Source organism: Phaseolus vulgaris, chromosome 11 (genome assembly GCF_051622355.1).
Source record: "Phaseolus vulgaris cultivar YP4 chromosome 11, ASM5162235v1, whole genome shotgun sequence".
Taxonomy (NCBI): domain Eukaryota; kingdom Viridiplantae; phylum Streptophyta; class Magnoliopsida; order Fabales; family Fabaceae; genus Phaseolus; species Phaseolus vulgaris.
The window spans coordinates 53,437,723-53,509,811 of record NC_143508.1 but is presented as its reverse complement, the minus strand read 5'-3'; the positions used below and the strand labels follow the sequence as shown (position 1 = coordinate 53,509,811).

Below are 72,089 nucleotides of genomic sequence, written 5' to 3'. Positions count from 1 at the left end.
CGGATGAGTATTCGCCCACGAAAAAAATCAAACAGTTTCACACAAACGAACCTTCCTTCCCGCCCTGGCAGTGATCAATAGAAAATTTATTGCCAATCTTGTGGGACGAATCTAGGCCTCAAATCTTAGCGAAAACTCTATAGACACAGTGACGAACGTCTGGTAAAAATGTCAAACCAAAACACCCATGGAGTAAGGTGTAGTAAGTCCCAGACCGAGAGTGAACAAAACTGGTTTTCCGAAAACAAAACGTCCTGGATTTTCTTCCCTGTATCTCCTTTTTGTGATTCTTTTATGGACTTGCCTCCTTACCTGGGTGCAAACAACATGTGGAAGTACTTGTGTGAACTTTTTCAGCGCAATACGGACCCAGAATAAAAATTGCATAAAGTAGGGCGAAATTTGAAAACTTTTGGTAGAGGATAGCCTTGGTTTGCACAAAATTTCCGAAAAATTCTTCCGAAATAGTTTTTTCCTGAAATTCCACGTAAGAATCTCCACTGAATTTGGGACAAAACGCGACAAATTTCAGGTCAAACGGATGAGTATTCGCCCACGAAAAAAATCAAACAGTTTCACACACAAACGAACCTTCCTTCCCGCCCTGGCAGTGATCAATAGAAAATTTATTGCCAATCTTGTGGGACGAATCTGGGCCTCAAATCTAAGACAAAACTCAATAGACACAGTGACGAACGTCTGGGAAAAATTTCAGACCAAAACACCCAAGGAGTAAGGCGTATTAAGTCCGAGACCGGGAGTGAAGAAAACTGGTTTTCCAAAAACAAAACGTCCTGGATTTTCTTCCCCGTATCTCCTTTTTGTGATTCTTTTATGGACGTGCCTCCTTCCCTGGGTGCAAACAACATGTGGAAGTACTTATGTGAACTTTTTCAGCGCAATACGGACCCAGAATAAAAATTGCATAAAGTAGGGCGAAATTTCACAACTTTTGGTAGAGGATAGCCTTGGTTTGCACAAAATTTCCGAAAAATTCTTCCGAATAGTTTTTTCCTGAAATTCCTCGTAAGAATCTCCATTGAATTTGGGACAAAACGCGACAAATTTCAGGTCAAACGGATGAGTATTCGCCCACGAAAAAAATCAAAGAGTTTCACACACAAACGAACCGTCCTTCCCGACCTGGCAGTGATCAATAGAAAATTTATTGCCAATCTTGTGGGACGAATCTGGGCCTCAAATTTCAGCCAAAACTCAATAGACACAGTCACGAATGTCTGGTAAAAATTTCAGACCAAAACACCCAAGGAGTAAGGTGTAGTAAGTCCAAGACCGAGAGTGAACAAAACTGGTTTTCCGAAAACAAAACGTCCTTGATTTTCTTCCCCGTATCTCCTTTTTGTGATTCTTTTATGGACGTGCCTCCTTACCTGGGTGCAAACAACATGTGGAAGTACTTGTGTGAACTTTTTCAGCGCAATACGGACCCAGAATAAAAAGTGCATAAAGTAGGGCGAAATTTCACAACTTTTGGTAGAGGATAGCCTTGGTTTGCACAAAATTTCCGAAAAATTCTCCCGAAATAGTTTTTTACTAAAATTCCACGTAAGAATCCTTACTGAATTTGGGACAATAAGCAAGAAATTTAACGTCAAACGGATGAGTATTCGCCCACGAAAAAAATCAAACAGTTTCACACACAAACGAACCTTCCTTCCCGCCCTGGCAGTGATCAATAGAAAATTTATTGCCAATCTTGTGGGACGAATCTGGGCCTCAAATCTCAGTCAAAACTCTATAGACACAGTGACGAACGTCTGTTAAAAATGTCAGACCAAAACACCCAAGGAGTAAGGTGTAGTAAGTCCCAGACCGAGAGTGAACAAAACTGGTTTTCCGAAAACAAAACGTCCTGCATTTTCTTCCCCGTATCTCCTTTTTGTGATTCTTTTATGGACGTGCCTCCTTACCTGGGTGCAAAAAAATATGGAAGTACTTGTGTGAACTTTTTCAGCGCAATACGGACCCAGAATAAAAATTGCATAAAGTAGGGCGAAATTTCACAACATTTGGTAGAGGATAGCCTTGGTTTGCACAAAATTTCCGAAAAATTCTCGCAAAATAGTTTTTTCCTGAAATTCCACGTAAGAATCTCCATTGAATTTGGGACAAAACGCGACAAATTTCAGGTCAAACGGATGAGTATTCGCCCACGAAAAAAATCAAACAGTTTCACACACAAACGAACCGTCCTTCCCGACCTGGCAGTGATCAATAGAAAATTTATTGCCAATCTTGTGGGACGAATCTGGGCCTCAAATATCAGCCAAAACTCAATAGACACAGTGCCGAACGTCTGGTAAAAATTTCAGACCAAAACACCCAAGGAGTAAGGCGTAGTAAGTCCAAGATCGAGAGTGAACAAAACTGGTTTTCCGAAAACAAAACGTCCTGGATTTTCTTCCCTGTATATCCTCTTTGTGATTCTTCTATGGACGTGCCTCCTTACCTGGATGCAAGCAACATATGGAAGTACTTGTGTGAACTTTTTCAGCGCAATACGGAACCAGAATAAAAATTGCATAAAGTAGGGCGAAATTTCACAACTTTTGGTAGAGGATAGCCTTGGTTTGCCCAAAATTTCCGAAAAATTCTTCCGAAATAGTTTTTTCCTTAAATTCCACGTAAGAATCTCCACTGAATTTGGGACAAAACGCGACAAATTTCAGGTCAAACGGATGAGTATTCGCCCACGAAAAAAATCAAACAGTTTCACACACAAACGAACCTTCCTTCCCGCCCTGGCAGTGATCAATAGAAAATTTATTGCCAATCTTGTGGGACGAATCTGGGCCTCAAATCTCAGGCAAAACTCAATAGACACAGTGACGAACGTCTGGTAAAAATGTCAGACCAAAACACCCAAGGAGTAAGGTGTTGTAAGTCCCAGACCGAGAGTGAACAAAACTGGTTTTCCGAAAACAAAACGTCCTGGATTTTCTTCCCCGTATCTCCTTTTTGTGATTCTTTTATGGACGTGCCTCCTTACCTGGGTGCAAACAACATGTGGAAGTACTTGTGTGAACTTTTTCAGCGCAATACGGACCCAGAATAAAAAGTGCATAAAGTAGGGCGAAATTTCACAACTTTTGGTAGAGGATAGCCTTGGTTTGCACAAAATTTCCGAAAAATTCTCCCGAAATAGTTTTTTACTAAAATTCCACGTAAGAATCCTTACTGAATTTGGGACAATAAGCAAGAAATTTAACGTCAAACGGATGAGTATTCGCCCACGAAAAAAATCAAACAGTTTCACACACAAACGAACCTTCCTTCCCGCCCTGGCAGTGATCAATAGAAAATTTATTGCCAATCTTGTGGGACGAATCTGGGCCTCAAATCTCAGTCAAAACTCTATAGACACAGTGACGAATGTCTGTTAAAAATGTCAGACCAAAACACCCAAGGAGTAAGGTGTAGTAAGTCCCAGACCGAGAGTGAACAAAACTGGTTTTCCGAAAACAAAACGTCCTGGATTTTCTTCCCCGTATCTCCTTTTTGTGATTCTTTTATGGACTTGCCTCCTTACCTGGGTGCAAACAACATTGGAAGTACTTGTGTGAACTTTTTCAGCGCAATACGGACCCAGAATAAAAATTGCATAAAGTAGAGCGAAATTTCACAACTTTTGGTAGAGCATAGCCTTGGTTTGCACAAAATTTCCGAAAAATTCATCCGAAATAGTTTTTTCCTTAAATTCCACGTAAGAATCTCCACTGAATTTGGGACAAAACGCGACAAATTTCAGGTCAAACGGATGAGTATTCGCCCACGAAAAAAATCAAACAGTTTCACACACAAACGAACCTTCCTTTCGGCCCTGGCAGTGATCAATAGAAAATTTATTGCCAATCTTGTGGGACGAATCTGGGCCTCAAATCTCAGCCAAAACTCAATAGACACAGTGACGAACGTCTGGTAAAAATTTCAGACCAAAACACCCAAGGAGTAAGGCGTCGTAAGTCCCATACCGAGAGTGAACAAAACTGGTTTTCCGAAAACAAAACGTCCTGCATTTTCTTCCCCGTATCTCCTTTTTGTGATTCTTTTATGGACGTGCCTCCTTACCTGGGTGCAAAAACATATGGAAGTACTTGTGTGACCTTTTTCAGCGCAATACGGACCCAGAATAAAAATTGCATAAAGTAGGGCGAAATTTCACAACATTTGGTAGAGGATAGCCTTGGTTTGCACAAAATTTCCGAAAAATTCTCCCAAAATAGTTTTTTCCTGAAACTCCACGTAAGAATCTCCACTGAATTTGGGACAAAACGCGACAAATTTCAGGTCAAACAGATGAGTATTCGCCCACGAAAAAAATCAAACATTTTCACACACAAACAAACCTACCTTCCCGCCGTAGCAGTGATCACTAAAACATTTATTGCCAATCTTGTGGGACGAATCTGGGCCTCAAATCTCAGCCAAAACTCAATAGACACAGTGAAGAACGTCTGGTAAAAATTTCAGACCAAAACACCCAAGGAGTAAGGCGTAGAAAGTCCCAGACCGAGAGTGAACAAAAATGGTTTTCCGAAAACAAAACGTCCTGGATTTTCTTCCCCGTATCTCCTCTTTGTGATTCTTTTATGGACGTGCCTCCTTACCTGGGTGCAAAGAACATAAGGAAGTACTTGTGTGAACTTTTTCAGCGCAATACGGACCCAGAATAAAAATTGCATAAAGTAGGGCGAAATTTCACAACTTTTGGTAGAGGATTGCCTTGGTTTGCATAAAATTTCCGAAAAATTCTCCCGAAATAGTTTTTTCCTGAAATTCCACAAAAGAATCTCCACTGAATTTGGGACAAAACGCGACAAATTTCAGGTTAAACGGATGAGTATTCGCCCACGAAAAAAATCAAACAGTTTCACACACAAACGAACCTTCCTTCCCGCCCTGGCAGTGATCAATAGAAAATTTATTGCCAATCTTGTGGGACGAATCTGGGCCTCAAATCTCAGGCAAAACTCAATAGACACAGTGACGAACGTCTGGTAAAAATGTCAGACCAAAACACCGAAGGAGTAAGGTGTAGTAAGTCCCAGACCGAGAGTGAACAAAACTGGTTTTCCGAAAACAAAACGTCCTGGACTTTCTTCCCCGTATCTCCTTTTTGTGATTCTTTTATGTACTTGCCTCCTTACCTGGGTGCAAACAACATGTGGAAGTACTTGTGAGCGCAATACGGACCCAGAATAAAAATTGCATAAAGTAGGGCGAAATTTCACAACTTTTGGTAGAGGATAGCCTTGGTTTGCACAAAATTTCCGAAAAATTCTTCCGAAATCGTTTTTTCCTGAAATTCCACGTAAGAATCTCCACTGAATTTGGGACAAAACGCGACAAATTTCAGGTCAAACGGATGAGTATTCGCCCACGAAAAAAATCAAACAGTTTCACACACAAACGAACCTTCCTTTCGGCCCTGGCAGTGATCAATAGAAAATTTATTGCCAATGTTGTGGGACGAATCTGGGCCTCAAATCTCAGCCAAAACTCAATAGACACAGTGACGAACGTTTGTTAAAAATTTCAGACCAAAACACCCAAGGAGTAAGGCGTCGTAAGTCCCACACCGAGAGTGAACAAAACTGGTTTTCCGAAAACAAAACGTCCTGCATTTTCTTCCTCGTATCTCCTTTTTGTGATTCTTTTATGGACGTGCCTCCTTACCTGGGTGCAAAGAACATAAGGAAGTACTTGTGTGAACTTTTTCAGCGCAATACGGACCCAGAATAAAAATTGCATAAAGTAGGGCGAAATTTCACAACTTTTGGTAGAGGATAGCCTTGGTTTGCACAAAGTTTCCGAAAAATTCTTCTGAAATAGTTTTTTCCTGAAATTCCACGTAAGAATCTCCACTGAATTTGGGACAAAACGCGACAAATTTCAGATCAAACAGATGAGTATTCGCCCACGAAAAAAATCAAAGAGTTTCACACACAAACGAACCTTCCTTCCGGCCCTGGCAGTGATCAATAGAAAATTTATTGCCAATCTTGTGGGACGAATCTGGGCCTCAAATATCAGCCAAAACTCAATAGACACAGTGACGAACGTCTGGTAAAAATTTCAGACAAAAACACCCAAGGAGTAAGCCGTAGTAAGTCCCAGACCTTGAGTGAACAAAACTGGTTCTCCGAAAACAAAACGTCCTGGACTTTCTTCCCCTTATCTCCTTTTTGTGATTGTTTTATGCACGTGCCTCCCTACCTGGGTGCAAACAACATATGGAAGTACTTGTGTGAACCTTTTCAGCGCAATACGGACCCAGAATAAAAATTGCAGAAAGTAGGGCGAAATTTCACAAGTTTTGGTACAGGATAGGCTTGGTTTGCAAGAAATTTTCGAAAAATTCTCTCGATATAGTTTTTTCATGAAATTCCACGTAAGAATCTCCACTGAATTTGGGACAAAACGCGACAAATTTCAGATCAAACAGATGAGTATTCGCCCACGAAAAAAATCAAACATTTTCACACACAAACAAACCTACCTTCCCGCCGTAGCAGTGATCACTAAAACATTTATTGCCAATCTTGTGGGACGAATCTGGGCCTCAAATCTCAGCCAAAACTCAATAGACACAGTGAAGAACGTCTGGTAAAAATTTCAGACCAAAACACCCAAGGAGTAAGGCGTAGAAAGTCCCAGACCGAGAGTGAACAAAAATGGTTTTCCGAAAACAAAACGTCCTGGATTTTCTTCCCCGTATCTCCTCTTTGTGATTCTTTTATGGACGTGCCTCCTTACCTGGGTGCAAAGAACATAAGGAAGTACTTGTGTGAACTTTTTCAGCGCAATACGGACCCAGAATAAAAATTGCATAAAGTAGGGCGAAATTTCACAACTTTTGGTAGAGGATTGCCTTGGTTTGCATAAAATTTCCGAAAAATTCTCCCGAAATAGTTTTTTCCTGAAATTCCACAAAAGAATCTCCACTGAATTTGGGACAAAACGCGACAAATTTCAGGTTAAACGGATGAGTATTCGCCCACGAAAAAAATCAAACAGTTTCACACACAAACGAACCTTCCTTCCCGCCCTGGCAGTGATCAATAGAAAATTTATTGCCAATGATGTGGGACAAATCTGGGCCTCAAATGTCATCCAAAACTCAATAGACATAGTGACGAACGTCTGGTAAAAATTTCAGACCAAAACACCCAAGGAGTAAAGCGTAGTAAGTCCCAGACCGGGAGTGAACAAAACTAGTTTTCCGAAAACAAAACGTCCTGGATTTTTTTCCCGTATCTCCTTTTTGTGATTCTTTTATGGACGTGCCTCCTTACCTGGGTGCAAACAACATATGGAAGTACTTGTGTGAACTTTTTCAGAGCAATACGGACCCAGAATAAAAATTGCATAAAGTAGGGCGAAATTTCACAACTTTTGGTAGAGGATTGCCTTGGTTTGCACAAAATTTCCGAAAAATTCTCCCGTAATAATTTTTTCCTGAAATTCCACATAAGAATCTCCACTGAATTTAGGACAAAACGCGACAAATTTCAGGTCAAACGAATGAGTATTCGCCCACGAAAAAAATCAAACAGTTCCACACACAAACGAACCTTCCTTCCGGCCCTGGCAGTGATCAATAGAAAATTTATTGCCAATCTTGTGGGACGAATCTGGGCCTCAAATCTCAGCCAAATCTGAATAGACACAGTGAGGAACGTCTGGTAAAAATTTCAGTCCAAAACACCCAAGGAGTAAGGCGTAGTAAGTCCAAGACCGAGAGTGAACAAAAATGGTTTTCCGAAAACAAAACGTCCTGCATTTTCTTCCTCGTATCTCCATTTTGTGATTCTTTTATCGACGTGCCTCCTTACCTGGGTGGAAACAGCATATGGATGTACTTGTGTGAACTTTTTCAGCGCAATACGGACCCTGAATAAAAATTGCATAAAGTAGGGCGAAATTTCACAACTTTTGGTAGAGGATAGCCTTGGTTTGCACAATATTTCCGAAAAATTTTCCCGAAATAGTTTTTTCCTGAAATTCTACGTAAGAATCTCCACTAAATTTGGGACAAAACGCGACAAATTTCAGGTCAAACGGATGAGTATTCGCCCATGAAAAAAATCAAACAGTTTCACACACAAACGAACCTTCCTTCCGGCCCTGGCAGTGATCAATAGAAAATTTATTGCCAATCTTGTGGGACGAATCTGGGCCTCAAATATCAGCCAAAACTCAATAGACACAGTGACGAACGTCTGGTAAAAATTTAAGACCAAAACACCCAAGGAGTAAGGCGTAGTAAGTCCCAGACCTTGAGTGAACAAAACTGGTTCTCCGAAAACAAAACGTCCTGGACTTTCTTCCCCTTATCTCCTTTTTGTGATTGTTTTATGCACGTGCCTCCCTACCTGGGTGCAAACAACATATGGAAGTACTTGTGTGAACCTTTTCAGCGCAATACGGACCCAGAATAAAAATTGCAGAAAGTAGGGCGAAATTTCACAAGATTTGGTACAGGATAGGCTTGGTTTGCAAGAAATTTTTGAAAAATTCTCTCGATATAGTTTTTTCCTGAAATTCCACGTAAGAATCTCCACTGAATTTGGGACAAAACGCGACAAATTTCAGATCAAACAGATGAGTATTCGCCCACGAAAAATATCAAACATTTTCACACACAAACAAACCTACCTTCCCGCCGTAGCAGTGATCACTAAAACATTTATTGCCAATCTTGTGGGACGAATCTGGGCCTCAAATCTCAGCCAAAACTCAATAGACACAGTGAAGAACGTCTGGTAAAAATTTCAGACCAAAACACCCAAGGAGTAAGGCGTAGAAAGTCCCAGACCGAGAGTGAACAAAAATGGTTTTCCGAAAACAAAACGTCCTGGATTTTCTTCCCCGTATCTCCTCTTTGTGATTCTTTTATGGACGTGCCTCCTTACCTGGGTGCAAAGAACATAAGGAAGTACTTGTGTGAACTTTTTCAGCGCAATACGGACCCAGAATAAAAATTGCATAAAGTAGGGCGAAATTTCACAACTTTTGGTAGAGGATAGCCTTGGTTTGCACAAAGTTTCCGAAAAATTCTTCTGAAAAAGTTTTTTCCTGAAATTCCACGTAAGAATCTCCACTGAATTTGGGACAAAACGCGACAAATTTCAGATCAAACAGATGAGTATTCGCCCACGAAAAAAATCAAAGAGTTTCACACACAAACGAACCTTCCTTCCGGCCCTGGCAGTGATCAATAGAAAATTTATTGCCAATCTTGTGGGACGAATCTGGGCCTCAAATATCAGCCAAAACTCAATAGACACAGTGACGAACGTCTGGTAAAAATTTCAGACCAAAACACCCAAGGAGTAAGGCGTAGTAAGTCCCAGACCTTGAGTGAACAAAACTGGTTCTCCGAAAACAAAACGTCCTGGACTTTCTTCCCCTTATCTCCTTTTTGTGATTGTTTTATGCACGTGCCTCCCTACCTGGGTGCAAACAACATATGGAAGTACTTGTGTGAACCTTTTCAGCGCAATACGGACCCAGAATAAAAATTGCAGAAAGTAGGGCGAAATTTCACAAGTTTTGGTACAGGATAGGCTTGGTTTGCAAGAAATTTTCGAAAAATTCTCTCGATATAGTTTTTTCCTGAAATTCCACGTAAGAATCTCCACTGAATTTGGGACAAAACGCGACAAATTTCAGATCAAACAGATGAGTATTCGCCCACGAAAAAAATCAAACATTTTCACACACAATCGAACCTTCATTCCGGCCCTGGCAGTGATCTATAGAAAATTTATTGCCAATCTTGTGGGACGAATCTGGGCCTCAAATCTCAGCGAAAACTCAATAGACACAGTGACGAACGTCTGGTAAAAATTTCAGACCAAAACACCCAAGGAGTAAGGCGTAGAAAGTCCCAGACCGAGAGTGAACAAAAATGGTTTTCCGAAAACAAAACGTCATGGATTTTCTTCCCCGTATCTCCTCTTTGTGATTCTTTTATGGGAGTGCCTCCTTACCTGGGTGCAAACGACATCTGGAAGTACTTGTGTGAACTTTTTCAGCGCAATACGGACCCAGAATAAAAATTGCATCAAATAGGGCGAAATTTCACAACTTTTGGTAGAGGATAGCCTTGGTTTGCACAAAGTTTCCGAAAAATTCTACTGAAATAGTTTTTTCCTGAAATTCCACGTAAGAATCTCCACTGAATTTGGGACAAAACGCGACAAATTTCAGATCAAACAGATGAGTATTCGCCCACGAAAAAAATCAAAGAGTTTCACACACAAACGAACCTTCCTTCCGGCCCTGGCAGTGATCAATAGAAAATTTATTGCCAATCTTGTGGGACGAATCTGGGCCTCAAATATCAGCCAAAACTCAATAGACACAGTGACGAACGTCTGGTAAAAATTTCAGACCAAAACACCCAAGGAGTAAGGCGTAGTAAGTCCCAGACCTTGAGTGAACAAAACTGGTTCTCCGAAAACAAAACGTCCTGGACTTTCTTCCCCTTATCTCCTTTTTGTGATTGTTTTATGCACGTGCCTCCCTACCTGGGTGCAAACAACATATGGAAGTACTTGTGTGAACCTTTTCAGCGCAATACGGACCCAGAATAAAAATTGCAGAAAGTAGGGCGAAATTTCACAAGTTTTGGTACAGGATAGGCTTGGTTTGCAAGAAATTTTCGAAAAATTCTCTCGATATAGTTTTTTCCTGAAATTCCACGTAAGAATCTCCACTGAATTTGGGACAAAACGCGACAAATTTCAGATCAAACAGATGAGTATTCACCCACGAAAAAAATCAAACATTTTCACACACAAACAAACCTACCTTCCCGTCGTAGCAGTGATCACTAAAACATTTATTGCCAATCTTGTGGGACGAATCTGGGCCTCAAATCTCAGCCAAAACTCAATAGACAAAGTGAAGAACGTCTGGTAAAAATTTCAGACCAAAACACCCAAGGAGTAAGGCGTAGAAAGTCCCAGACCGAGAGTGAACAAAATTGGTTTTCCGAAAACAAAACGTCCTGGATTTTCTTCCCCGTATCTCCTCTTTGTGATTCTTTTATGGACGTGCCTCCTTACCTGGGTGCAAAGAACATAAGGAAGTACTTGTGTGAACTTTTTCAGCGCAATACGGACCCAGAATAAAAATTGCATAAAGTAGGGCGAAATTTCACAACTTTTGGTAGAGGATAGCCTTGGTTTGCACAAAGTTTCCGAAAAATTCTTCTGAAATAGTTTTTTCCTGAAATTCCACGTAAGAATCTCCACTGAATTTGGGACAAAACGCGACAAATTTCAGATCAAACAGATGAGTATTCGCCCACGAAAAAAATCAAACAGTTTCACACACAAACGAACCTTCCTTCCCGCCCTGGCAGTGATCAATAGAAAATTTATTGCCAATCTTGTGGGACGAATCTGGGCCTCAAATATAAGCCAAAACTCAATAGACACAGTGACGAACGTCTGGTAAAAATTTCAGACCAAAACACCCAAGGAGTAAGGCGTAGAAAGTCCCAGACCTTGAGTGAACAAAACTGGTTCTCCGAAAACAAAACGTCCTGGACTTTCTTCCCCTTATCTCCTTTTTGTGATTGTTTTATGCACGTGCCTCCCTACCTGGGTGCAAACAACATATGGAAGTACTTGTGTGAACCTTTTCAGCGCAATACGGACCCAGAATAAAAATTGCAGAAAGTAGGGCGAAATTTCACAAGTTTTGGTACAGGATAGGCTTGGTTTGCAAGAAATTTTCGAAAAATTCTCTCGATATAGTTTTTTCCTGAAATTCCACGTAAGAATCTCCACTGAATTTGGGACAAAACGCGACAAATTTCAGATCAAACAGATGAGTATTCGCCCACGAAAAAAATCAAACATTTTCACACACAAACAAACCTACCTTCCCGCCGTAGCAGTGATCACTAAAACATTTATTGCCAATCTTGTGGGACGAATCTGGGCCTCAAATCTCAGCCAAAACTCAATAGACACAGTGAAGAACGTCTGGTAAAAATTTCAGACCAAAACACCCAAGGAGTAAGGCGTAGAAAGTCCCAGACCGAGAGTGAACAAAAATGGTTTTCCGAAAACAAAACGTCCTGGATTTTCTTCCCCGTATCTCCTCTTTGTGATTCTTTTATGGACGTGCCTCCTTACCTGGGTGCAAAGAACATAAGGAAGTACTTGTGTGAACTTTTTCAGCGCAATACGGACCCAGAATAAAAATTGCATAAAGTAGGGCGAAATTTCACAACTTTTGGTAGAGGATAGCCTTGGTTTGCACAAAGTTTCCGAAAAATTCTTCTGAAAAAGTTTTTTCCTGAAATTCCACGTAAGAATCTCCACTGAATTTGGGACAAAACGCGACAAATTTCAGATCAAACAGATGAGTATTCGCCCACGAAAAAAATCAAAGAGTTTCACACACAAACGAACCTTCCTTCCGGCCCTGGCAGTGATCAATAGAAAATTTATTGCCAATCTTGTGGGACGAATCTGGGCCTCAAATATCAGCCAAAACTCAATAGACACAGTGACGAACGTCTGGTAAAAATTTCAGACCAAAACACCCAAGGAGTAAGGCGTAGTAAGTCCCAGACCTTGAGTGAACAAAACTGGTTCTCCGAAAACAAAACGTCCTGGACTTTCTTCCCCTTATCTCCTTTTTGTGATTGTTTTATGCACGTGCCTCCCTACCTGGGTGCAAACAACATATGGAAGTACTTGTGTGAACCTTTTCAGCGCAATACGGACCCAGAATAAAAATTGCAGAAAGTAGGGCGAAATTTCACAAGTTTTGGTACAGGATAGGCTTGGTTTGCAAGAAATTTTCGAAAAATTCTCTCGATATAGTTTTTTCCTGAAATTCCACGTAAGAATCTCCACTGAATTTGGGACAAAACGCGACAAATTTCAGATCAAACAGATGAGTATTCGCCCACGAAAAAAATCAAACATTTTCACACACAATCGAACCTTCATTCCGGCCCTGGCAGTGATCTATAAAAAATTTATTGCCAATCTTGTGGGACGAATCTGGGCCTCAAATCTCAGCGAAAACTCAATAGACACAGTGACGAACGTCTGGTAAAAATTTCAGACCAAAACACCCAAGGAGTAAGGCGTAGAAAGTCCCAGACCGAGAGTGAACAAAAATGGTTTTCCGAAAACAAAACGTCATGGATTTTCTTCCCCGTATCTCCTCTTTGTGATTCTTTTATGGGAGTGCCTCCTTACCTGGGTGCAAACGACATCTGGAAGTACTTGTGTGAACTTTTTCAGCGCAATACGGACCCAGAATAAAAATTGCATCAAATAGGGCGAAATTTCACAACTTTTGGTAGAGGATAGCCTTGGTTTGCACAAAGTTTCCGAAAAATTCTACTGAAATAGTTTTTTCCTGAAATTCCACGTAAGAATCTCCACTGAATTTGGGACAAAACGCGACAAATTTCAGATCAAACAGATGAGTATTCGCCCACGAAAAAAATCAAAGAGTTTCACACACAAACGAACCTTCCTTCCGGCCCTGGCAGTGATCAATAGAAAATTTATTGCCAATCTTGTGGGACGAATCTGGGCCTCAAATATCAGCCAAAACTCAATAGACACAGTGACGAACGTCTGGTAAAAATTTCAGACCAAAACACCCAAGGAGTAAGGCGTAGTAAGTCCCAGACCTTGAGTGAACAAAACTGGTTCTCCGAAAACAAAACGTCCTGGACTTTCTTCCCCTTATCTCCTTTTTGTGATTGTTTTATGCACGTGCCTCCCTACCTGGGTGCAAACAACATATGGAAGTACTTGTGTGAACCTTTTCAGCGCAATACGGACCCAGAATAAAAATTGCAGAAAGTAGGGCGAAATTTCACAAGTTTTGGTACAGGATAGGCTTGGTTTGCAAGAAATTTTCGAAAAATTCTCTCGATATAGTTTTTTCCTGAAATTCCACGTAAGAATCTCCACTGAATTTGGGACAAAACGCGACAAATTTCAGATCAAACAGATGAGTATTCACCCACGAAAAAAATCAAACATTTTCACACACAAACAAACCTACCTTCCCGTCGTAGCAGTGATCACTAAAACATTTATTGCCAATCTTGTGGGACGAATCTGGGCCTCAAATCTCAGCCAAAACTCAATAGACAAAGTGAAGAACGTCTGGTAAAAATTTCAGACCAAAACACCCAAGGAGTAAGGCGTAGAAAGTCCCAGACCGAGAGTGAACAAAATTGGTTTTCCGAAAACAAAACGTCCTGGATTTTCTTCCCCGTATCTCCTCTTTGTGATTCTTTTATGGACGTGCCTCCTTACCTGGGTGCAAAGAACATAAGGAAGTACTTGTGTGAACTTTTTCAGCGCAATACGGACCCAGAATAAAAATTGCATAAAGTAGGGCGAAATTTCACAACTTTTGGTAGAGGATAGCCTTGGTTTGCACAAAGTTTCCGAAAAATTCTTCTGAAATAGTTTTTTCCTGAAATTCCACGTAAGAATCTCCACTGAATTTGGGACAAAACGCGACAAATTTCAGATCAAACAGATGAGTATTCGCCCACGAAAAAAATCAAACAGTTTCACACACAAACGAACCTTCCTTCCCGCCCTGGCAGTGATCAATAGAAAATTTATTGCCAATCTTGTGGGACGAATCTGGGCCTCAAATATAAGCCAAAACTCAATAGACACAGTGACGAACGTCTGGTAAAAATTTCAGACCAAAACACCCAAGGAGTAAGGCGTAGAAAGTCCCAGACCTTGAGTGAACAAAACTGGTTCTCCGAAAACAAAACGTCCTGGACTTTCTTCCCCTTATCTCCTTTTTGTGATTGTTTTATGCACGTGCCTCCCTACCTGGGTGCAAACAACATATGGAAGTACTTGTGTGAACCTTTTCAGCGCAATACGGACCCAGAATAAAAATTGCAGAAAGTAGGGCGAAATTTCACAAGTTTTGGTACAGGATAGGCTTGGTTTGCAAGAAATTTTCGAAAAATTCTCTCGATATAGTTTTTTCCTGAAATTCCACGTAAGAATCTCCACTGAATTTGGGACAAAACGCGACAAATTTCAGATCAAACAGATGAGTATTCGCCCACGAAAAAAATCAAACATTTTCACACACAAACAAACCTACCTTCCCGCCGTAGCAGTGATCACTAAAACATTTATTGCCAATCTTGTGGGACAAATCTGGGCCTCAAATCTCAGCCAAAACTCAATAGACACAGTGAAGAACGTCTGGTAAAAATTTCAGACCAAAACACCCAAGGAGTAAGGCGTAGAAAGTCCCAGACCGAGAGTGAACAAAAATGGTTTTCCGAAAACAAAACGTCCTGGATTTTCTTCCCCGTATCTCCTCTTTGTGATTCTTTTATGGACGTGCCTCCTTACCTGGGTGCAAAGAACATAAGGAAGTACTTGTGTGAACTTTTTCAGCGCAATACGGACCCAGAATAAAAATTGCATAAAGTAGGGCGAAATTTCACAACTTTTGGTAGAGGATTGCCTTGGTTTGCACAAAATTTCCGAAAAATTCTCCCGAAATAGTTTTTTCCTGAAATTCCACAAAAGAATCTCCACTGAATTTGGGACAAAACGCGACAAATTTCAGGTTAAACGGATGAGTATTCGCCCACGAAAAAAATCAAACAGTTTCACACACAAACGAACCTTCCTTCCCGCCCTGGCAGTGATCAATAGAAAATTTATTGCCAATCTTGTGGGACGAATCTGGGCCTCAAATATCAGCCAAAACTCAATAGACACAGTGACGAACGTCTGGTAAAAATTTAAGACCAAAACACCCAAGGAGTAAGGCGTAGTAAGTCCCAGACCTTGAGTGAACAAAACTGGTTCTCCGAAAACGAAACGTCCTGGACTTTCTTCCCCTTATCTCCTTTTTGTGATTGTTTTATGCACGTGCCTCCCTACCTGGGTGCAAACAACATATGGAAGTACTTGTGTGAACCTTTTCAGCGCAATACGGACCCAGAATAAAAATTGCAGAAAGTAGGGCGAAATTTCACAAGTTTTGGTACAGGATAGGCTTGGTTTGCAAGAAATTTTCGAAAAATTCTCTCGATATAGTTTTTTCCTGAAATTCCACGTAAGAATCTCCACTGAATTTGGGACAAAACGCGACAAATTTCAGATCAAACAGATGAGTATTCGCCCACGAAAAAAATCAAACATTTTCACACACAATCGAACCTTCATTCCGGCCCTGGCAGTGATCTATAGAAAATTTATTGCCAATCTTGTGGGACGAATCTGGGCCTCAAATCTCAGCGAAAACTCAATAGACACAGTGACGAACGTCTGGTAAAAATTTCAGACCAAAACACCCAAGGAGTAAGGCGTAGAAAGTCCCAGACCGAGAGTGAACAAAAATGGTTTTCCGAAAACAAAACGTCATGGATTTTCTTCCCCGTATGTCCTCTTTGTGATTCTTTTATGGAAGTGCCTCCTTACCTGGGTGCAAACGACATCTGGAAGTACTTGTGTGAACTTTTTCAGCGCAATACGGACCCAGAATAAAAATTGCATCAAATAGGGCGAAATTTCACAACTTTTGGTAGAGGATAGCCTTGGTTTGCACAAAGTTTCCGAAAAATTCTTCTGAAATAGTTTTTTCCTGAAATTCCACGTAAGAATCTCCACTGAATTTGGGACAAAACGCGACAAATTTCAGATCAAACAGATGAGTATTCGCCCACGAAAAAAATCAAAGAGTTTCACACACAAACGAACCTTCCTTCCGGCCCTGGCAGTGATCAATAGAAAATTTATTGCCAATCTTGTGGGACGAATCTGGGCCTCAAATATCAGCCAAAACTCAATAGACACAGTGACGAACGTCTGGTAAAAATTTAAGACCAAAACACCCAAGGAGTAAGGCGTAGTAAGTCCCAGACCTTGAGTGAACAAAACTGGTTCTCCGAAAACGAAACGTCCTGGACTTTCTTCCCCTTATCTCCTTTTTGTGATTGTTTTATGCACGTGCCTCCCTACCTGGGTGCAAACAACATATGGAAGTACTTGTGTGAACCTTTTCAGCGCAATACGGACCCAGAATAAAAATTGCAGAAAGTAGGGCGAAATTTCACAAGTTTTGGTACAGGATAGGCTTGGTTTGCAAGAAATTTTCGAAAAATTCTCTCGATATAGTTTTTTCCTGAAATTCCACGTAAGAATCTCCACTGAATTTGGGACAAAACGCGACAAATTTCAGATCAAACAGATGAGTATTCGCCCACGAAAAAAATCAAACATTTTCACACACAAACAAACCTACCTTCCCGCCGTAGCAGTGATCACTAAAACATTTATTGCCAATCTTGTGGGACGAATCTGGGCCTCAAATCTCAGCCAAAACTCAATAGACACAGTGAAGAACGTCTGGTAAATATTTCAGACCAAAACACCCAAGGAGTAAGGCGTAGAAAGTCCCAGACCGAGAGTGAACAAAAATGGTTTTCCGAAAACAAAACGTCCTGGATTTTCTTCCTCGTATCTCCTCTTTGTGATTCTTTTATGGACGTGCCTCCTTACCTGGGTGCAAAGAACATAAGGAAGTACTTGTGTGAACTTTTTCAGCGCAATACGGACCCAGAATAAAAATTGCATAAAGTAGGGCGAAATTTCACAACTTTTGGTAGAGGATAGCCTTGGTTTGCACAAAGTTTCCGAAAAATTCTTCTTAAATAGTTTTTTCCTGAAATTCCACGTAAGAATCTCCACTGAATTTGGGACAAAACGCGACAAATTTCAGATCAAACAGATGAGTATTCGCCCACGAAAAAAATCAAACAGTTTCACACACAAACGAACCTTCCTTCCCGCCCTGGCAGTGATCAATAGAAAATTTATTGCCAATCTTGTGGGACGAATCTGGGCCTCAAATATCAGCCAAAACTCAATAGACACAGTGACGAACGTCTGGTAAAAATTTCAGACCAAAACACCCAAGGAGTAAGGCGTAGTAAGTCCCAGACCTTGAGTGAACAAAACTGGTTCTCCGAAAACAAAACGTCCTGGACTTTCTTCCCCTTATCTCCTTTTTGTGATTGTTTTATGCACGTGCCTCCCTACCTGGGTGCAAACAACATATGGAAGTACTTGTGTGAACCTTTTCAGCGCAATACGGACCCAGAATAAAAATTGCAGAAAGTAGGGCGAAATTTCACAAGTTTTGGTACAGGATAGGCTTGGTTTGCAAGAAATTTTCGAAAAATTCTCCCGATATAGTTTTTTCCTGAAATTCCACGTAAGAATCTCCACTGAATTTGGGACAAAACGCGACAAATTTCAGGTCAAACGGATGAGTGTTCACCCACGAAAAAAATCAAACAGTTTCACACACAAACGAACCTTCTTTCCGGCCCTGGCAGTGATCTATAGAAAATTTATTGCCAATCTTGTGGGACGAATCTGGGCCTCAAATCTCAGCGAAAACTCAATAGACACAGTGACGAACGTCTGGTAAAAATTTCAGACCAAAACACCCAAGGAGTAAGGCGTAGAAAGTCCCAGACCGAGAGTGAACAAAAATGGTTTTCCGAAAACAAAACGTCATGGATTTTCTTCCCCGTATCTCCTCTTTGTGATTCTTTTATGGAAATGCCTCCTTACCTGGGTGCAAACGACATCTGGAAGTACTTGTGTGAACTTTTTCAGCGCAATACGGACCCAGAATAAAAATTGCATCAAATAGGGCGAAATTTCACAACTTTTGGTAGAGGATAGGCTTGGTTTGCACAAAATTTCCAAAAAATTCTCCCGAAATAGTTTTTTCCTGAAATTCCACGTAAGAATCTCCACTGAATTTAGGACAAAAAGCGGCAAATTTCAGGTCAAACGGATGAGTGTTCGCCAAGGAAAAAAATCAAACAGTTTCACACACAAACGAACCTTCCTTCCGGCCCTGGCAGTGATCAATAGAAAATTTATTGCCAATCTTGTGGGACGAATCTGGGCCTCAAATATCAGCCAAAACTCAATAGACACAGTGACGAACGTCTGGTAAAAATTTAAGACCAAAACACCCAAGGAGTAAGGCGTAGTAAGTCCCAGACCTTGAGTGAACAAAACTGGTTCTCCGAAAACAAAACGTCCTGGACTTTCTTCCCCTTATCTCCTTTTTGTGATTGTTTTATGCACGTGCCTCCCTACCTGGGTGCAAACAACATATGGAAGTACTTGTGTGAACCTTTTCAGCGCAATACGGACCCAGAATAAAAATTGCAGAAAGTAGGGCGAAATTTCACAACTTTTGGTACTGGATAGGCTTGGTTTGCAAGAAATTTTCGAAAAATTCTCCCTAAACAGTTTTTTTCTGAAATTCCACGTAAGAATGTCCACTGAATTTGGGACAAAACGCGACAAATTTCAGGTCAAACGGATGAGTGTTCGCCCACGAAAAAAATCAAACAGTTTCACACACAAACGAACCTTCCTTCCGGCCCTGGCAGTGATCAATAGAAAATTTATTGCCAATCTTGTGGGACGAATCTGGGCCTCAAATCTCAGCCAAAACTCAATAGACACAGTGACGAACGTCTGGTAAAAATTTCAGACCAAAACACCCAAGGAGTAAGGCGTCGTAAGTCCCATACCGAGAGTGAACAAAACTGGTTTTCCGAAAACAAAACGTCCTGCATTTTCTTCCCCGTATCTCCTTTTTGTGATTCTTTTATGGACGTGCCTCTTTACCTGGGTGGAAACGACATATGGAAGTACTTGTGTGAACTTTTTCAGCGCAATACGGACCCAGAATAAAAATTGCATAAAGTAGGGCGAAATTTCACAACTTTTGGTAGAGAATAGCCTTGGTTTGCACAAAATTTCCGAAAAATTCTCCCTAAATAGTATTTTCCTAAAATTCCACGTCAGAATCTCCACTGAATTTGGGACAAAACGCGACAAATTTCAGGTCAAACGGATTAGTGTTCGCCCACGAAAAACATCAAACAGTTTCACACACAAACGAACCTTCCTTCCGGCCCTCGCAGTGATCAATAGAAAATTTATTGCCAATCTTGTGGGACGAATCTGGGCCTCAAATCTCAGCCAAAACTCAATAGAGACAGTGACGAACGTCTGGTAAAAATTTAAGACCAAAATACCCAAGGGGTAAGGCGAAGAAAGTCCCAGACCGAGAGTGAACAAAACTGGTTTTCCGAAAACAAAACTTCCTAGATTTTCTTCCCCGTATCTCCTTTTTGTGATTCTTTTATGGACGTGCCTCCTTACCTGGGTGCAAACGACATATGGAAGTACTTGTGTGAACTTTTTCAGCGCAATACGGACCCTGAATAAAATTTGCATAACGTAGGGCGAAATTTCACAACTTTTGGAAGAGGGTAGCCTTGGTTTGCACAAAATTTCCGAAAAATTCTCCCTAAATAGTTTTTTCCTGAAATTCCACGTAAGAATCTCCACTGAATTTGGGACAAAACGCGACAAATTTCAGGTCAAACGGATGAGTGTTCGCTCACGAAAAAAATCAAACAGTTTCACACACAAACGAACCTTCCTTCCGGCCCTGGCAGTGATCAATAGAAAATTTATTGCCAATCTTGTGGGACGAATCTGGGCCTCAAATCTCAGCCAAAACTCAACAGACACAGTGACGAATGTCTGGTAAAAATTTAAGACCAAAACACCCAAGGGGTAAGGCGAAGAAAGTCCCAGACCGAGAGTGAACAAAACTGGTTTTCCGAAAACAAAACGTCCTGGATTTTCTTCCCCGTATCTCCTTTTTGTGATTCTTTTATGGACGTGCCTCCTTACCTGGGTGCAAACGACATATGGAAGTACTCTTGTGAATTTTTTCAGCGCAATACGGACCCAGAATAAAAATTGCCGAAAATAGGGCGAAATTTCACAAGTTTCGGTAGAGGATAGTTTTGGTTTCCACAAAATTTCCGAAAAACTCTCCCGAAATAGTTTTTTCTGAAATTCCACGTACGAATCTCCACTGAATTTGGGACAAAACGCGACAAATTTCAGGTCATACGGATGAGTGTTCGCCCACGAAAAAAATCAAACAGTTTCACACACAAACGAACCTTCCTTCCGGCCCTGGCAGTGATCAATAGAAAATTTATTGCCAATCTTGTGGGACGAATCTGGGCCTCAAATCTCAGCGAAAACTCAACAGACACAGTGACGAACGTCTGGTACAAATTTAAGACCAAAACACCTAAGGGGTAAGGCGAAGAAAGTCCCAGACCGAGAGTGAACAAAACTAGTTTTCCGAAAACAAAACGTCCTGGATTTTCTTCCCCGTATCTCCTTTTTGTGATTCTTTTATGGACGTGCCTCCTTACCTGGGTGCAAACGACATATGGAAGCACTCTTGTGAATTTTTTCAGCGCAATACGGACCCAGAATAAAAATTGCCGAAAATAGGGCGAAATTTCACAAGTTTCGGTAGAGGATAGTTTTGGTTTCCACAAAATTTCCGAAAAACTCTCCCGAAAAGTTTTTTCTGAAATTCCACGTAAGAATCTCCACTGAATTTGGGACAAAACGCGACAAATTTCAGGTCATACGGATGAGTGTTCGCCCACGAAAAAAATCAAACAGTTTCACACACAAACGAACCTTCCTTCCGGCCCTGGCAGTTATCAATAGAAAATTTATTGCCAATCTTGTGGGACGAATCTGGGCCTCAAATCTCAGCGAAAACTCAACAGACACAGTGACGAACGTCTGATACAAATTTAAGACCAAAACACCCAAGGGGTAAGGCGAAGAAAGTCCCAGACCGAGAGTGAACAAAACTGGTTTTCCGAAAACAAAACGTCCTGGATTTTCTTCCCCGTATCTCCTTTTTGTGATTCTTTTATGGACGTGCCTCCTTACCTGGGTGCAAACGACATATGGAAGTACTCTTGTGAATTTTTTCAGCTCAATACGGACCCAGAATAAAAATTGCCGAAAATAGGGCGAAATTTCACAAGTTTCTGTAGAGGATAATTTTGGTTTCCACAAAATTTCCGAAAAACTCTCCCGAAATAGTTTTTTCTGAAATTCCACGTAAGAATCTCCACTGAATTTGGGACAAAACTCGACAAATTTCAGGTCATACGGATGAGTGTTCGCCCACGAAAAAAATCAAACAGTTTCACACACAAACGAACCTTCCTTCCGGCCCTGGCAGTGATCAATAGAAAATTTATTGCCAATCTTGTAGGACGAATCTGGGCCTCAAATCTCAGCCAAAACTCAATAGACACAGTGACGAACGTCTGGTAAAAATTTAAGACCAAAACACCCAAGGAGTAAGGCGAAGAAAATCCTTGACCGAGAGTGAACAAAACTGGTTTTTCGAAAACAAAACGTCCTGGATTTTCTTCCCCGTATCTCCTTTTTGTGATTCTTTTATGCACGTGCCTCTTTACCTAGGTGCAAACGACATATGGAAGTACTTGTGTGAACTTTTTCAGCGCAATACGGACCCAGAATAAAAATTGCATAAAGTAGGGCGAAATTTCACAACTTTTGGTAGAGGATAGCCGTGGTTTGCACAAAATTTCCGAAAAACTCTCCCGAAATAGTTTTTTCCTGAAATTCCACGTAAGAATCTCCACTGAATTTGGGACAAAACGCGACAAATTTCAGGTCATACGGATGAGTGTTCGCCCACGAAAAAAATGAAACAGTTTCACACACAAACGAACCTTCCTTCCGGCCCTGGAAGTGATCAATAGAAAATTTATTGCCAATCTTGTGGGACGAATCTGGGCCTCAAATCTCAGCAGAAACTCAATACACACAGTGACGAACGTCTGGTAAAAATTTAAGACCAAAACACCCAAGGGGTAAGGCGAAGAAAGTCCCAGACCGAGACTGAACAAAACTGGTTTTCCGAAAACAAAACGTCCTCGATTTTCTTCCCCGTATCTCCTTTTTGTGATTCTTTTATGGACGTGCCTCCTTACCTGGGTGCAAACGACATATGGAAGTGCTTGTGTGAATTTTTTCAGCGCAATACGGACCCAGAATAAAAATTGCATAAAGTAGGGCGAAATTTCACAACTTTTGGTAGAGGATAGCCTTGGTTTGCACAAAATTTCCGAAAAACTCTCCCGAAATAGTTTTTTCCTGAAATTCCACGTAAGAATCTCCACTGAATTTGGGACAAAACGCGACAAATTTCAGGTCAAACGGATGAGTGTTCGCCCACGAAAAAAATCAAACAGTTTCACACACAAACGAACCTTCCTTCCGGCCCTGGCAGTGATCAATAGAAAATTTATTTCCAATCTTGTGGGACGAATCTGGGCCTCAAATTTCAGCCAAAACTCAATAGACACAGTGACGAACGTCTGGTAAAAATTTAAGACCAAAACACCCAAGGAGTAAGGCGAAGAAAATCCTAGACCGAGAGTGAACAAAACTGGTTTTCCGAAAACAAAACGTCCTGGATTTTCTTCCCCGTATCTCCTTTTTGTGATATTTTTATGGACGTGCCTCTTTACCTGGGTGCAAACAACTTATGGAAACTTGTGTGAACTTTTTCAGCGCAATACGGACCCAGAATAAAAATTGCATAAAGTAGGGCGAAATTTCACAACTTTTGGTAGAGGATAGCTTTGGTTTCCACAAAATTTCCGAAAAACTCTCCCGAGATAGTTTTTTCTGAAATTCCACGTAAGAGTCTCCACTGAATTTGGGACAAAACGCGACAAATTTCAGGTCATACGGATGAGTGTTTGCCCACGAAAAAAATCAAACAGTTTCACACACAAACGAACCTTCCTTCCGGCCCTGGCAGTGATCAATAGAAAATTTATTGCCAATCTTGTGGGACGAATCTGGGCCTCAAATCTCAGCCAAAACTTAATAGACACAGTGACGAACGTCTGGTAAAAATTTAAGACCAAAACACCCAAGGAGTAAGGCGAAGAAATTCCTAGACCGAGAGTGAACAAAACTGGTTTTCCGAAAACAAAACGTCCTGGATTTTCTTCCCCGTATCTCCTTTTTGTGATTCTTTTATGGACGTGCCTCTTTACCTGGGTGCAAACAACATATGGAAGTACTTGTGTGAACTTTTTCAGCGCAATACGGACCCAGAATAAAAATTGCATAAAGTAGGGCGAAATTTCACAACTTTTGGTAGAGGATAGCTTTGGTTTCCACAAAATTTCCGAAAAACTCTCCCGAGATAGTTTTTTCTGAAATTCCACGTAAGAGTCTCCACTGAATTTGGGACAAAACGCGACAAATTTCAGGTCATACGGATGAGTGTTCGCCCACGAAAAAAATCAAACAGTTTCACACACAAACGAACCTTCCTTCCGGCCCTGGCAGTGATCAATAGAAAATTTATTTCCAATCTTGTGGGACGAATCTGGGCCTCAAATCTCAGCCAAAACTCAATAGACACAGTGACGAACGTCTGGTAAAAATTTAAGACCAAAACACCCAAGGAGTAAGGCGAAGAAATTCCCAGACCGAGAGTGAACAAAACTGGTTTTCCGAAAACAAAACGTCCTGGATTTTCTTCCCCGTATCTCCTTTTTGTGATTCTTTTATGGACGTGCGTCTTTACCTGGGTGCAAACAACATATGGAAGTACTTGTGTGAACTTTTTCAGCGCAATACGGACCCAGAATAAAAATTGCATAAAGTAGGGCGAAATTTCACAACTTTTGGTAGAGGATAGCCTTGGTTTGCACAAAATTTCCGAAAAATTCTCCCGAAATAGTGTTTTCTGAAACTCCACGTAAGAATCTCCACTTAATTTGGGACAAAACGCGACAAATTTCAGGTCAAACGGATGAGTGTTCGCCCACGAAAAAAATCAAACAGTTTTACACACAAACGAACCTTCATTCCGGCCCTGGCAGTGATCAATAGAAAATTTATTTTCAATCTTGTGGGAGGAATCTGGGCCTCAAATCTCAGCCAAAACTCAATAGACACAGTGACGAACGTCTGGTAAAAATTTCAGACCAAAACACCGAAGGAGTAAGGTGTAGTAAGTCCCAGACCGAGAGTGAACAAAACTGGTTTTCCGTAAACAAAACGTCTTGGATTTTCTTCCTCGTATCTCCTTTTTGTGATTCTTTTATGGACGTGCCTCCTTACCTGGGTGCAAACGACATATGGAAGTACTTGTGTGAATTTTTTCAGCGCAATACGGACCCAGAATAAAAATTGCATAAAGTATGGCGAAATTTCACAGCTTTTGGTAGAGGATAGCCTTGGTTTGCACAAAATTTCCGGAAAACTCTCCCGAAATAGTTTTTTCTGAAATTCCACGTAAAAATCTCCACTGAATTTGGGACAAAACGCGACAAATTTCAGGTCAAACGGATGAGTGTTCGCCCACGAAAAAAATCAAACAGTTTCACACACAAACGAACCTTCCTTCCGGCCCTGGCAGTGATCAATAGAAAATTTATTGCCAATCTTGTGCGACGAATCTTGGCCTCAAATCTCAACCAAAACTCAATACACACAGTGACGAACGTGTGGTAAATATTTCAGACCAAAACACCCAAGGAGTATGGTGTAGTAAATCCCAGACCGAGAGTGAACAAAACTGGTTTTCCGAAAACAAAACGTCCTGGATTTTCTTCCCCGTATCTCCTTTTTGTGATTCTTTTATGGACGTGCCTACTTACCTGGGTGCAAACAACATATGGAAGTACTTGTGTGAACTTTTTCAGCGCAATACGGACCCAGAATAAAAATTGCATAAAGTAGGGCGAAATTTCACAACTTTTGGTAGAGGATAGCCTTGGTTTGCACAAAATTTCCGACAAATTCTCCCGAAATAGTTTTTTCCTGAAATTCCACGTTAGAATCTCCACTGAATTTGGGACAAAACGCGAAAAATTTCAGGTGAAACGGATGAGTGTTCGCCCACGAAAAAAATCAAACACAAACGAACCTTCCTTCCGGCCCTGGCAGTGATCAATAGAAAATTTATTGCCAATCTTGTGCGACGAATCTTGGCCTCAAATCTCAACCAAAACTCAATACACACAGTGACGAACGTCTGGTAAATATTTCAGACCAAAACACCCAAGGAGTATGGCGTAGTAAGTCCCAGACCGAGAGTGAACAAAACTGGTTTTCCGAAAACAAAACGTCCTGGATTTTCTTCCCCGTATCTCCTTTTTGTGATTCTTTTATGGACGTGCCTACTTACCTGGGTGCTAACAACATATGGAAGTACTTGTGTGAACTTTTTCAGCGCAATACAGACCCAGAATAAAAATTCCATAAAGTAGGGCGAAATTTCACAACTTTTGGTAGAGGATAGCCTTGGTTTGCACAAAATTTCCGAAAAATTCTCCCGAAATAGTTTTTTCCTGAAATTCCACGTAAGAATCTCCACTGAATTTGGGACAAAACGCGACAGATTTCAGGTCAAACGGATGAGTGTTCGCCCACGAAAAAAATCAAACAGTTTCACACACAAACGAACCTTCCTTCCGGCCCTGGCAGTGATCAATAGAAAATTTATTGCCAATCTTGTGGGAAGAATCTGGGCCTCAAATCTCAACCAAAACTCAATAGACACAGTGACGAACGTCTGGTAAAAATTTCAGACCAAAACACCCAAGGAGTAAGGCGTAGTAAGTCCCAGACCGAGAGTGAACAAAACTGGTTTTCCAAAAACAAAACGTCCTGGATTTTCTTCCCCGTATCTCCTTTTTGTGATTCTTTTATGGACGTGCCTACTTACCTGGGTGCTAACAACATATGGAAGTACTTGTGTGAACTTTTTCAGCGCAATACGGACCCAGAATAAAAATTGCATAAAGTAGGGCGAAATTTCACAACTTTTGGTAGAGGATAGCCTTGGTTTGCACAAAATTTCCGAAAAATTCTCCCGAAATAGTTTTTTCCTGAAACTCCACGTAAGAATCTCCACTGAATTTGGGACAAAACGCGACAAATTTCAGGTCAAACAGATGAGTGTTCGCCCACGAAAAAAATCAAACAGCTTCACACACAAACGAACCTTCCTTCCGGCCCTGGCAGTGATCAATAGAAAATTTATTGCCAATCTTGTGGGACGAATCTGGGCCTCAAATCTCAGCCAAAACTCAATAGACACAGTGACGAACGTCTGGTAAAAATTTCAGACCAAATCACCCAAGGAGTGAGGCGTAGTAAGTCCCAGACCGAGAGTGAACAAAACTGGTTTTCCGAAAACAAAACGTCCTGCATTTTCTTCCCCGTATCTCCTTTTTGTGATTCTTTTATGGACGTGCCTCCTTACCTGGGTGAAAACAACATATGGAAGTACTTGTGTGAACTTTTTCAGCGCAATACGGACCCAGAATAAAAATTGCATAAAGTAGGGCGAAATTTCACAACTTTTGGTAGAGGATAGCCTTGGTTTGCACAAAATTTCCGAAAAATTCTCCCGAAATAGTTTTTTCCTGAAACTCCATGTAAGAATCTCCACTGAATTTGGGACAAAACGCGACAAATTTTAGGTCAAACGGATGAGTGTTCGCCCACAAAAAAAAATCAAACAGCTTCACACACAAACGAACCTTCCTTCCGGCCCTGGCAGTGATCAATAGAAAATTTATAGCCAATCTTGTGGGACGAATCTGGGCCTCAAATCTCAGCCAAAACTCAATAGACACAGTGACGAACGTCTGGTAAAAATTTCAGACCAAATCACCCAAGGAGTGAGGCGTAGTAAGTCCCAGACCGAGAGTGAACAAAACTGGTTTTCCGAAAACAAAACGTCCTGCATTTTCTTCCCCGTATCTCCTTTTTGTGATTCTTTTATGGACGTGCCTCCTTACCTGGGTGCAAACAACATATGGAAGTACTTGTGTGAACTTTTTCAGCGCAATACGGACCCAGAATAAAAATTGCATAAAGTAGGGCGAAATTTCACAACTTTTGGTAGAGGATAGCCTTGGTTTGCACAAAATTTCCGAAAAATTCTCCCGAAATAGTTTTTTCCTGAAACTCCACGTAAGAATCTCCACTGAATTTGGGACAAAACGCGACAAATTTCAGGTCAAACAGATGAGTGTTCGCCCACGAAAAAAATCAAACAGCTTCACACACAAACGAACCTTCCTTCCGGCCCTGGCAGTGATCAATAGAAAATTTATTGCCAATCTTGTGGGACGAATCTGGGCCTCAAATCTCAGCCAAAACTCAATAGACACAGTGACGAACGTCTGGTAAAAATTTCAGACCAAATCACCCAAGGAGTGAGGCGTAGTAAGTCCCAGACCGAGAGTGAACAAAACTGGTTTTCCGAAAACAAAACGTCCTGCATTTTCTTCCCCGTATCTCCTTTTTGTGATTCTTTTATGGACGTGCCTCCTTACCTGGGTGAAAACAACATATGGAAGTACTTGTGTGAACTTTTTCAGCGCAATACGGACCCAGAATAAAAATTGCATAAAGTAGGGCGAAATTTCACAACTTTTGGTAGAGGATAGCCTTGGTTTGCACAAAATTTCCGAAAAATTCTCCCGAAATAGTTTTTTCCTGAAACTCCAAGTAAGAATCTCCACTGAATTTGGGACAAAACGCGACAAATTTTAGGTCAAACGGATGAGTGTTCGCCCACAAAAAAAAATCAAACAGCTTCACACACAAACGAACCTTCCTTCCGGCCCTGGCAGTGATCAATAGAAAATTTATAGCCAATCTTGTGGGACGAATCTGGGCCTCAAATCTCAGCCAAAACTCAATAGACACAGTGACGAACGTCTGGTAAAAATTTCAGACCAAATCACCCAAGGAGTGAGGCGTAGTAAGTCCCAGACCGAGAGTGAACAAAACTGGTTTTCCGAAAACAAAACGTCCTGCATTTTCTTCCCCGTATCTCCTTTTTGTGATTCTTTTATGGACGTGCCTCCTTACCTGGGTGCAAACAACATATGGAAGTACTTGTGTGAACTTTTTCAGCGCAATACGGACCCAGAATAAAAATTGCATAAAGTAGGGCGAAATTTCACAACTTTTGGTAGAGGATAGCCTTGGTTTGCACAAAATTTCCGAAAAATTCTCCCGAAATAGTTTTTTCCTGAAACTCCACGTAAGAATCTCCACTGAATTTGGGACAAAACGCGACAAATTTCAGGTCAAACGGATGAGTGTTCGCCCACAAAAAAAAATCAAACAGCTTCACACACAAACGAACCTTCCTTCCGGCCCTGGCAGTGATCAATAGAAAATTTATAGCCAATCTTGTGGGACGAATCTGGGCCTCAAATCTCAGCCAAAACTCAATAGACACAGTGACGAACGTCTGGTAAAAATTTCAGACCAAATCACCCAAGGAGTGAGGCGTAGTAAGTCCCAGACCGAGAGTGAACAAAACTGGTTTTCCGAAAACAAAACGTCCTGCATTTTCTTCCCCGTATCTCCTTTTTGTGATTCTTTTATGGACGTGCCTCCTTACCTGGGTGCAAACAACATATGGAAGTACTTGTGTGAACTTTTTCAGCGCAATACGGACCCAGAATAAAAATTGCATAAAGTAGGGCGAAATTTCACAACTTTTGGTAGAGGATAGCCTTGGTTTGCACAAAATTTCCGAAAAATTCTCCCGAAATAGTTTTTTCCTGAAACTCCACGTAAGAATCTCCACTGAATTTGGGACAAAACGCGACAAATTTCAGGTCAAACGGATGAGTGTTCGCCCACAAAAAAAAATCAAACAGCTTCACACACAAACGAACCTTCCTTCCGGCCCTGGCAGTGATCAATAGAAAATTTATAGCCAATCTTGTGGGACGAATCTGGGCCTCAAATCTCAGCCAAAACTCAATAGACACAGTGACGAACGTCTGGTAAAAATTTCAGACCAAATCACCCAAGGAGTGAGGCGTAGTAAGTCCCAGACCGAGAGTGAACAAAACTGGTTTTCCGAAAACAAAACGTCCTGCATTTTCTTCCCCGTATCTCCTTTTTGTGATTCTTTTATGGACGTGCCTCCTTACCTGGGTGCAAACAACATATGGAAGTACTTGTGTGAACTTTTTCAGCGCAATACGGACCCAGAATAAAAATTGCATAAAGTAGGGCGAAATTTCACAACTTTTGGTAGAGGATAGCCTTGGTTTGCACAAAATTTCCGAAAAATTCTCCCGAAATAGTTTTTTCCTGAAACTCCACGTAAGAATCTCCACTGAATTTGGGACAAAACGCGACAAATTTCAGGTCAAACGGATGAGTGTTCGCCCACAAAAAAAAATCAAACAGCTTCACACACAAACGAACCTTCCTTCCGGCCCTGGCAGTGATCAATAGAAAATTTATAGCCAATCTTGTGGGACGAATCTGGGCCTCAAATCTCAGCCAAAACTCAATAGACACAGTGACGAACGTCTGGTAAAAATTTCAGACCAAATCACCCAAGGAGTGAGGCGTAGTAAGTCCCAGACCGAGAGTGCACAAAACTGGTTTTCCGAAAACAAAACGTCCTGCATTTTCTTCCCCGTATCTCCTTTTAGTGATTCTTTTATGGACGTGCCTCCTTACCTGGGTGCAAACAACATATGGAAGTACTTGTGTGAACTTTTTCAGCGCAATACGGACCCAGAATAAAAATTGCATAAAGTAGGGCGAAATTTCACAACTTTTGGTAGAGGATAGCCTTGGTGTGCACAAAATTTCCGAAAAATTCTGTCGAAATAGTTTTTTCTTGAAAATCCACGTATGAATCTCCACTGAATTTGGGACAAAACGCGACAAATTTCAGGTCAGACGGATGAGTGTTCGCCCACGAAAAAAATCAAACAGTTTCAGACACAAACGAACCTTCCTTCCAGCCCTGGCAGTGATCAATAGAAAATTTATTGCCAATCTTGTGGGACGAATCTGGGCCTCAAATCTCAGCCAAAACTCAATAGACACAGTGACGAACGTCTGGTAAAAATTTCAGACCAAAACACCCAAGGAGTAAGGCGTAGTAAGTCCGAGACCGAGAGTGAACAAAACTGGTTTTCCGAAAACAAAACGTCCTGCATTTTCTTCCCCGTATCTCCTTTTTGTGATTCTTTTATGGACGTGCCTCCTTACCTGGGTGCAAACAACATATGGAAGTACTTGTGTGAACTTTTTCAGCGCAATACGGACCCAGAATAAAAATTACATAAAGTAGGGCGAAATTTCACAACTTTTGGTAGAGGATAGCCTTGGTTTGCACAAAATTTCCGAAAAATTCTCCCGAAATAGTTTTTTCCTGAAACTCCACGTAAGAATCTCCACTGAATTTGGGAAAAAACGCGACAAATTTCAGGTCAAACGGATGAGTGTTCGCCCACAAAAAAAAATCAAACAGCTTCACACACAAACGAACCTTCCTTCCGGCCCTGGCAGTGATCAATAGAAAATTTATAGCCAATCTTGTGGGACGAATCTGGGCCTCAAATCTCAGCCAAAACTCAATAGACACAGTGACGAACGTCTGGTAAAAATTTCAGACCAAATCACCCAAGGAGTGAGGCGTAGTAAGTCCCAGACCGAGAGTGAACAAAACTGGTTTTCCGAAAACAAAACGTCCTGCATTTTCTTCCCCGTATCTCCTTTTAGTGATTCTTTTATGGACGTGCCTCCTTACCTGGGTGCAAACAACATATGGAAGTACTTGTGTGAACTTTTTCAGCGCAATACGGACCCAGAATAAAAATTGCATAAAGTAGGGCGAAATTTCACAACTTTTGGTAGAGGATAGCCTTGGTTTGCACAAAATTTCCGAAAAATTCTCCCGAAATAGTTTTTTCCTGAAACTCCACGTAAGAATCTCCACTGAATTTGGGACAAAACGCGACAAATTTCAGGTCAAACGGATGAGTGTTCGCCCACAAAAAAAAATCAAACAGCTTCACACACAAACGAACCTTCCTTCCGGCCCTGGCAGTGATCAATAGAAAATTTATAGCCAATCTTGTGGGACGAATCTGGGCCTCAAATCTCAGCCAAAACTCAATAGACACAGTGACGAACGTCTGGTAAAAATTTCAGACCAAATCACCCAAGGAGTGAGGCGTAGTAAGTCCCAGACCGAGAGTGAACAAAACTGGTTTTCCGAAAACAAAACGTCCTGCATTTTCTTCCCCGTATCTCCTTTTTGTGATTCTTTTATGGACGTGCCTCCTTACCTGGGTGCAAACAACATATGGAAGTACTTGTGTGAACTTTTTAGCGCAATACGGACCCAGAATAAAAATTGCATAAAGTAGGGCGAAATTTCACAACTTTTGGTAGAGGATAGCCTTGGTTTGCACAAAATTTCCGAAAAATTCTCCCGAAATAGTTTTTTCCTGAAACTCCACGTAAGAATCTCCACTGAATTTGGGACAAAACGCGACAAATTTCAGGTCAAACGGATGAGTGTTCGCCCACGAAAAAAAATCAAACAGCTTCACACACAAACGAACCTTCCTTCCGGCCCTGGCAGTGATCAATAGAAAATTTATAGCCAATCTTGTGGGACGAATCTGGGCCTCAAATCTCAGCCAAAACTCAATAGACACAGTGACGAACGTCTGGTTAAAATTTCAGACCAAATCACCCAAGGAGTGAGGCGTAGTAAGTCCCAGACCGAGAGTGCACAAAACTGGTTTTCCGAAAACAAAACGTCCTGCATTTTCTTCCCCGTATCTCCTTTTAGTGATTCTTTTATGGACGTGCCTCCTTACCTGGGTGCAAACAACATATGGAAGTACTTGTGTGAACTTTTTCAGCGCAATACGGACCCAGAATAAAAATTGCATAAAGTAGGGCGAAATTTCACAACTTTTGGTAGAGGATAGCCTTGGTGTGCACAAAATTTCCGAAAAATTCTGTCGAAATAATTTTTTCTTGAAAATCCACGTATGAATCTCCACTGAATTTGGGACAAAACGCGACAAATTTCAGGTCAGACGGATGAGTGTTCGCCCACGAAAAAAATCAAACAGTTTCAGACACAAACGAACCTTCCTTCCAGCCCTGGCAGTGATCAATAGAAAATTTATTGCCAATCTTGTGGGACGAATCTGGGCCTCAAATCTCAGCCAAAACTCAATAGACACAGTGACGAATGTCTGGTAAAAATTTCAGACCAAAACACCCAAGGAGTAAGGCGTAGTAAGTCCCAGACCGAGAGTGAACAAAACTGGTTTTCCGAAAACAAAACGTCCTGCATTTTCTTCCCCGTATCTCCTTCTTGTGATTCTTTTATGGACGTGCCTCCTTACCTGGGTGCAAACAACATATGGAAGTACTTGTGTGAACTTTTTCAGCGCAATACGGACCCAGAATAAAAATTGCATAAAGTAGGGCGAAATTTCACAACTTTTGGTAGAGGATAGCCTTGGTTTGCACAAAATTTCCGAAAAATTCTCCCGAAATAGTTTTTTCCTGAAACTCCACGTAAGAATCTCCACTGAATTTGGGACAAAACGCGACAAATTTCAGGTCAAACGGATGAGTGTTCGCCCACGAAAAAAAATCAAACAGCTTCACACACAAACGAACCTTCCTTCCGGCCCTGGCAGTGATCAATAGAAAATTTATTGCCAATCTTGTGGGACGAATCTGGGCCTCAAATCTCAGCCAAAACTCAATAGACACAGTGACGAACGTCTGGTAAAAATTTCAGACCAAATCACGCAAGGAGTGAGGCGTAGTAAGTCCCAGACCGAGAGTGAACAAAACTGGTTTTCCGAAAACAAAACGTCCTGCATTTTCTTCCCCGTATCTCCTTTTTGTGATTCTTTTATGGACGTGCCTCCTTACCTGGGTGCAAACAACATATGGAAGTACTTGTGTGAACTTTTTCAGCGCAATACGGACCCAGAATAAAAATTGCATAAAGTAGGGCGAAATTTCACAACTTTTGGTAGAGGATAGCCTTGGTTTGCACAAAATTTCCGAAAAATTCTCCCGAAATAGTTTTTTCCTGAAACTCCACGTAAGAATCTCCACTGAATTTGGGACAAAACGCGACAAATTTCAGGTCAAACGGATGAGTGTTCGCCCACAAAAAAAAATCAAACAGCTTCACACACAAACGAACCTTCCTTCCGGCCCTGGCAGTGATCAATAGAAAATTTATAGCCAATCTTGTGGGACGAATCTGGGCCTCAAATCTCAGCCAAAACTCAATAGACACAGTGACGAACGTCTGGTAAAAATTTCAGACCAAATCACCCAAGGAGTGAGGCGTAGTAAGTCCCAGACCGAGAGTGAACAAAACTGGTTTTCCGAAAACAAAACGTCCTGCATTTTCTTCCCCGTATCTCCTTTTTGTGATTCTTTTATGGACGTGCCTCCTTACCTGGGTGCAAACAACATATGGAAGTACTTGTGTGAACTTTTTCAGCGCAATACGGACCCAGAATAAAAATTGCATAAAGTAGGGCGAAATTTCACAACTTTTGGTAGAGGATAGCCTTGGTTTGCACAAAATTTCCGAAAAATTCTCCCGAAATAGTTTTTTCCTGAAACTCCACGTAAGAATCTCCACTGAATTTGGGACAAAACGCGACAAATTTCAGGTCAAACGGATGAGTGTTCGCCCACAAAAAAAAAAATCAAACAGCTTCACACACAAACGAACCTTCCTTCCGGCCCTGGCAGTGATCAATAGAAAATTTATAGCCAATCTTGTGGGACGAATCTGGGCCTCAAATCTCAGCCAAAACTCAATAGACACAGTGACGAACGTCTGGTAAAAATTTCAGACCAAATCACCCAAGGAGTGAGGCGTAGTAAGTCCCAGACCGAGAGTGCACAAAACTGGTTTTCCGAAAACAAAACGTCCTGCATTTTCTTCCCCGTATCTCCTTTTAGTGATTCTTTTATGGACGTGCCTCCTTACCTGGGTGCAAACAACATATGGAAGTACTTGTGTGAACTTTTTCAGCGCAATACGGACCCAGAATAAAAATTGCATAAAGTAGGGCGAAATTTCACAACTTTTGGTAGAGGATAGCCTTGGTGTGCACAAAATTTCCGAAAAATTCTGTCGAAATATTTTTTTCTTGAAAATCCACGTATGAATCTCCACTGAATTTGGGACAAAACGCGACAAATTTCAGGTCAGACGGATGAGTGTTCGCCCACGAAAAAAATCAAACAGTTTCAGACACAAACGAACCTTCCTTCCAGCCCTGGCAGTGATCAATAGAAAATTTATTGCCAATCTTGTGGGACGAATCTGGGCCTCAAATCTCAGCCAAAACTCAATAGACACAGTGACGAACGTCTGGTAAAAATTTCAGACCAAAACACCCAAGGAGTAAGGCGTAGTAAGTCCCAGACCGAGAGTGAACAAAACTGGTTTTCCGAAAACAAAACGTCCTCCATTTTCTTCCCCGTATCTCCTTCTTGTGATTCTTTTATGGACGTGCCTCCTTACCTAGGTGCAAACAACATATGGAAGTACTTGTGTGAACTTTTTCAGCGCAATACGGACCCAGAATAAAAATTGCATAAAGTAGGGCGAAATTTCACAACTTTTGGTAGAGGATAGCCTTGGTTTGCACAAAATTTCCGAAAAATTCTCCCGAAATAGTTTTTTCCTGAAACTCCACGTAAGAATCTCCACTGAATTTGGGACAAAACGCGACAAATTTCAGGTCAAACGGATGAGTGTTCGCCCACGAAAAAAAATCAAACAGCTTCACACACAAACGAACCTTCCTTCCGGCCCTGGCAGTGATCAATAGAAAATTTATTGCCAATCTTGTGGGACGAATCTGGGCCTCAAATCTCAGCCAAAACTCAATAGACACAGTGACGAACGTCTGGTAAAAATTTCAGACCAAAACACCCAAGGAGTAAGGCGTAGTAAGTCCCAGACCGAGAGTGAACAAAACTGGTTTTCCGAAAACAAAACGTCCTCCATTTTCTTCCCCGTATCTCCTTCTTGTGATTCTTTTATGGACGTGCCTCCTTACCTGGGTGCACACAACATATGGAAGTACTTGTGTGAACTTTTTCAGCGCAATACGGACCCAGAATAAAAATTGCATAAAGTAGGGTGAAATTTCACAACTTTTGGTAGAGGATAGCCTTGGTTTGCACAAAATTTCCGAAAAATTCTCCCGAAATAGTTTTTTCCTGAAACTCCACGTAAGAATCTCCACTGAATTTGGGACAAAACGCGACAAATTTCAGGTCAAACGGATGAGTGTTCGCCCACGAAAAAAAATCAAACAGCTTCACACACAAACGAACCTTCCTTCCGGCCCTGGCAGTGATCAATAGAAAATTTATTGCCAATCTTGTGGGACGAATCTGGGCCTCAAATCTCAGCCAAAACTCAATAGACACAGTGACGAACGTCTGGTAAAAATTTCAGACCAAAACACCTAAGGAGTAAGGCGTAGTAAGTCCCAGACCGAGAGTGAACAAAACTGGTTTTCCGAAAACAAAACGTCCTGCATTTTCTTCCCCGTATCTCCTTCTTGTGATTCTTTTATGGACGTGCCTCCTTACCTGGGTGCAAACAACATATGGAAGTACTTGTGTGAACTTTTTCAGCGCAATACGGACCCAGAATAAAAATTGCATAAAGTAGGGCGAAATTTCACAACTTTTGGTAGAGGATAGCCTTGGTTTGCACAAAATTTCCGAAAAATTCTCCCGAAATAGTTTTTTCCTGAAACTCCACGTAAGAATCTCCACTGAATTTGGGACAAAACGCGACAAATTTCAGGTCAAACGGATGAGTGTTCGCCCACGAAAAAAAATCAAACAGCTTCACACACAAACGAACCTTCCTTCCGGCCCTGGCAGTGATCAATAGAAAATTTATTGCCAATCTTGTGGGACGAATCTGGGCCTCAAATCTCAGCCAAAACTCAATAGACACAGTGACGAACGTCTGGTAAAAATTTCAGACCAAAACACCCAAGGAGTAAGGCGTAGTAAGTCCCAGACCGAGAGTGAACAAAACTGGTTTTCCGAAAACAAAACGTCCTGCATTTTCTTCCCCGTATCTCCTTCTTGTGATTCTTTTATGGACGTGCCTCCTTACCTGGGTGCAAACAACATATGGAAGTACTTGTGTGAACTTTTTCAGCGCAATACGGACCCAGAATAAAAATTGCATAAAGTAGGGCGAAATTTCACAACTTTTGGTAGAGGATAGCCTTGGTTTGCACAAAATTTCCGAAAAATTCTCCCGAAATAGTTTTTTCCTGAAACTCCACGTAAGAATCTCCACTGAATTTGGGACAAAACGCGACAAATTTCAGGTCAAACGGATGAGTGTTCGCCCACGAAAAAAAATCAAACAGCTTCACACACAAACGAACCTTCCTTCCGGCCCTGGCAGTGATCAATAGAAAATTTATTGCCAATCTTGTGGGACGAATCTGGGCCTCAAATCTCAGCCAAAACTCAATAGACACAGTGACGAACGTCTGGTAAAAATTTCAGACCAAAACACCCAAGGAGTAAGGCGTAGTAAGTCCCAGACCGAGAGTGAACAAAACTGGTTTTCCGAAAACAAAACGTCCTGCATTTTCTTCCCCGTATCTCCTTCTTGTGATTCTTTTATGGACGTGCCTCCTTACCTGGGTGCAAACAACATATGGAAGTACTTGTGTGAACTTTTTGAGCGCAATACGGACCCAGAATAAAAATTGCATAAAGTAGGGCGAAATTTCACAACTTTTGGTAGAGGATAGCCTTGGTTTGCACAAAATTTCCGAAAAATTCTCCCGAAATAGTGTTTTCCTGAAACTCCACGTAAGAATCTCCACTGAATTTGGGACAAAACGCGACAAATTTCAGGTCAAACGGATGAGTGTTCGCCCACGAAAAAAAATCAAACAGCTTCACACACAAACGAACCTTCCTTCCGGCCCTGGCAGTGATCAATAGAAAATTTATTGCCAATCTTGTGGGACGAATCTGGGCCTCAAATCTCAGCCAAAACTCAATAGACACAGTGACGAACGTCTGGTAAAAATTTCAGACCAAAACACCCAAGGAGTAAGGCGTAGTAAGTCCCAGACCCAGAGTGAACAAAACTGGTTTTCCGAAAACAAAACGTCCTGCATTTTCTTCCCCGTATCTCCTTCTTGTGATTCTTTTATGGACGTGCCTCCTTACCTGGGTGCAAACAACATATGGAAGTACTTGTGTGAACTTTTTCAGCGCAATACGGTCCCAGAATAAAAATTGCATAAAGTAGGGCGAAATTTCACAACTTTTGGTAGAGGATAGCCTTGGTTTGCACAAAATTTCCGAAAAATTCTCCCGAAATAGTTTTTTCCTGAAACTCCACGTAAGAATCTCCACTGAATTTGGGACAAAACGCGACAAATTTCAGGTCAAACGGATGAGTGTTCGCCCACGAAAAAAAATCAAACAGCTTCACACACAAACGAACCTTCCTTCCGGCCTTGGCAGTGATCAATAGAAAATTTATTGCCAATCTTGTGGGATGAATCTGGGCCTCAAATCTCAGCCAAAACTCAATAGACACAGTGACGAACGTCTGGTAAAAATTTCAGACCAAAACACCCAAGGAGTAAGGCGTAGTAAGTCCCAGACCCAGAGTGAACAAAACTGGTTTTCCGAAAACAAAACGTCCTGCATTTTCTTCCTCGTATCTCCTTCTTGTGATTCTTTTATGGACGTGCCTCCTTACCTGGGTGCAAACAACATATGGAAGTACTTGTGTGAACTTTTTCAGCGCAATACGGACCCAGAATAAAAATTGCATAAAGTAGGGCGAAATTTCACAAGTTTTGGTAGAGGATAGCCTTGGTTTGCACAAAATTTCCGAAAAATTCTCCCGAAATAGTTTTTTCCTGAAACTCCACGTAAGAATCTCCACTGAATTTGGAACAAAACGCGACAAATTTCAGGTCAAACGGATGAGTGTTCGCCCACGAAAAAAAATCAAACAGCTTCACACACAAACGAACCTTCCTTCCGGCCCTGACAGTGATCAATAGAAAATTTATTGCCAATCTTGTGGGACGAATCTGGGCCTCAAATCTCAGCCAAAACTCAATAGACACAGTGACGAACGTCTGGTAAAAATTTCAGACCAAAACACCCAAGGAGTAAGGCGTAGTAAGTCCCAGACCGAGAGTGAACAAAACTGGTTTTCCGAAAACAAAACGTCCTGCATTTTCTTCCCCGTATCTCCTTCTTGTGATTCTTTTATGGACGTGCCTCCTTACCTGGGTGCAAACAACATATGGAAGTACTTGTGTGAACTTTTTCAGCGCAATACGGACCCAGAATAAAAATTGCATAAAGTAGGGCGAAATTTCACAACTTTTGGTAGAGGATAGCCTTGGTTTGCACAAAATTTCCGAAAAATTCTCCCGAAATAGTTTTTTCCTGAAACTCCACGTAAGAATCTCCACTGAATTTGGGACAAAACGCGACAAATTTCACGTCAAACGGATGAGTGTTCGCCCACGAAAAAAAATCAAACAGCTTCACACACAAACGAACCTTCCTTCCGGCCCTGACAGTGATCAATAGAAAATTTATTGCCAATCTTGTGGGACGAATCTGGGCCTCGTATCTCAGCCAAAACTCAATAGACACAGTGACGAATGTCTGGTAAAAATTTCAGACCAAAACACCCAAGGAGTAAGGCGTAGTAAGTCCCAGACCGAGATTGAACAAAACTGGTTTTCCGAAAACAAAACGTCCTGCATTTTCTTCCCCGTATCTCCTTCTTGTGATTCTTTTATGGACGTGCCTCCTTACCTGGGTGCAAACAACATATGGAAGTACTTGTGTGAACTTTTTCAGTGCAATACGGACCCAGAATAAAAATTGCATAAAGTAGGGCGAAATTTCACAACTTTTGGTAGAGGATAGCCTTGGTTTGCACAAAATTTTCGAAAAATTCTCCCGAAATAGTTTTTTCCTGAAACTCCACGTAAGAATCTCCACTGAATTTGGGACAAAACGCGACAAATTTCAGGTCAAACGGATGAGTGTTCGCCCACGAAAAAAAATCAAACAGCTTCACACACAAACGAACCTTCCTTCCGGCCCTGGCAGTGATCAATAGAAAATTTATTGCCAATCTTGTGGGACGAATCTGGGCCTCAAATCTCAGCCAAAACTCAATAGACACAGTGACGAACGTCTGGTAAAAATTTCAGACTAAAACACCCAAGGAGTAAGGCGTAGTAAGTCCCAGACCGAGAGTGAACAAAATTGGTTTTCCGAAAACAAAACGTCCTGCATTTTCTTCCCCGTATCTCCTTTTTGTGATTCTTTTATGGACGTGCCTCCTTACCTGGGTGCAAACAACATATGGAAGTACTTGTGTGAACTTTTTCAGCGCAATACGGACCCAGAATAAAAATTGCATAAAGTAGGGCGAAATTTCACAACTTTTGGTAGAGGATAGCCTTGGTGTGCACAAAATTTCCGAAAAATTCTCCCGAAATAGTTTTTTCCTGAAACTCCACGTAAGAATCTCCACTGAATTTGGGACAAAACGCGATGAGTGTTCGCCCACGAAAAAAAATCAAACAGCTTCACACACAAACGAACCTTCCTTCCGGCCCTGGCAGTGATCAATAGAAAATTTATTGCCAATCTTGTGGGACGAATCTGGGCCTCAAATCTCAGCCAAAACTCAATAGACACAGTGACGAACGTCTGGTAAAAATTTCAGACTAAAACACCCAAGGAGTAAGGCGTAGTAAGTCCCAGACCGAGAGTGAACAAAATTGGTTTTCCGAAAACAAAACGTCCTGCATTTTCTTCCCCGTATCTCCTTTTTGTGATTCTTTTATGGACGTGCCTCCTTACCTGGGTGCAAACAACATATGGAAGTACTTGTGTGAACTTTTTCAGCGCAATACGGACCCAGAATAAAAATTGCATAAAGTAGGGCGAAATTTCACAACTTTTGGTAGAGGATAGCCTTGGTGTGCACAAAATTTCCGAAAAATTCTCCCGAAATAGTTTATTCCTGAAATTCCACGTAAGAATCTCCACTGAATTTGGGACAAAACGCGACAAATTTCAGGTCAGACGGATGAGTGTTCTCCCACGAAAAAAATCAAACAGTTTCACACACAAACGAACCTTCCTTCCGGCCCTGGCAGTGATCAATAGAAAATTTATTGCCAACCTTGTGGGACGAATCTGGGCTTCAAATCTCAGCCAAAACTCAATATACACACTGACGAACGTCTGGTAAAAATTTCAGACCAAAACACCCAAGGAGTAACGCGTAGTAAGTCCCAGACCGAGAGTGAACAAAACTGGTTTTCCGAAAACAAAACGTCCTGCATTTTCTTCCCCGTATCTCCTTTTTGTGATTCTTTTATGGACGTGCCTCCTTACCTGGGTGCAAACAACATATGGAAGTACTTGTGTGAACTTTTTCAGCACAATACGGACCCAGAATAAAAATTGCATAAAGTAGGGCGAAATTTCACAACTTTTGGTAGAGGATAGCCTTGGTGTGCACAAAATTTCCAAAAAATTCTCCCGAAATAGTTTTTTCCTGAAACTCCACGTAAGAATCTCCACTGAATTTGGGACAAAACGCGAAAAATTTCAGGTCAAACGGATGAGTGTTCGCCCACGAAAAAAAATCAAACAGCTTCACACACAAACGAACCTTCCTTCCGGCCCTGGCAGTGATCAATAGAAAATTTATTGCCAATCTTGTGGGACGAATCTGGGCCTCAAATCTCAGCCAAAACTCAATAGACACAGTGACGAACGTCTGGTAAAAATTTCAGACCAAAACACCCAAGGAGTAAGGCGTAGTAAGTCCCAGACCGAGAGTGAACAAAACTGGTTTTCCGAAAACAAAACGTCCTGCATTTTCTTTCCCGTATCTCCTTTTTGTGATTCTTTTATGGACGTGCCTCCTTACCTGGGTGCAAACAACATATGGAAGTACTAGTGTGAACTTTTTCAGCGCAATACGGACCCAGAATAAAAATTGCATAAAGTAGGGCGAAATTTCACAACTTTTGGTAGAGGATAGCCTTGGTTTGCACAAAATTTCCGAAAAATTCTCCCGAAATAGTTTTTTCCTGAAATTCCACGTAAGAATCTCCAGTGAAATTGGGACAAAACGCGACAAATTTCAGGTCAAACGGATGAGTGTTAGCCCACGAAAAAAATCAAACAGTTTCACACACAAACGAACCTTCCTTCCGGCAGTGATCAATAGAAAATTTATTGCCAATCTTGTGGGACGAATCTGGGCCTCAACTCTCAGCCAAAACTCAATAGACACAGTGACGAACGTCTGGTAAAAATTTCAGACCAAAACACCCAAGGAGTATGGCGTAGTAAGTCCGAATCCGAGAGTGAACAAAACTGGTTTTCCGAAAACAAACGTCCTGGATTTTCTTCCCCGTATCTCCTTTTTGTGATTCTTTTATGGACGTGCCTCCTTACCTGGGTGCAAACAACATATGGAAGTACTTGTGTGAACTTTTTCAGCGCAATACGGACCCAGAATAAAAATTGCATAAAGTAGGGCGAAATTTCACAACTTTTGGTAGAGGATAGCCTTGGTTTGCACAAAATTTCCGAAAAATTCTCCCGAAATAGTTTATTCCTGAAATTCCACGTAAGAATCTCCACTGAATTTGGGACAAAACGCGACAAATTTCAGGTCAACCGGATGAGTGTTCGCCCACGAAAAAAATCAAACAGTTTCACACACAAACAAACCTTCCTTCCGGCCCTGGCAGTGATCAATAGAAAATTTATTGCCAATCTTGTGGGACGAATCTGGGCCTCAAATCTCAGCCAAAACTCAATAGACACAGTGACGAACGTCTGGTAAAAATTTCAGACCAAAACTCCCAAGGAGTAAGGCCTAGTAAGTCCCAGACCGAGAGTGAAAAAACTGGTTTTCCGAAAACAAAACGTCCTGGATTTTCTTCCCCGTATCTCCTTTTTGGGATTCTTTTATGGACTTGCCTCCTTACCTGGGTGCAAACAACATATGGAAGTACTTAGGTGAACTTTTTTAGCGCAATACGGACCCAGAATAAAAATTGCATAAAGTAGGGCGAAATTTCACAACTTTTGGTAGAGGATAGCCTTGGTTTGCACAACTTTCTGCAATTTTATTCTGGGTCCGTATTGCGTTGAAAAAATTCACACAACTCCTTTCATGTGTTGTTTGGACCTAGGTATGGAGGCACGTCCATAAACAAACCACAAAAAGAAGATACGGGGAAGAAAAGCCAGGACGTTTTGTTTTCGGAAATCGAGTTTTGTTCACCCTCGGTCTGGGACTTACTACGCCTTACTGCTTGGGTATTTTGGTCTAAAATTTTTACCAGTTCGTCACTGTTTTTGTTGCGTTTTGCCTGAGATTTGAGCCCTAGATTTTCCCACAAGATTGGAAATAAATTTTGTATTCATCACTGTCAGGGCTGAAAGGAAGGTTTGTTCTTCTGCAAAACTATTTTATTCTTTTCGTATGTTAATACTCATCCGTTTGACTTGAAATTTGTCTCGTTTTGTCCCAAATTCAATGGAGATTCTTACGTGGAATTTCAGGAAAAAACTATTTTAGGAGAATTTTTCAGAAATTTTGTGCAAACCAAGGCCATACTCTACCAAAACATGTGAAATTTCGCCCTACTTTCTGTAATTTTATTATGGGTCCGTATTGCGCTGAAAAAATAAACACAATTACTTTCATGTGTTTTTTGCACCCAGGTAAGGAGGCACGTCCATAAACAAACCACAATAGAAGATACGGGGAAGAAAAGTCAGGACGTTTTGTTTTCGGAAAACCAGTTTTGTTCAATCTCAGTCTGGCACTTACTACGCCTTACTCCTTGGGTATTTTGGTCTGCAATTTTTACCAGACGTTCGTCACTGTGTCTATTGAGTTTTGGCTGAGATTTGAGCCCCAGATTCGTCCCACAAGATTAGAAATAAATTTTTTATTCATCACTGCCAAGGCTGAAAGGAAGGTTCATTCGTGTGCGAAACTGCTTTATTTTTTTTTTGGGTGAATACTCATCTGTTTGACCTGAAATTGTCGCGTTTTTGTCCCAAATTCAGTGGAGATTCTTACGTGGAATTTCAGGAAAAACTATTTCGGGAGAATTTTTCAGAAATTTTTTGCAAACCAAGGCAATCCTTTACTAAAACTTGTGAAATTTCGCTCTACTTTCTGTAATTTTATTCTGGGTCCGTATTGCGCTTATAAAATTCACACAACTACTTTCGTATGGTTTTTGCCCCCAGGTAAGGAGGCACGTCCATAAACAAAGCACAAAAAGAAGATACGGGGAAGAAAAGCCAGGACGTTTTGTTTTCGGAAAACCAGTTTTGTTCACTCTCGGTCTGAGACTTACTACGCCTTACTCCTTGGGTATTTTGGTCTGAAATTTTTACCAGACGTTATTCACTATGTCTGTTAGGTTTTGGCTGATATTTGAGCCCCAGATTCTTCACACAAGATTGGAAATATATTTTTTATTCATCACTGCCAGAGCTGAAAGGAAGGTTTGTTTGTGTGCGAAACTGTTTTTCTTTTTTCGTGAATGAATACTCATCCGTTTCACCTGAAATTTGTCGCGTTTTGTCCCAAATTCAGTGGAGATTCTTACGTGGAATTTCAGGACAAAACTATTTCGGGAGAATTTTTCAGAAATTTTGTGCAAACCAAGGTTATCCTTTACCAAAACTTGTGAAATTTCGCCATATATTCTGCAATTTTATTATGGGTCCGGATTGCGCTGAAAATATTCACACAACTACTTTAATTTGTTGTTTGCTCCCAGGTAAGGAGGCACGTCCATAAACAAACCACAAAAAGAAGATACGAGGAAGAAAAGCCAGGACGTTTTGTGTTTGGAAAACGACTTTTGTTCACTCTCGGTCTGGGACTTACTACGCATTACTCCTTTGGTATTTTAGTCTGAAATTTTTACCAGACGTTCGTCACTGTGTCTGTTGAGTTTTGGCTGAGATTTGAGCACCAGATTCGTACCACAAGATTGGATATAACTTTTTTATTCATCACTGCCAGGGCTGAAAGGAAGGTTCCTACGTGTGCGAAACTGTTTTTATTTTATCGTCAGTGAATACTCATCCGTTTGACCTAAAATTTGTCGCATTTTGTCCCAAATTCAGTGGAGATTCTTACGTGGATATTCAAGAGAAAACTATTTCAGGAGAATTTTTCAGAAATTTTGTGCAAACTGATGGAGATCAAGCTCAAGAGGACATGGAGGCCAATCAACAAGATCAAGAAGAGGTGGAGGCACAAATGGAGGACGCCCATGGAGGTCAAAGTCCACCTCAAAGGATTACAAGAAGCATGTTCAAAGCTTTGGGAGCTAGAGGACATTTATTTTCTCTTTTTGTAATTTCTTTAGTTGAAGGTGCTTAGAGGGAAACATTAGAAACCTCTTTTGTTTTAGCATCTTTTAGGCTTTAGTTAGGAGCTTTAGGAGGGGGGGTGTATTAGTAGATAGGTGTAGGAGTAGAATAGGAGGTGCCAAAGTGAAGGAAAGAGTCACACCTTCCTCATGCATGGTTTAGGCGCCGGTTTTAGCTAGTTTTAGGAGGGAATTTTTGAAATGTTTAGCTTGCATTTTCAGCACCTTAGGCTATAAATAGAGGTGCTCTCTTTGTAAAATTCAGATTGGAATTAATCTAAGAAAACTCTACTCAAATTTTGAGTGAACTTTGGAGAGCTTTGAGCCTTCTTCTCTAGTCTTATCTTGATGGATCAATGGAGTCCTCAAGTGGCGGCATCACTCTCATCTAGGAGCATTCCACACTTCTAGTGGTGAGATCTTCCATCCTCCTTCCATCTTCATGAGCATTTCTTTTCTCCTTCCTTTCTCCTCTTTCTATTGTTTGTGTTAGCTTGTGTTCTTGAGTTTTGGTTAGATGTTCTTGCTGTTTTTATGAGTTTTTGGTTCGTCATTTTTTATAATTCTGTCCATTTATCTTGTTCCTTTGCTTTTCTTGCTCATTTGTTCGGTTCAATTTGACTACAATTGGTTCATCCAAATGAGTTTGGGATTTGGTACTAGTTTTTGGTGAGTTCTTGTCTTAGAACAATGATCCAACTCTAAGAAAAGTGCCTCTATAATGTCCAACTCAAGGTGATTCCTAAGAAGGTCAAGAACCTTTCTCTATATGGCTAGTGGAATCACATCACAAACCAAGGTTATCCTCTACCAAAACTTGTGAAATTTCGCCCTACTTTTTGCAATTTTTATTCTGGGTCCGTACTGAGCTTCAAAAATTCACACAACTTCATTCATATGTTGTTTGCACCCAGATAAGGAGGCACGTCCATAAACAAACCACAAAAAGAAGATACGGGGAAGAAAAGCCAGAACGTTTTGTTTTCTAAAAACCAGTTTCGTTCACTCTCGGTTTGGGACTTATTACGCCTTACTCCTTGGGTATTTTTGTCTGAACATTTTGCGAGACGTTCGTCACTATGTCTGTTGAATTTTGGCTTAGATTTGAGCCCCAGATTCTTCCCACAAGATTGGAAATAAATGTTTTATTCATCACTGCCAGGGCTGAAAGGAAGGTTCGTTCGTGTGCGAAACTGTTTGATTTTTTTCGTGGGTGAATACACATCCGTTTGACCTGAAATTTGTCGCGTTTTGTCCCAAATTCAGTGGAGATTCTTACGTCGAATTTCAGGAGAAAACTATTTTGGGAGAATTTTTCAGAAAGTTGTACAAACCAAGGCTATCCGCTACCAAAACTTATGAAATTTCGCCCTACTTTCTGCAATTTTATTCGGGATCCGTATTGCGCTGAAAAAATTCACATAACTACTTTCATGTGGTTTTTGCACCCAAGTAAGGAGGCACGTCCATAAACAAACCACAAAAAGAAGATACGGAGAAGAAAAGCCAGGAGATTTTTTTTTCGAAAAACCAGTTTCGTTCACTCTCGGCCTGGGACTTACTACGCCTTACTCCTTGGGTATTTTGGTCTCAAATTTTTACCGGACGTTCGTCACTGTGTCTGTTGAGTTTTGGCTGAGATTTGAGCCCCATATTCGTCCCACACGATTGGATATAAATTTTTTATTCATCACTGCCAGGTCTGAAAGGAAGGTTCGTTCGTGTGCGAAACTGTTTTATTTTTTTCGTGGGTGAATACTCATCCTTTTGAGTTGAAATTTTTCTCATTTTGTCCCATATTCAGTGGATATTCTTACGTGGAATTTCAGGAGAGAAATATTTTGGGAGAATTTTTCAGAAATTTTGTGCAAACAAGGGTTATGTTCTACCAAAAGTTGTGAAATTATGCTCTACTTTCTACAGTTTTATTCTGGGTCCGTAATGCACTGAAAAAATTCACACAACTACTTTCATGTGTTGTTTGCACCCAGGTAAGGAGATACGGGGAAGAAAAGCCAGGACGTTTTGTTTTCGAAAAACCAGTTTTGTTCACTCTCGGTCTGGGACTTACTACGCCTTACTCCTTGGGTATTTTGGTCTCAAATTTTTACCAGACGTTCGTCACTGTGTCTGTTGAGTTTTGGCTGAGATTTGAGCCCCAGATTCATCCCAAAAGATTGGAAATAAATTTTTTATTCATCATTGCCAGGGCTGAAAGGAAGATTCGTTCGTGTGCGAAACCAAGGCTATCCTCAATAGAAACTTGTGAAATTTCGTCCTACTTTCTGCAGTTTTATTTTGGGTCCGTATTGCGCTGAAAAAATTCACACAACTACTTTCATGTGTTGTTTGCATCCACGTAAGGAGGTACGTCCATAAAAAGACCACCAAAAGAAGACACGGGGTAGAAAATCCAGGACGTTTTGTTTTCGGAAAACCAGTTTTGTTCACTCTCGGTCTGGGATTTACTACGCCTTACTGCTCTGGTATTTTGGTGTGAAATTTTTACCAGACGTTCCTCACTGTGTCTGTTGAGTTTTGGGATAGATTTGAGCCCCAGATTCGTCCCACAAGATTGGAAATAAATTTTTTATTCATCATTGCCAGGGCTGAAAGGAAGATTCGTTCGTGTGCGAAACTGTTTTATTTTTTTCGTGGGTGAATACTCATCCGTTTGACCTGGAATTTATCGCGTTTTGTCCCAAATTTAGTTAAAATTATTACGTGGAATTTCAGGAGAAAAGTATTTTGTGGAGAATTTTTCAGAAATGTTTTGCAAAGCAAGGCTATCCTCTAATAAACTTGTGAAATTTCGCCCTACTTTCTGTACTTTTATTCTGGGTCTGTATTGCACTAAAAAAATTCACACAACTACTTTCATGTGTTGTTTGCACTCAGATAAGGAGGCACGTCCATAAACAAACCACAAGAAGAAGATACGGGGAAGAAAAGCTAAGACGTTTTTTTTTTCGGAAAATCATTTTTGTTCACTCTCGGTCTAGGACTTACTACACCTTACTCCTTGGGTATTTTGGTATGTAATTTTTACCAGACGTTCGTCACTGTGTGTGTTTAGTTTTGGCGGAGATTTGAGCCCCAAATTCGTCCCACAAGATTTGAACTAAATTTTTTATTCATCACTGCCAAGGCTGAAAGGAAGGTTCGTTCGTGTGCGAAACTGTTTTATTTTTTTCGTGGGTGAATACTCATCCGTTTGACCTGAAATTTGTCGCGTTTTGACTCAAATTCAATGGATATTCTTACGTGGAATTTCAGGAGAAAAAAATTTCGGGAGAATTTTTGAGAAATTTTGTGCAAACCAAGGCTATCCTCTATCAAAACTTGTGAAAATTAAGCCTACTTTATGCAATTTCATTCTAGGTCCGTATTGTGCTGAAATAATTTATACAACTACTTTTATATGTTGTTTGCACCCAGGTAAGGAGTCACGTCCATAAACAAACCACAAAAAGAAGATACGGGGAAGAAAAGCCAAGACATTTTGTTTTCGGAAAACCAGTTTTGTTCACTCTCGGCCTGGGACTTACTACGTCTTACTCCTTCGGTATTTTGGTCTGAAATTTTTACCAGACGTTCGTCACTGTATCTGTTGAGTTTTGGCTGAGATTTGAGCCCCAGATTCATCCCACAAGATTGAAAATAAATTTTTTATTCACCACTGTCAGGGCTGAAAGGAAGGTTCGTTCGTGTGCGAAACTGTTTTATTTTTTTTGGGGGTGAATACTCATCCGTTTCATCTGAAATTTGTCGCGTTTTTTCCTAAATTCAGTGGAGATTCTTACGTGGAATTTCAGGAGGAAACTATTTCGTGAAAATTTTTCAGAAATTTTGTGCAAACCAAGGCTATATCCTCCTCCAAAACTTGTGAAATTTCGCCCTACTTTTTGCAATTTTATTCGGGGTCCTTATTGCGCTGAAAAAATGCACACAACTACTTTCATGTGTTGCTTGCACCCAAGTAAGGTGGCATCTCCATAAACAAACCACAAAAATAAGATACGGGGAAGAAAAGCCAGAACGTTTTATTTTCGGAAAACCAGTTTTGCTTACTCTCGGTTTTGGACTTACTACGCCTTACTCCTTGGGTATTTTTGTCTGAACTTTTTACCAGACATTCGTCACTGTGTCTGTTGAGTTTGGGCTGAGATTTGAGCTCAGATTCGTCCCACAAGATTGGAAATAAATTTTTTATTCATCACTGCCAGGGGACTGAAAGGAAGGTTCGTTCGTGTGTGAAACTGTTTTTATTTTTTTGTGGGTGTACTCATCCGTTTGACCTGAAATTTGTCGCGTTTTTTCCTAAATTCTGTGGAGATTTTTACGTGGAATTTAAGGAGAAAAATATTTCGGGACAATTTTTCAGAAATTTTGTGCAAACCAAGGCTATCCTCTACCAAAACCTGTGAAATTTCGCCCTACTTTCTGTAATTTTATTCAGGGTCCGTATTGCGCTAAAAAAATTCACACAACTACTTTCATTTGGTTTTTGCACCCAGGTAAGGAATTACGTCCATAAAAAAACCACAAAAAGAAGATAAGGGGAAGAAAAGCCAGGGCATTTTGTTTTCGAAAAACCAGTTTTGTTTACTCTCAGTCTGGGTCTTACTACGCCTTACTCCTTGGGTATTTTTGTCTGAAGTTTTAACAAGACCTTCGTCACTGTGTCTGTTGACTTTTGGATTATATTTGAGCCCCAGATTCATCCCACAAGATCGGCAATAAATTTTTTATTCATCAGTGCGAGGGCTGAAAGTAAGGTTTCTTTGTATGCGAGACTGTTTGATTTTTTTCGTTGGTGAATACGCATCTGTTTGACCTGAAATTTATCACGTTTTGTCCAAAATTCAGTGGAGATTCTTACGTGGAATTTCAGGTAAAAACTATTTCGAAAGTATTTTTCATAAATTTTGTGCAAACCAAAGTTATCCTCTACCAAAACTTGTGAAATTTCGCCCTACTTTTTGCATTTTTTTATTTGGGTTTGTATTACGCTGAAAAAATTCAATCAACTACTTTCATATGTTGTTTGCACCCAAGTAAGGAGGCACGTCAATAAACAAACCACAAAAAGAAGATACGGGGAAACAAAGCCAGGACGTTTTGTTTTCGGAAAACCAGTTTTGTTGACTATCGGTCTGGGACTTACTACGCCTTACTCCTTGAGTATTTTTGTCTGATAATTTTAGCAGACATTTGTCTCTGAGTCTGTTGAGTTTTGGTTTAGATTTGAGCCCCAGATTCGTCCCACAAGATTGCCAATAAATTTTTTACTCATCACTACCAGGGCTGAAAGGAAAGTTCATAGCTGTGCGAAACTGATTGATTTTTTTCGTGGGTGAATACTCATCCGTTTGACCTGAAATTTGTCGCGTTTTGTCCCAAATTCTGTGGAGATTCTTACTTGAAATTTCAGGAAAATACTATTTCAGGAGAATTTTTCAGAATTTTTGTGCAAACCAAGGGTACCTCTACCAAAACTTGTGAACTTTCGGCCTACTTTCTGCAATTTTATTCTGGGTCCGTATTGCGCTGAAAAAATTCAATCAACTACTTTCATATGTTGTTTACACCCAGGTAAGATGGCACATCCATCAACAAACAACAAAAAGAAGATATGGGGTAGAAAAGCCAGGACGTTTTGTTTTCGGAAAACCAATTTTGTTCATTCTCGATCTGGGACTTACTACGCCTTACTCCTTGGTTATTTTGGTCTGGAATTTTTACCAGACATTTGTCACTTTGTCTGTTGAGTTTTGACTGAGATTTGAGTCCCAGATTCGTCACACAAGATTGGAAAAAAAATTATTCATCAATGCCATAGTTGAAACTGTTTCATTTTTTTCTGTGTGAATACTCATCTGTTTGACCTTAAATTTGTCGCGTTTTGTTTCAAATTCAGTGGAGATTCTTACGTGGAATTTCAGGAAAAAACTATTTTGGGAGAATTTTTCATAAATTTTATGCATACCAAGGCTATCCTCTACCAAAACTTGTGAAATTTCGGCATACTTTCTGCAATTTTATTTTGGGTATGTATTGCGCTGAAAAATTCACACAAGTACTTTCATGTGTTGTTTGCACCCAGGTAAGGAGGCATGTCCATAAACAAATCACAAAAAGAAGATATAGGGAAGAAAAGTTATGACGTTTTGTTTACAAAAAACAGTTTTGTTCAACCTCGGTCTTGGACTTACTACGCCTTACTCCTTGGGTAGTTAACCTGAAAATTTTACCAAACGTTCGCTATTGTTTCTGTTGAGTTTTTGCTAAGAATTGAGCCCTAGATTCGTCCTACAGGATTAGCAATAAATTTTTTATTCATCACTGCCAAAACTGAAAGGAAGGTTCGTTTGTGTGCAAAACTGTTTAATTTTTTTCGTGGGTGAATACTCAACCGTTTGACCTGAAATTTTTAACTTTTTGTCCCATATTCAATGGAGATTCTTACGTCGAATTTCAGGAAAAAACTATTTCCAGAGAGTTTTTCAGAAATTTTGTGCAAACCAAGGCTATCCTTTACCAAATATTGTGAAATTTTGCCCTACTTTCTGCAATTTTATTCTGGGTCGGTATTGCGCAGAAAAATCTCACACAAATACTTATAGATGTTGTTTGCACCCAGGTAAGGAGGCACATCCATAAACAAATCACAAAAAGTAGATACGGGGAAGAAAAACCAGGACATTTTGTTTTCGGAAAATCAGTTTTGTTCATTCTCGGTCTGGGACTTACTACGCTTTACTCCTTCGGTATTTTGGTCTGGAATTCTTACCACACATTCGTCACTGTGTCTATTGAGTTTTGGCAGAGATTTGAGCCCGAATTTTGTCCCACAAGATTGGCAATAACTTTTTTATTGATCACTGTGAGGGCTAAAACCAAGGTTCATTTGTGCGTGAAACTTTTTTATTTTTAACATGAGTGAATACTCATCTGTTTCACCTGAAAATCGTCGCATTTTTTCCCAAATTCAGTGGAGATTCTTACGTGGAATTTCAGGAAAAAACTATTTCAGGAGACTATTTTAGAAATTTTGTGCAAACCAAAGCTATCCTCTACCAAAACTTCTGAAATTCGCACTACTTTCTGCAATTTATTATGGGTCTGTATTGCGTTGAAAAAGTTCACACAAGTACTTTCATATGTGGTTTGCACCCAGGTAAGGAGGCACGTCCATAAACATATCACAAAAAAAAGATACGGTGAAGAAATGTCAGGACGTTTTGTTTTCGGAAAACCAGCTTTGTTCACTCCCGGTCTGGGACTTACTACGCCTTACTGCTGTGGTATTTTAGTCTGAAGATTTTACCAGACGTTCGGCAGTGTGTCTATTGTTTTTTGACTGAGATTTGAGCTCCAGATTCGTCCCACAAGATTGGCAATAAATTTTTTATCGATCACTGGCAGGGCTGAAAGGAAGATTTGTTTGTGTGTGAAACTCTTTGATTTTTTCGTGGGTGAATACTCATCTGTTTGACCTGAAATTCATCACGTTTTGTCCCAAATTTATTGGAGATTCGTACTTGGAATTTCAGGAAAAAACTATTTCGGGAGAATTTTTCAGAAATTTTGTGCAAACAAAGGCTATCTTCTGCCAAAACTTGTGAAATTCCGCCCTATTTTCTGCAATTTTATTTGGGTCCGTATTGAGCTAAAAAAATTCACACAAGTTCTTTCATATGTTGTTTGCACCCAGATAAGGAGGCACGTCCATAAACAGATCTCAAAAAGATGATACGGGGAAGAAAAGTCAGGACGTTTTGTTTTCAGAAAACCAGTTTTTTCACTTTCGGTCTGGAACTAACTACGCCTTACTCCTCTGATATTTTGGTCTGAAATTTTTTCACTGTGTCTATTGAGTTTTGCCGGATATTTGAGCTCAAGATTCGTCCCACAAGATTGGGAATAAATTTTTTATCAATCTAAAACTATTTGATTTTTCTTGACCGAATATTCATCCGTTTGGCCTGAAATTTCTCTCGTTTTGTCCTAATTTCTATTTAGCGTCTTAGATGGAATTTCAACAAAAAAATCCTTTCGAGAAAATTTTTCAGGAAATGGTGCACTCCAAGGCTATCCTCTTTCTAAGATTTTTTAAATCTCACACTAGTTTCTGCAAAAAATTTCTAGACTTCATATTACGTTGGAAAATTCTAAAACAAATCACACAAGTACTTTCATATGTTGTTTGTATCCAACTAAAAAAGCATATCAAAGAAAAGGACACAAAAAACGATATGAGGAGGAAAAGCCAGGACGTTTTGTTTTTGAAAAAACAAGTTTTCCAATTTTGCTTACTCTCGGTCTGGGACTTATTACGCCTTATACCTAGGGTGTTTTGATCTGAAAATTTTACCAAACATTTCTTATTGTGTGTATTCGGTTGTGGTCAAGATTTAAGCCTCAAATTCGATCGACAATATTTATAATAAATATTTTATTCATCATTGCGAGAGCCAAATGGAAGGTTCATCTATGTGTGTGAAACTGTTTGATTTTTTTCCTGACCAAATACTCATCTGTTTTACCTAAAATTTGTCATGTTTTTTCCCAAATTCTATTGAAAATCTTACATGGAATTTCAGCAAATAAATCCTTGTCAGAAAAATTTTCCAAAAATTGTGCACTCTAAGGCTATCCTCTTTCCAGATTTTTGAAATCTGACCCTAGGTTCTGTAATTTTTTTCCAAACTTCATATTACGTTGAAAATTCCTAAAAAATTCACACAAGTACTTTCATATGTTCTTTGCATTCAACTAAGGAGGCACTTCCAAAAACAAAACACACACAAAATATGAGGAGGAAAATTCAGGATGTTTTGTTTTCGAAAAAACAAGTTTTCTAGTTTTGTTTGGTCTCGATATTGGACTTATTACGCTTTATTCCTTGGGTGTTTTGATCTGAAATTTTTACCAGACGTTCCTTATTGTTTGTATTCGGTTGTGGTAAAGATTTGAGCCTCAAATTCGTTCTACAAGATTTTTAATAAATTTTTTATTCATCATTGTCAAGGCCAAAATGAAGATTCATCTTTGTGTGTGAAACTATTTAATTTTTTTCCAAACTGAATACTCATCCGTTTCACCTAAAATTTGTCGCGTTTTGTCCCAAATTCTATTGAGACTCTTACATATAATCTCAACAAAAAATGCTTTCGGAAAAAAAATTCAAAATTTTTGCACTCCAAGGCTATCCTCTTTCCAGATTTTTGAAATTTTTCCCTAGTTTCTGTGAATTTTTCCAGAGTTCATATTATGTTTAAAAATTTTGAAAACATTCACACAAGTACTTTCATATGTTTTTTGCATCGAGATAAAGAGGCACGTCCAAAAACAAAACACAAAAAAAATATATAAGGAGGAAAATGCAGGACGTTTTGTTTCAGAAAAACAAGTTTTCCAGTTTTGTTTGCTTTTGGTTTGGGACTTATTACGCCTTATTTCTTGAGTGTTTTGATTTGCAAGTTTTACCTGAAATTCCTTATAGTGAGTATTGAGTTTTGGCCAAGATTTGAGCCTGAAATTCGCTTCACAAGATTTGCAATAAATGTTTTATTCATCATTGTCAGGGTCGAAATGAAGATTCGTCTCTGTGTGTAAAACTGTTTGATTTTTTTCCTAACTGAATACTCATCTATTTAACTTCAAATTTGTCGCATTTTGTCCTAAATTCTGTTGAGACTCTTACATAGAATTTCAACAAAACAAAAAAATCTTTTGGGAAAATTTTCATAAATTTGTGCACTCCAAGGATATCCTCTTTCGAGATTTTTAAAATTTTGCCCAAGTTTCTGTGATTTTTTCTAGAGTTTATATAACGTTGAAAAATTCCAAAAACATTCACACAAGTACTTTCATATGTTCTTTGTGTCTAGTTATGGTGCTCTGTCCAAAAAACAAAATAAAAAAAAATATATATATATATATATATATATATATATATATATATGTGTGTGTGAGGAGGAAAAGCCAGGACGATTAGTTTTCGGAAAAAACAAGTTTTTCAGTTTTGTTTGCTCTCGGTCTTGCACGTATTACGCCTTATTCCTTGTGTGTTTTGATTTGATGTTTTTACCAGACATTACTTGAGCCTCAAATTCATTCCACAAGATTTGCAATAAATTTTTTATTCGTCATTTCCAAGGCCAAAACGAAGGTTTGTCTTTGTGTGTGAAACTATTTGTTTCTTTTCCTAACTGGATGCTCATCCGTTTGACCTAAAATTTGTTGCGTTTTGTCCCAAGTTTTTCGCAAATCTTTCGAGATTTTTGATATTTTTCCCTAGTTTTTGCAATTTTTTCCAAAGTTTATATTACATTGAAAAGTTCTGAAATAATTCACACAAGTATTTTCATATGTTGTATGCATCCCGTTAAGAAGGCATGTCCAAAAACAAATATATAAGGAGAAAAAGTTAGGACGTTTTGTTTTCGGAAAAACAAGTTTTCCAGTTTTGTTTGCTCTTGGTTAGGGACCTGTTACGCCTTATTCCTTGGGGGTTTTGATGAAATTCCTTATTGTGTGTATTGAGTTTTAGCCAAGATTTGAGCCTGAAATTTGTTTCACGAGATTTGCAATAAATGTTTTATTCATCATTGTCAAGATCAAAAGGAAAGTTTGTCTCTATGTGTGAAACTATTTTGATTTTTTTCCTAACTGAATACCCATTCATTTGACTTCAAATTTACCATGAAATACAGATTTTCATTATACCGAAATGTTTTTTAAGAACAAAATCATGATAGAAGTTTTGAACTATACACAAATTACCTCTAACTAATATATCTCAACGGAATTGTATTCAGAATATTTTTCTTTTAGAAACGAACTTCCTTGGCAAAAGAGTTGCAGTCAAGTAAAGAAATCAAAACAAAACAAAAAAAATTAGTTATAATAAAATGGTCATCATCTCAACTTCAAATCCTGCAAAACAGCATCTAGATTCATGTTTTGCTCATCAAGCCCCCATTTGCAAACAAATCCTTGGTGCAATTCTTGAATGTCCTCCTCAAAACCTAAATTTAAGCAACCTTTTCAAAACAAAATTCACCAACTCAAGTAGAGCTCACAAATAAATAAATTAATTAATTAATTTTACCTTTGTGAAGGTGTCACTAAATCTTAAATTATTAATATATGAGTTGTGATAATTTGACAAATTAGATTCGTCTCATGCTTAAAATACTCCTATCACATAAGTAATCAACACTTAAAAAGTTGTTTTGGAGCAAAGGAAAAAATGGGTGTAAAAAATCATTTTTCTTAATATATTATTATGCGTGTGACGCATGCGTTGTGAAATATGCGTAATCCACTTCTTGGTCTGAATAAATAAGATAACATCAGAAGTGTTGATGCAGTGAACACACCATGATTGAGACAGTGTTGTTCCTGTTCCTGTTCATGTTCTTGTTCCTGTTCTTCGTTCTGAGGTACAGTGGAAAAACCACCTCCAACAATTTCCACCTTCCACCAAGCCCTCCAAGCCTCCCTCTCCTAGGCCACCTCCACCTCCTCTCCCCATCCCTCCACACCTCCCTCCACGCGCTCTCCGCCGCCCACGGCCCCCTCCTCCTCCTCCGCCTCGGCCCCGCCCGCCGCCTCCTCCTCGTTTCCTCAGCCGAAGTCGCCGCCCACATCTTCAAGACCCACGACCTCGCCTTCTCCTACCGCCCCGCCTTCGCCTTCGCCGACAAGCTCCCCTTCGGCGGCGCCGGCTTCGTGACCGCCCCCTACGGCCCCTACTGGCGGCTGGTGAAGAAACTGTGCGTGACCGAACTGCTCTCCCCGCAGCAACTGGAACGGTCTAAGAAGGTGAGAAGGAAAGAGATGGAGAGTTGGGTGAAAGGGGTGTTGGAGAATGTGAGAGGGAAGGGTGGTGCAATCGATGTGGGTCCTCAACTCATCAAACTCACCAACAACGTTACTTGCAGGATGGCCATGAGCACTTGGTACTCACTGCTTCTCTCTTACTACACTTATTTGGCTAACTTTAGTAATGAATGCAATCAAGAAAAGAAAATTGTTACCTTTGATAAATGCAAATTAATTTAAATGCATTTTACAAGTGTGATTTGAGTAATCAAATTTTAAAATTCTTCTTTTTCATTAAAAAAATGTTTCTTTCTATAGTTCTAATTCTTTTTATGGATATGGTGTATGATTGTTAACCCACCATCACTCTACAATAAATATCCTTGAAAAGTGCATTTTTTACTAGAATATTCCTATGATTAATTTGAAAAATGCAAATTTAAATGTACCATTTTATTAATTTGAACAATAAAATTTTAAAAATATTCCATTCAATAAAAAAAAATTTACTATATGATTTTACTAATATAATTTTAAAATTATTCTTTCAGTAAAAAAATTGTTTGTTTTTATTGTTGTAATTAAGATGTTTGCTTTTATAGTTATGATTTGGTGCATTATTATGCAATAAATATCCTTGAAAAGTACATTTTTTACTAGAATATTTCTATGATTAATTTGACCCTAGTTAGATGGATATGTTTTAATATCTCTTCATAGCTTGAACTAAAAAAAACACAAGTGAGAAATACACTAAAAGTAAAAGTTATTTTGTTAAAGAAAGAATAAAGTATTATTTTCTTAAGATTATGGACTTTAAATTATTTTTATAATAAAAAAATAGGGGTGGAGGAGGGGTTAAATAGGAGAAAATACGATGTGTGTGGGATCCTCAACAAAGCCTTTTGTGTGATGATATTGTTTAGATTTGAATAACATGGTTGTATCGAACTCTTTTTGCTGTGTTTTGGCACAAGTTGTTCGGAGAAATACGAGGATGCAGAGAGGATCAGAAAGCTGGTAAAGGAATCCTTTGAGCTTGCTGCAAAGTTATGCTTTGGGGATGTGTTGGGTCCTCTGAAGCAGTTGAGTTTCTGGGTGTATGGGAAAAAGGCTTTGGATGTGAGCAGAAGGTACGATGAGTTGTTGGAGAAGGTGCTGAAGGAGCATGAACACAAAAGATCATCACGTCACAATGGAGATCGTAGTGATGAAGATAGTGAAAGGGATTTGATGGACATTCTGCTAGATGTTCACCATGATGCTCATGCAGAGTTCAGGATCACAAGGACTCATATCAAAGCCTTCTTCTTGGTAAGACTCTTTCATCATGCTCATCTTTGCTTTCACTAGTAATTGTTGTCTATAAAGCTCGGACACTGCATTTTGGACACACGTATCGGACACCATCAATACTGGTACGACATGTATCAGTGTCCAATTCAAAAAATATTTGTTGGATATTTTACAATTCTAACATGAGTCTAACACAATTTTAAAAGGAGAAATACGTTAATTTTCTTACAACTCAACTTATTGTATAAATTTTTATTATGATTATAAAAATAAAGAATAAATCATTTTGAACCAGCCATGAAAAATATCTTAGTACACATAAATTTTTATTGTCAATTTATATAATTCATAATTATATTGTCAATTTATATAATTCATAATTATATAATATATAGATCGTATCTTCGTGTCCTACATTTTAGAGATTATACGTATCTCCGTGTCATATCATATCATATCAGTGTCAGTTTCTGTGCTATTGAAAAAAAGAAAGATTTTGATGGACTCTATGAAACTTAAAATGAATTTTCTCTTGTGGGACAAGGATCTCTTCATTGCAGGCACAGAAACCACAGCAGAAGCCATGCAATGGGCAATGGCTGAGCTCCTTAACCACCCTGAAGCCTTTCAAAAGGTGAGAAAGGAGATAGAGTTGGTGACTGGCAATGCTAGGCTAGTGGATGAGTCAGATGTTGCCAACATGCCATATTTGCAAGCAGTTGTGAAGGAGACACTGAGACTCTATCCATCAGCACCAGTCACAACAAGAGAGTGTGGCGAACACTGCAACATAAATGGCTTTGATGTGCCACCAAAGACAGCAGTGGCAATCAATTTGTATGCCATAATGAGGGACCCTGATTCCTGGGACCACCCAAATGAGTTTCTCCCTGAAAGGTTCTTGCAAGAGGATTTGAGTGATGGTAACAGAATGAAGTTCAATTTTGTGCCATTTGGAGGTGGAAGAAGAGGGTGTCCAGGAACAGCACTTGCTTTCATCTTGATAAACACTGCAGTGGCTGCTATGGTGCAGTGCTTTGATTGGAAAATTGGTGAAGATGGAAAAGGAGAAAAGGTGAATATGCAATCTGGGTCTGGCTTGTCTTTGAGAATGGTTCACCCCCTTATCTGTGTTCCTGTGGTACATTTTGATCCATATGATGTATGACTCAATATAGTAAAGAGTTATGCAGATAGATATCAGTGTAGAGTTATGCAAATAGATATCAGTGAAGAGTTATGCAGATAGATATCAGTGAAGTTATTGTAATCCACACGCCACAACTTTGTATCTGAAATGGGAACTTGGATCAATAATTCAGTAACCATTCTATTCCAATACGTAATGAATACCTACAACCCAAATGATCCATATTAAGGCAAAAGGCCAAAACCATTGTGTGTGCATGTGTTTGATGGCTCACAAGTTAGGTGAACTTCAACATAACTTTTAATATAAAAAAGAAAAGAGGGTAAACAAAAGAAAGGAAGATAAAAGATATTATTTTTCTATTGAAATTAAAGGAGAATTAAAATATATTTTTTTATTTTAAAACTAAAATTGGATTTCAAATTCACTTTTTATATGACATTTATCTTAATTTTGAAAAATATTTATTTTATAGCTTAAATCATAGAAAATTAATTTATTTGTTAATTGTTGGTTTTAGAAACACAAAACAATCATAAAAGTATTTAGGTTTGAAAAGGATTGCATTTATACATTTTATAATTCACATTATTTAGATAATAAGATCGTGCGCAAAATATTATACTTAAACACACTTATAAAAAATTAGTTTTAAAAAACAAAAATAATTAGTTATAATTTTATTAATTAAAAAGATTATTAGTATTTAAAGTGATTTTTATTATTAATAAAAATTTATAAAGTAATTTCTAAACTGATATCTAATCATTAATTACTAAAATCTTAGTTATTAACTATTTTATATTTTAAATTATTTTTTATTAACTACTAATTAATCATCATGAAAAGCAGATCGGGGAAAGTAAAGAAATTGAGATCTATCACAAACCTAAATATATGAACAATTCCACTGCAGAGGAACATTAACATTTCTCTGATTCAACATTATTGAAAGTCTTCTGCAAACTGATTAGAAACTTTATCTTCTGCAACCCTCATTTACATCTGGTTGGCTGGACTAAAGAAATTCGTAATGGGATTGGTCCAATCATAACATATAAATCCTAAATGAAAATTAATGATCACATCAACCGGAATATGCTGAGATCAAGGTAGTATGCAATCAAAACAATATAAAAAAAACTAGTGCCTGGACTGGGGGTTGACAACAACTTTAGCAAAGATAAGCTTGAAGATAAATAGAAACACCGAAAATATTCCTTAGATGGTTGGAGATCCCACATCGATTAGAGATTAGAACATTTCATAATATATAAGTGGGTGTAAACCTCACCTCATAAATCGGTTTTATGAGATTAAATTAGGCTTAAAGTTCACTTTATAATTAAACTTTATTCAATAGCAACATGAATTGTTTTAAAAGTGGTGTTTGCCTGTCATGTATTTCTAAGAGAAAAAAAGTCCTATTTGCATATTCTTGGAAAGCACAGCTTTGAGCATTAGTCATGGCAAAAGCCTTCACTTCTAGATACATTGAACAGACTACTCAAATTCATCACGTATCATCTTGAGTTTGCAAAACTATGCCTAACAGCTATAAGGAAAAGTAGATGGCAAAGTATATATATAATGCTCAACAGCATGGGAGAGAGATCAAAAGAGTCCTTACCCAAGATAAAGGTGGCTCTAGGTGAATACAAAATCCTAAAGAATACTGCAACAATTGGATCTCTTTTTAGCATTCTGGCATTCAGTTTCTTGAAATGGCATCTTAATTTTTGTTCCTTCAAGTTCAAGGTTTACTTTATCAAAATTTGATTCATGTCCATCCACAAGGATCTGCTTCCTACTAACTGTTCTATATACTTGAGAGAGGAGACCAATGAAAGCTGATTCCACATTGCTGGAGTCAAGTGCAGATGTCTCCAGAAAGAATAGACCCTCCTGCTGTGCAAACTCTCTTGCCACCTCCACAGGCACTGCTCTAAGAGAACTCAGGTCAGATTTGTTGCCAACAAGCATCACAAGTATATTTTGATCCGCGTGTATCCTCAGTTCATCCAACCACTTCTCAACATGATCAAAGGTTTGCTGCTTGGTTATGTCGTATGCTAGTAATGCACCGGTTGCACCCCTATAATATGCAGTTGTAATTGCCTGGTACCTGTTATGAATGCCAACATTGCCTCATGAAAATGAAATAGACATTCATTTTAAGGACACTTTTCAGAAACCAAATCAACCACATCTATATAAACTAATAAAACACAAAATCATGTCAATTAGGCATATGGTTATGCAGTTCAAGGTAAGTTGAATTTGGCATGCAATACACAGGAGAATTTTGTAACTACAGCTAAAACCAAGGTTTTAAATTGCAAATTTCTTGGATAAACCATGTACATATTATTGGTATGGAATGTCACTGACTTTGCCAATGACTAACTAGGGCTTGGACCTAAACTTTACTGAGGGGGACCAAGTTCAGTACCACTCCAACCAAGGACTTGTTGGTAGTTGAAATTGCAATTTATTTGTGATTCTAGACATAAAGGGAAATTGTAGACAAATTCGGCCGATGCAACCACAATGCAATCGCAAAAAGGCCCAAGATCTTGATGTTGCGGTTGAACTCATTGTCATGGACAGTTTTTAAGAACCTTGGTTAAAACTCTTCACACATTTCCCTATTCTTTTGCAGCAAAAATGTAACAATTGAGCCCACCAAGAAGCCATCAAATGATTATCATATTTAGTTGAAGGATCATAATTCACCCACATGCATCTTTTGGTTTGATTATATTATATTGAAAAAACTATGCTGTTTTCAGTGACTCAAGATCTTATGAGATCTCAATCTCTACCTCTCAGATCTTATTTGTATTCTTAATCATTTTCCTAAGAAAAAACAATTTCACCTCAACACAACAAGCAGAGTGAAACTGTGGCACAAAACCACATCATAATACTAAAAAAAAGTAACTAGCTTTGAAAATGAATGCACAGTAGAAAAATGTTGAACCTTTCTTGACCAGCAGTGTCCCAAATCTGTGCCTTGACAAGCTTGTGGTCCATCACGACCGTCCTAGTCAGAAACTCCACCCCAATTGTGGGTTTCGATTTCATGAGGAACTCGTTCTTCACAAATCGATTCAGAAGCTGAGACTTTCCAACCCCAGAGTCACCAACCATCACAATCTTGAACATGTAGTCTATACCCTCATCAGCATCACCCTGCCACTGAGCCATTACACTTCAAGAAATAACCCTTTTGAGAACCGAACTCAACAATGCAAACCCTTTTGAGTTTTCTGCATAAAAACGAGGCCTTTTTTTTCTCTGTTATGCACAGGGTTTGTGTGGCTGGAAGGAAGGTTGTTTTATAGGAAAGGGAAAAAGGGGTGGTTGGTTCTGGTTGGAGAGGCAATTGGGTAAGCGAAAAATGGCATGTCAATCAGTTTCATTCACCAATGTTGGTTTTGTGTTGCCACTGAAAAGCGTTCTTTTGCTGAAAGCAGAGGAAAACAGAGTTTACAGTTTGGAATTTGGACAGCAACTTGGGACACACGACAAGAAAGGAAGATTGGGATATTGACACTTTTGTAACAACTGAAAGGAAGTATTTACTTACAATTTTGTAAGTGTTCATCATCAAACACAACAATTTCAATGTAACATAGTAATCTTAGTTTTCAAAAACGTAATATGATAAATGATTTAATTTTTTTTTTATAAAAACTCTAAACATTACTTAAAACTTAGATTTCAATTAGACTGATATTAGAAGTAACAATACAGAATTTCCTTTATTTATGGAAGTAAATTAAATCATTGATTGACATCAATCCAAAATTTAATGGAATATTAATTTATTAATTTAAAAATTTTGATTAATTAAAATTAGGTGATTATTTACATAAATAATTTAATATTGAATTTATTTAAAAATAATTAGATATGAAAAATGTTTTGGGAAATGATTCGATTTAAAGTAAAACATCATGATATAATTAAATATAAAACGATCATTTATTGATGAAAATAATTTAAATTATTAATTGACATCAGTTTAAGATTTAAGTGAATATTAATTTAAAATTGAGGATTAAACAAAAAAAATATGTATGGAAATAATTTATGACATTTATTTATGTATGGAAACAGTTTAAAATATAATATATTTTAGGAAGTAGTTTAACTTACAATGAGAATAATCAAAATGAAGTTGAATATGGAATTAAATGTATAATACCTTGCTGATATTATGTGAGGAATTCCCTGCTTAAGGTAAAATAAACTGTGATAGATACTGACAATTAATTAAATCTTACAAAAAATGATGAATTTGCTGCATCATAAACAGTTGTGTATATTCCCTTAAGAGACAATTGAACCTTTTCACTTACCTATACAATGAAAGAAGAAAATGGATGGTATGCATTAGCATATGATGATACCATTTGGAAGAAGTGATGTCTTTTGTGCGGTTTCTATATCCTCATCGCAGTGTCGGTTTAATAGGTTTAGCGTTTGGATGTTTAGTTTACTTATGTTTGTTGATAAAGACTGAGTTTAGTTTAGTTATTGAACTTTTGTGTCTTGTCTATGTATTAATTATGATTCCCTTTGTTTGTTGTCATTTCCACTTTTCTATACATTGATAATTCTTTCTTGTTCAGTGAGAATCTAAGTCCTACTTGTCTGTCATGTTTGTAAATCATACATCCAACACATGTACATGTATAAATATGATTAACATAGATGATTAAGGTTATGTATATTAACTACTTTTAAGGAATATGGAATTGGTTGTTTCTTCCATGAACTTGGTCTTAAATAAGTATGTGACTCAAATTTGTTTTGTAATGCCATCAAACCTCTTATGAGTAAAAAGAAACAACAGTTACAGTGACTCTTTCTAAACTTGCTATTACATCATTATCCTTAAATCAAGCAATGGAAAGAAAAAAAAAATGAAAAACAAAACTGAAGAGATTTACATAGAGCTGAGCCTAACTTCTTGGATACCACCAAATATTAGCACTAGTCTACATAATCACACTGACCCTAGATTTTGGTACACCAAATGATAAATACAAAAAGAAGCTCCTTCTTTTGTTTGATCTACAAGGATATAAATCAGGCACAAGGTCTAGAATATTGCTTGTGATTACTTGTACAAGTGCACTTTTCCTTAGTGTCAGCCAGCATCTGCAAGATGAGTAAAATTATTTGGTTAGACAAGAAAAGATTATAGTGGAGGGTAATGTGTTTTTCTTTATAAAAACTTTCATGTTAGGTATTATTATACAACTTAACATCTTAGTTAAGCTGATACTTCAAGTAAAAACAATCATCTGATATCCCAACTAGACTAAAACATATGTTAAAAAAACGATACATAGTATTTTTTTATAAGGATTTATGGGAAGATTTAAATTTCCACAGTACCTTGACTTGTTTCTGCAGGTCTTTAATGTACTCAACTGCCAAATCCAACATATCAGATGTGCTTGTTTGCTGTCAAGAGGGGAGCATGAAGTCATCAAAATGCACATGGAAAAGCTTCAATGAACAATGTGATTTGATAGTGAGAGAGAGTGAGTTAGTTTACCTTGTCTGATTTTGGGAAAAGGTCTTGCAATTTCTTGATTCTTGCACTAATTCTTGTTCTTCTTTCCTGAAATATGCACATCAAGGTAACACATGAAGAAGGTCAGCACCAGACACTTCATAAAATAGTTATGCAACCATATGATCAAGGTTTTGATGCGATCCTAAAGTAACAGTAGAATCAAATGAGACTTTTACCCTTTCAGCAATGCTTCTTGGGTGAGTGGCAAAACCTCTCTTGGCACGAATTTTGCATGGAACAACTCCTTGATTTTGATATAACTTCTCCATGGTAGCCATTCTACTAGAAGAGCTAGGCAGACTCAAATGATGGGTCAGACCAACTTTTTGATATCCAAAATCTGCATCCTGAAAACATAAATTTTCACTTATCAACAACATGGGTAAAAAAGCTTTTTTCATAACATATAGATTTTGTTCTAGTTCTCCTAATTTTCTTTTTAATAATACTTTTTTCATTTGATAATTATTGTTATTTGAGGTATCAGTCAAACTAAAATACCAGTTGTATAAGTTTTTATAAAAAATAAAAATAGGCCAATGTTCATTGAGGTCGGCTACATGCATCATCACACAATGTCACTCATTCAGTTTCTTGAGTAAATTCTTCTATACCTGAATATCCATTGCATTTGAAGTGGAAAATGATATTTCACAATTGTTGCTAGCTGTTCTGGGGGCACTGATTACAGAACCATCCCAGAAGTCAGTGGTGAAACTTGGCATGTAACACTTGGTGTTGTCATTGTCATTCCTCAGGTTTCTACTTTCAACACAATTTGGTTCCACACCTTCATTTCCATTTTCAGCAATCTGTGGCATTCTGGTGGAGCAAGAGGATGACCTTGATGAGAAGTTCAAAGTACCATTTAACCCACTGGTGGATGTAATAGCTTGTCCATTTGATACATCACAGCCCCTAAAACTAGCCATATCTCTCAGTGCTGCAAGTTTTGCATTCAAAACAAAACGTTTATACTCTTTACAACACTAAAAAACACTTCAGGTGTGAACAAATCTGACTGAAACTGATGATATCTTTGATGAAAAACAAACACAAATGAGAAAAAAACAAAGATAATGATACTTTTTTGTCTGGTTTATTGAAAGAAAATAAAAAGGAAAGAGAGTAAGATTAACATCTTTCCTCAACCAAAGCAAGTATTTGATGGAGAGAGAAAATGTTTATTAAAGTCTATTTCTCAATTCATAATATTTGAATCTGCAATTGATACCCAAAGGAAAAAAAAAATGCATATAATTGAAGGATTCTCCTTGTGACCCATATTTTTTTTAGTACTTTCACAGCTGACTCTTGTGTTGTGCCTTCATTTCTCAGATTCTTTCATGATATCTCTTCCATTCACATCTTCTTTTCACCCCCAAATGTACTATATGATTAGTTTTCTTCTTATTCAAAGATTTTAATTTCTCAATGAGAATAGTTAAAACAAAAGTCAACTCTATGCAGGAAATGAATATTCCATTTTATATTCTGTAGAAGCAACCCCCAATTGCTTTACTATATTTAGCAATACTGCAGGAAAAAAAAGGGATCTCTGACTTGATTTGAAGCCAATTAATTAACTAGCAAACTTTCCAGAATATTAGTTTAAAATTTATGCAAATCTTAGATCAGAAATGATCCAATAACCTCTTCTATTCACATGACCAAATGAACTCTATGGAAAATCCTTTTGAATTTAACCCATATGAGAGAACACATCATCATTCATAGAATGAAGAAAATTTTACACAAAATAGAATACTCCAACAATATGAATCCAATTATAGATTTTCATGTATGGTAAGGTTGTTTACTTTGACAGTAACTATTTTGAAAATCATATTTTGGGTTAGTTTTTAAGAAATTGTAAGAATCTTTATATGAAAGTTTAACTGGAATGAAATTCCATGAGAGTTACCAGGTAAGATGAAAGGTCTTACCATTATCAACTGAGTAATTGGAGAAAAACCCTGCAGGTGAACTCTTTTGCCTAATGAGATTGGAGCAATTGGTGGAAGCACCCATTTTGGTTTGTGTGGAATTCTGAGAAGCCATGGAATTCACTGCACTGAATGAGCCATCAAAACCATTCCCTGCAGACCTTAAAGAACCATTTGCCATGGGAAAGCCTTGAACTTGCTGAGTTTGGTACATTATCTGAGGTGATGACCCGAAAGAGTAACCATTGTGCTGTTGTGGTGGCTGTGAAACAGTGTCCCCTGCTTCTTCCTTCACTGCCTTCCCTTCAAACTCTTGCAAAGGCTCAGAATCATTGGAAGAAATCAACTTGGCAAACATGGTCTCCATTTCAGAATTTGTGGAGGGAGGATAATTCTGTTGCTGCTGAGTCTCACCATTGACACATCCAATGTTGTTGTTGATGTTGATGTTGCTGCTGCTGTTCACAAGGCTTGTGAGCAATGAGCTTGGAGCAGAACGGTACCTCATTAGCCCAGAATTTTGTTGGTGACAATGTTGTTGACCAATATTTGAATCCATCTCTGAGTTCATCTTTGCCACTCCTTGGGAATACTTCACTCCATGAGTATACACCATGCTCATCCTATCTTCACAGTTACCTGAAAACAACAAGAAAAGTTATCATTCTATGCTTTCTGAACCAATAACCATATCTTAACACTAAGCAACAGCTTTCCTAGTCTGAACTTTTCTTCATTAGAAATTGAAAAGCACCCCCAAAGAAAAAGAATTTACTTAACTAGCTATGTTTCTTTCATGGAAAAATTATACATGGTTGTGCAATTACTTGGTCACGAGATTTCTTAGAAAATTTAAGACCAAAATTCCAAAGGGTAATGGAAATTCTGTCCCCAACAAAGTTAAAAGCAGCAGAATCTGACAGGAGTCAGAAAAAAAAAAGTGTCTTTCATACAGAATGAGAAACATTATTTCTTGTTACAATCTTTCTTGAATTCTGCTCCTACCATAACAGGAGTAGCTTTTGGATCATAAATCTTAAAAAGAAATTGAAACACAAAAAAGGGCATACATGCAACTCAAAAAAACTGGCTTGTTAAGAGTCCAATGAGGCTAAGGTTGTTCAGCTTGAAGAGTTTGGATGAGAACTCAAAATCCTGACACAGAATTAAGAAGAAGAAGAGAGGAGTTGAAGAGATGATGAAAGCTAAGGTTGTAATGTCTTGCCTTTGAGGTATATTTATGTAGTTTTATGTTCAGTGATTATCACCCTTATACTTTTTGATTATAACGATAATACCATGATGACATAGAGTGGTCCATGATAATCTTTTGTCCTTTTTCTCCTCTCTTTTTTCTTCATCATCTTCCCTTTGACCAAACATATATTACCCCGTGATTTGGCCAACCTTAAGAATGTGTGTTTCTGAATCTGACTTTCTTTATGCATGCTTACTCAATTCAGAAAGTGCATTCATTACACTATTTTTTCAAGTAATACTATAAATAACTTCTCTTTATTAAATCTTCATTACCTGTTAAAATCTATAATAGAAAACTATAACAAAAAATCATTCATTGTTACTAAGGAAAGGCACTTTATAGTAAGGTTTGTAGTTGTTGGATGCATAAACATGATTGAATAGATTTAAGGAAATCTTACTTTCCTTTATAAATTTTTGAAAAATCACAAAGCAAATAGTTATTTTATTTGACTTATATATTATAAAATGTGTCTTGTTAATATGTAATATCCAACACATTCTCTCACGTCGAGACTGACCGTGTGTGACGATAGCGATTCAATAGCTCGATAACGGGTGACCTGATTAGTTCAATAAATACTTTATTTAGGATAAACTCTAAAATGACTCTAATACCATATTAAAAAATAAACGTCTAACTCAATCTTATAAAACCAGCTTATAAAATAAGATTTGCATTTATTTATATCACTACAAGAAAATCATGAAATAGAAACCAATTTTTAGAGACCAAAATAATTAGTTACATAGAAACTAAAATAGAGACCATTTTAGAAACTAAAAAAAAAAAATTGGTTTCTAAATTAGTTTCTATTATTTTATATTATTGTTAAATAGTTTCTAAATTGGTATCTAATTAGCAACTAAGGTTTTAACTACCAATTATTTAGTTTCTAAATTTGGTAGCAAAAACATTGGTTGCTAATTAGATACCAATTTAGAAACTATTTAACAATAATATAAAATAATAGAAACTAATTTAGAAACCAATTTTTTTTTAGTTTCTAAAATGGTCTCTAATTTAGTTACTATTGCAACTAATTATTTTGGTTTCTACAATTTGGTTTCTATTTCATGATTTTCTTGTAGTGTATACTATGAAATATTCTTTTATCTCAATATCCAACATCTTATCACATTATCCATTGAAAATTTATTTTATGCATAAATATGTTAATTGATTAATTAAGATGTTTGGTAATATGATATGATTGGTGGAAGTCTTACATGAATACTATTCAACTTTGTAGACTGAAAGGAAGAAAGGAAGATGTATTCATTGAACCATGCTTAGTAAGAAAAATGTTAATTAGTCTTAGAAATGTGCTTAATCCGAAACTTCCTTTTGTTTATTTTTCACTGTTAAAATATTTTGTTTTCACACAACTTAATTGAGGGTGGCTATGATTATGATAATGATATGATTTATTTATTTAATTATTTATTTGCATGAAGATATTTTTAAATTAAAATAAAGTGGCTGGTGATGTCTACGAAAGGTTCAAAATAAATTTCCTTAGTCAATTCTTAATTGGTTCAATGGAAAGTCACAATAAAACAAATAACTGAGTCCAGGTCAAGTGCTTCTTCAATTTTCAGCCCACTGTTTTAGGCCAAAGACATAACTAACGAAAGCAACAAGACAATTTTTTACGTGTAAGTATTTGCATTTAAATTATTTTATAATAAGACCAATAAAATATTACATTTTCCTCATCTTTTCTCAAATATTATTTAAAATTATCCATTTATTTAAAAAAATACAAATTTTAACTTACCCCCTTCAAATGGATTCAAGAATAAACTTAATAGACCAAAATTATAAACTTAATAGTTTTGTTAACAATATTTTTATTTTTCTATCATTCTATTTTTTATATTTTCATTGTTTTTTGGTATTATAAGGTTGGGGGCTGAAGTTTGATATAAATTTTAGGAAAACAAAGTAGATATTGAAGGTTTACTATACTTTTTTTTTTCAGAGTTTGTAACTTTTACTAGGAAACAATAATTTTCTTTTTATAATTTTTAACTTTTTTGAAAAATTGCTGTTCAATGGTGATTTGACTATTATTATCTCAAAAGATAATATAATAAAGTGCCATAATTTATTCAGATTTATTTTATTTTTGGAATATAATTAGTTAGAATTTCAAATTTCAAAATAAATTAATTAAAGTTCTTAGTTACATGTGAAATTGATGATTACCATTCTTAATTTTAAATGTTTAAAAAATATTTGATATCTTCTTAAAAAATTGTTATATATTCTCATTTAAATTACATATTTTTTGTGTGAATTTTAACATGTTTAAATTTAGTCTGAACCAGTATATTTCTTTTGTAAAACTTATTAGATAACTTATTGTATAGATAAATATAGTGAAGAGAAAATGATTTTGTGGTAGGAGCATGAACAATCTTGGTAATTAAAATAAACTCTATGTTTCACAGGTGTGAATAAGAAGCAACTTTGTTCTTCTTTAATTGAATAAAACTGCATTAAAATGAAAAAGTCAATGGAGTTTCTAAGCCTCCAGCTAGCATCAATCAAGAACCACAAAAATATGAGTGGCCATAGCATTTAATCTTCTCATAAAAAGTCAAAAATTAAGAACAAAGATTAATAATTATTATTATTAAATAAAAGGATTGGTAATAGTGGTCAAACTTTGAGTAACCCATTTTTTATTTATTTTTTGTGCTGTTAATTAGTGTTTTACACATGTGAATCTCGTGTTGCTTTGGCTAGTTGCTATGTCAAACATTTGATATTTTAGGGAAAATTTATAAAAAAAGACAAAAAAAGTTGGTTGAAATGGTAAGAAATCTACAACAACAGCAACATCGTTGCTATCGCCGCAAGCAATGGAAGAAGGAAAATGGGTTCTCAAAATCAGGATCATGGTATTTATAATGTACAACTAAAGATTTTGATGAAATTGTATAAATACTGTATTTGTACATGGGTGTATAAATGGATAATACTAAGAATAGTTAATGGGTTTGTTTACATTCTTGATTGAAAAACTTATATTCATCTTTATATTTTATATTTAATGAATATGAAATTTGTCTCTTCTTTGTATCAAAAGGGTATACTTGTATATACCATATTTATATTTGGTGAAATTTTATAAAATATTTTAAAAAAAATAAAAATGCAATAAAAAATAAGATATTATAAAAGATTTCAATGTTAAAATGACATAATTTTTTTTTCTTAATTTCAAATAATAAAGAAGATATTATAATTGTATGAATTTTAAAATAGAGTACCAAATAAATCAATAATGTTTAGTGATTTAAGAGGAGAAGGAGTATGGGACACAAAGAGAAAAAGTACGCACATTCAGATCTTCCAACTATTTAACTTAAAAAATTAAGTATTACTTGTATATATATTGGGTATTCTCCATTAATATTGGGATGAGTTCAAATGAAACTCACATGTACGAGTTTATTTGTGGTCCTTAGACAATACTCTTATCTCGCTAAAACAATTTGTTTTAATCTTAGGACAATTTGAATACAAATTCAAACTTTTGACATACCTAATCATAGTTACATGAGTATTTGTTTTTCCATAATAGTATTTGTTCATAATTCAAAATGCATATGTCACTTGAACTCTGGATTGGTTAAGCAATTGCA

General features: G+C 38.4%; 3 protein-coding genes across 3 annotated transcripts; 1 reads left to right on the top strand and 2 right to left on the bottom strand.

The window, feature by feature from the left end:
- The first annotated feature begins 56,670 nt into the window (after nucleotides 1-56,670).
- Nucleotides 56,671-59,821, top strand: LOC137820313 (cytochrome P450 705A12). The gene is made up of 3 exons (XM_068624333.2): nucleotides 56,671-57,321; nucleotides 58,162-58,498; nucleotides 59,025-59,821. Exons 1-3 carry the CDS (start codon nucleotides 56,741-56,743, stop codon nucleotides 59,646-59,648), a joined length of 1,542 nt encoding a protein of 513 aa, XP_068480434.2. The 5' UTR covers nucleotides 56,671-56,740; the 3' UTR covers nucleotides 59,649-59,821.
- A 1,216-nt stretch (nucleotides 59,822-61,037) lies between these two features.
- LOC137820306 (ras-related protein RABA4d) lies at nucleotides 61,038-63,186 on the bottom strand. Its single transcript, XM_068624307.2, has 2 exons — nucleotides 62,614-63,186; nucleotides 61,038-61,755 (listed from the first exon to the last, which is right to left on the bottom strand). Exons 1-2 carry the CDS (start codon nucleotides 62,838-62,840, stop codon nucleotides 61,296-61,298), a joined length of 687 nt encoding a protein of 228 aa, XP_068480408.1. The 5' UTR covers nucleotides 62,841-63,186; the 3' UTR covers nucleotides 61,038-61,295.
- Nucleotides 63,187-64,445: 1,259 nt separating this feature from the next.
- Nucleotides 64,446-68,416, bottom strand: LOC137827322 (transcription factor bHLH130). Its single transcript, XM_068633600.2, has 7 exons — nucleotides 68,243-68,416; nucleotides 67,173-67,811; nucleotides 65,841-66,169; nucleotides 65,403-65,573; nucleotides 65,206-65,271; nucleotides 65,043-65,111; nucleotides 64,446-64,802 (listed from the first exon to the last, which is right to left on the bottom strand). The coding sequence occupies exons 2-7, from the start codon at nucleotides 67,792-67,794 to the stop codon at nucleotides 64,731-64,733; spliced, it is 1,329 nt and encodes a 442-aa protein (XP_068489701.1). The 5' UTR covers nucleotides 67,795-67,811; nucleotides 68,243-68,416; the 3' UTR covers nucleotides 64,446-64,730.
- Between the last annotated feature and the right edge of the window lie 3,673 nt (nucleotides 68,417-72,089).

Coding starts and splice junctions, on each gene's coding strand:
- LOC137820313 (XM_068624333.2), top strand. CDS start 56,741: ATGATTGAGACAGTGTTGTTCCTGTTCCTGTTCATGTTCTTGTTCCTG. Junction 57,322..58,161: donor AGGATGGCCATGAGCACTTG/GTACTCACTGCT, acceptor TTTTGGCACAAG/TTGTTCGGAGAAATACGAGG. Junction 58,499..59,024: donor ATATCAAAGCCTTCTTCTTG/GTAAGACTCTTT, acceptor TTGTGGGACAAG/GATCTCTTCATTGCAGGCAC.
- LOC137820306 (XM_068624307.2), bottom strand. CDS start 62,840: ATGGCTCAGTGGCAGGGTGATGCTGATGAGGGTATAGACTACATGTTC. Junction 61,756..62,613: donor GACACTGCTGGTCAAGAAAG/GTTCAACATTTT, acceptor CATTCATAACAG/GTACCAGGCAATTACAACTG.
- LOC137827322 (XM_068633600.2), bottom strand. CDS start 67,794: ATGAGCATGGTGTATACTCATGGAGTGAAGTATTCCCAAGGAGTGGCA. Junction 66,170..67,172: donor CAATTACTCAGTTGATAATG/GTAAGACCTTTC, acceptor CAAAACTTGCAG/CACTGAGAGATATGGCTAGT. Junction 65,112..65,205: donor TTTTCCCAAAATCAGACAAG/GTAAACTAACTC, acceptor CCCTCTTGACAG/CAAACAAGCACATCTGATAT.